Source organism: Ranitomeya imitator, chromosome 6 (assembly GCF_032444005.1).
Source record: "Ranitomeya imitator isolate aRanImi1 chromosome 6, aRanImi1.pri, whole genome shotgun sequence".
Taxonomy (NCBI): Eukaryota; Metazoa; Chordata; class Amphibia; order Anura; family Dendrobatidae; genus Ranitomeya; species Ranitomeya imitator.
The window spans coordinates 280,568,024-280,640,112 of NC_091287.1; positions in this window are offsets into that span (position 1 = coordinate 280,568,024).

Genomic DNA, 72,089 nt, shown 5'->3' on the forward strand with positions numbered 1-72,089 from the left:
TGCGGGCGTCTCTGCCGGCCGTGCGGGGGTCTGTGGGGGGTCTCTGCAGCGGGTGGGGTCTCTGCAGCGTGCGGGGTCTCTACCGGCCGTGCGAGGCATGCGGGGGTCTGTGCGGGCATGCGGGGGTCTGTGCGGGGCGTGCGGGGGTCTCTGTCGGCCGTGCGGGGGTATGTGCGGGGGTCTGTGCGGGGTGTGCGGGGGTCTCTGCCGGCTGTGCGGGGGTCTGTGCAGGGTCTCTGCGGCGTGTCTCAGTGTGGGCATCGTCCGATGGGACTACAAGTCCCATCGGACGATGCCTGCTACACTGACAGTGATTGACACATTAGCCAATGATGGGACAGTAGTAGTCCCATCATCCGGCTAATGTGTTGAATGAAAAAAAAAATTACTCCATACATACTCCATGCATACTCCATACAGTACATACATGACATGCAGTACATTAAACATAGAGTTCATACTCACAATTACCCCTGCACGCCCCGCACAGACCCCCGCACGGCTGGCAGAGACCCCCGCATGCCCCGCACAGACCCCCGCACACTCCGCACAGATCCCCGCACAGACCCCCGCACGGCCGGCAGAGACCCCCGCATGCCGTACAGATACCGCCCGCACACACACACACAGTCTCCACCCACGCACCGCCCACACTTCTTTATACTGCATAATTGCACTATAGGAACTTCCGATTTCCGATATCACAAAAATATCGGAACTCGGTATCGGAATTCCGATACAGCGAATATCGGCCGATACCCGATATTTGCAGTATCGGAATGCTCAACACTAATTATAACTTATGGAAACCAACAGCTTATTTAACCCATTTGAGATGAAGCCTGTTTTCACCTTAATGACCAGGCCAATTTTTACAATTCTGACCACTGTAATTTTACAAGGTAACTCTGGAAAGCTTAAACGGATCCCAGTGATTGTAAGACTATTTTCTCATGACATATTGTACTTTATGATAGTGGTAAAATTTCTTCAATATGACTTGCATTTATTTGTAAAAAAAATGGAAATTTGGCAAAAATTTTGAAACTTTTGTACTTTTCAACCTTTAATTTGTATGCCCTTAAATCATTTGTTAGGAAGTTATAAGGGTTAAAAGTTGACCAATGATTTTTCACTTTTTCAACAAATTTTACAAACCATTTTTTTAGAGACCACATCTCAATTGAAGTCACTTTGAGGGGTCTATATGAAAGAAAATAGCAAAAAGTGACACCATTCTAAAAACTGCATTACACAAGGTACCCAAAACCACATTCAAGAAGTTTATTAACCCTTCAGGTGCTTCACAGGAATTTTTGGAATGTGGAAGAAAAAATAAATATTTATTTTTTTTTTCACAAAAAATTTAATTTAGACCTTTTTTTAATTTTGCAAGGGTAACAGGAGAAAATGGACCATTCATTTTGTTGTGACATTTCTCCTGTGAATGTTAATTCTCCACATGTGGGGAAAATCTACTGTTTGAGCACACAGAAATGCTCGGAAGTGAATGAGTGCCATTTGACTTTTTGAATGTAAAATATGCTGGAATAATTAGCGGCTGCCTTGTTGCGTTAGGAGAGCCCATGATGTGCCTAAACAGTAGAAACCCAAACAAGTGACATCATTTTGGAAACTAGACGCATTTGGGAACTTATCTAGATGTGTATTGAGTACCTTGAACCCACAGATTCTTCACAGAAGTTTATAACGTAGAGCCATGGAAATAAAAAAATCTAATTTTTCCCAAATAAATCTTTTTAGCTCCAAATTTTGCATTTACATAAGGGTAAAAGGAGAAATTGCACCATACAACTTGTTGGGCAAATTCTCCTGAGTAAGCCAATACCCAATATGTGGAGGAAAACAACTGTTTAGGTGCATGGCAGGTCTTGGAAGGTATGGAGTGTCATTTTACTTTTGAATTCAAAATTTGATGGAATAATTGGCGGATGCCATGTCGTGATTGAAGAGCCCCTGATGTTCCTAAACAGTGAAAATCCCCTACAAGTGACACCATTTGGAAACTATTCCCTTTGGGACCTTATGTAGATATGTATTGTGCACCTTGAACCCCAAGGTGCTTCACAGAAGTTTAAAACGTTAAGCTGTGGAAATAAAAAAAATCACATTTTTCGCACAAAAGTCTTTTTTAGCTGTAAATTTTGTATTTTCACAAGGACAAAAGGAGAAAATGGACCCCAAAGTTTGTTTCGCAATTTCTACTGAGTTCACCGATATCCCAGAAGTGGTCAAACTACTTTTGAGGCACAGTACAAAGCTCAGAAGAAAAAGTAGCGCCATATTACAGTTCAGATTTTGCTGCACTTGTTTGAGGATGCATGTTAAATTGATAGAGCCCCTGAGGTACCAGAAAAGTAGAACCCTCCAAAAGTGACCCCACTTTGGAAATTATAACCCTTTGGGAATTTATCTACAGATGTAGTGATGATTTTGACTCCATGGGTGTTTTCTAGAAACAGGCAGCAGTGGATGTTGCTGAGTAAAAATTGCAAACTGCTGTGGCAGTCACCAGTACATTATATAGAAAAGATGAGTGTTCCAGCTCCTTAAAATATTCTTTTAATTTTAAATGATTAAAACATGTAGATGAACATAATTCCCAGTGGATATACTATATATGCACAGATCGAACACTGACAGTTTAGTGACGCATTTCGATCCTATAGCGGATCTTTGTCTCAGCTGTAAATTAGGTGGGCTCTCATAACTACAGAAATGACATGACAGATCAGGGTTATCACTTGCTGCCCCACTGTGGTTCTGGGGCAGCTATTTAATGCTGATGGTGTTAGGTGTCGAGTTCCCGCCTCTGCACAGGGGGAATCTCGAACCTTGTCCACTGCGGTCTCTCATTCTTTTCCAGCGGCAGTGGAGCCTGCTCAGCGGAGATGTCGGTCCCAGCATCTGGCTCAGGCTGATAATGTGTGATTGGTTACTGCTGCCCTTCCAGGTTCTGCCTTTGTAGCCAGCACTGATCAGCGGTGAGCAGGTCTTTCTGGGACTAAGTCCTGATTTTCCCATACTAAGCATGCCAACGGGATGACCTCCCATTGGAGGTTGGGGGTCACATGCTCAGGTCCTGTTGCAGCTCCTATTGGACCATCTGGTAGGTCTTGTAGCACTGCTGCTATAAAAGGTTTGCATGGCCGCTCGGCCATGCGCTAGTGTATACTTGAAAACGTGTGTGTGTTGATGTGTGAAAGTCACTCATTAATCATCCCTCCCTTGTGTTTGACTGCTCACGTAAGGTGGATGTTTGCTATCTAGCGCCCGACAGAGCCATCAGTACTTTACACACAATGCAGCGTCTATTGCTGTGACCGCCAGTGCGGCGCCGTGCGCTATTAGAGCGCTTTCCTGACCCAAGTCTGGGTGGTTAGTGGCGTCCACCAGAGCAGCACTGCACGCACTCTTGTGCACAAAATTATTATTTAAGTTATACTCTGACACCCTGTAGCGGTGTTGAGCACAAGTGGTCTAGACGAACTCTAATCCTGAGTCTTGGGATTGATTTCTGTGACTCCGTACTTGCGCTCTTTGTGCGGTTCCGCTGCCCTGTGACGCAACATGGTTTGCTTCTCTCATACAGGGTGAAGCTAACCTGTGTGTGTATCCTCATGGTACCGCCATATAGTCCATCATTATTCAGCAGCAGGTTCCATCTTTGCCCGGTGGACCCCGGACTGCGAACGCACCTTATACCATCTCTCTAATTATTTGGTGTGTTCCACTAGCCCTAACATTACACTAGCGCCAGGGTCTGGCTAGTAATGGAGGATGAACAGCAACCATTGCGGTACATACAGCAGCTGGAGGGCAGGTTGGCGGCTCTCGAGCGCACCACCTCAGCTGTGGATGTTACTGCAGTAGCTGTTCAGGCTGCTAGCGTGGCTGCAGCAACTTTGTCCACTGCGACCCCTGTTCCGACCCTATCTTGCCTCCCACTGCCAGATAAATATTCTGGTGATAGCAAATCTTGGTGGGGTTTCGTGAGCCAGTGCTCTATACACCTCGAGCTCCTGGCTGCATGTTTCCCCACAGAGCGAGCAAAGGTGGGATTCATTATGTCTCTCCTGTCGGACAGGGCGTTGGAGTGAGCTACGGCGCTGTGGGAGTGTGGTGATCATGCGACGCAGAGTACTCTGCTGTTCCTGAGCACTCCGAAACAGGTCTTTTTAGGACCTCGAGTCACCAATGATACGGCGTTCCGACTGTTGGCATTGAATCAGGGCTCGTCCTTGGTCAACCATTTTGTCGTCCACTTCCGCACCTTAGCATCTGAGCTGGAGTGGTCAGATAAAGCCCTCATCCCTGTATTTTGTAGGGGGCAGACTGACCATATGAAGGACGCTTTGGCCACTAGGGAGATTCCCGCCACACTGGAGGAGCTAATAGCTGTATCCACTCATATTGACCTCCGTTTTAACGAGCGGAGATAAAAGCGAGCTCAGTGTAGGCAGAGGTTTTGGCTGGCTCCCACCTTCGCCAAACCTTTGGAATCTCCAGTCCAGGCGCCTGAGTCACATGAGGCCATGGAGGTGTCACGAGCAGGATCTAAGTCCCAGACCGCTCGTGCACTCAAGGTCTGTCATGTCTGCCAGCAGTCAGGATTTCTTGCCACCAGATGTCCCCAGCAGTCCTTAAAAACGTCAGCATCTAGTGGTAGTAGGTGGATGTACACTAGACACGGCGGTGTTTGCCTCCAAATTGTCCTTTAAGAGGACAATTACCATAGGCTCATCCACTCATTTGGTAGAGCTTTGCGTGGATTCCGGGGTGGAGGGCAATTTTATGTCTTCTGCCTTCGCCCAACGACAAGCAATACCCCTGGTGATGCTCGCTCAACCAGTGACCATGCGAATGGTGAATGGGTTGACACTGCCCTCACAGATAACACACCAGTCAATCCAATTTACTCTATCCATTTTGCCATCTCATCAGGAGGTTATATCTCTGCTCATCATTCCAGAGGGAATTGATGAGGTCCTGTTAGGGATACCTTGGCTACGGTATCACTCCCCTCATATAGGGTGGTCCACAGGCAGAATTTTGGGATGGAGTGAATCCTGTGAAGGTAGATGTCAGAGGTAGTGCATTCAGGTTCCTACGACTGAGGTACCCGCAAATCTTTCCTCTCTCCCCAATCACTATTGGCCCTATGCGAATGTGTTCTCCAAAAGGGCGGCGGAGACCCTTCCGCCTCACCGCCCCTATGATTGTCCAATTGACCTCTTGCCTGGTGCAGAGGCTCCCCGGGGTCAAGTCTATCCATTATCTCTTCCGGAGACAGAGGCTATTACCCAGTATATCCAAGAGAATCTGGCAAGAGGATTCATTAGGAAGTCAGTGTTACCTGCAGGAGCTGGGTTCTTCTTCGTGCAGAAGAAGAATGGAGAACTACGTCCATGCATAGACTACAGGGGGCTTAATGCCATCAACGTTAAGAATAAGTACCCACTATCCCTGACATCTGAGCTCTTTGATAATCTATGAGGAGCAAGGGTATTTACTAAGCTAGATCTGCGGGGTGCTTACAACCTGATTCGCATCCGTGAGGAGGACGAATGGAAGACAACTCTTAACACCAGGGATGGGCACTATGAATACCTGGTGATTCCCTTCGGGCTCTGTAATGCCCCAGACGTTTTCCAAGACTTTGTGAACATCTTCTGAGATATGCTCACCACCTCGGTCGTAGTCTATCTGGATGATATTCTCATTTACTCTCCAGATATTGACTCCCGCTGGAGAGATGTTTGCAAAGTCTTCGACCCCTTATGGGCAAACTCCCTCTATGCCAAGTTGGAAAAGTGTGTGTTTGAGCAGGAGTCCTTGACTTTCCTTGCCTATATCATCTCTGCCCAGGGATTGGCTATGGATCCTGCCAAGCTACAAGCTGTGATGGACTGGCAGGAACCCATTCTCTTAAAGTGGTACAGCGCTTTATGGAGTTCATTAATTACTATCGCCAATTCATTCCCCACAAGGTCCTGGAACCCTGTGGTTAACCCTGTGGTCTACCGTCTGGCCCTTCTTCTATTCCTAGGTATCACCGACACCTTTCATGTGTCCTTCTTAAAGCCCGTACACATGTCCTGGTTTTCCGAGTCATCTTCCGGGACATCGGCTTCATCTACGGACGATTACGAGGTGAACGCTATCTTGGGGTGTAAGGTGGTACGTGGCAAAAAAATTTATTGGGTGGATTGGAAGAATTGTGGCCCAGATGACAGGTCCTGGGTGCCTGCTGAGCCCATTCGAGCTCCTCAGCTCATTGCTGTCTTTGAACGTAGCGAGGTCCAAGGAGGGGGGTAATGTTCCCATACTGAGCATGCCCACAGGACAACCTCCCATTGGAGGTTGGGGGTCACATGCTCAGGTCCTGTTGCAGCTGCTATTGGACCATCTGGAAGGTCTTGTAGCACTGCTGCTATAAAAGGTTTGCATGGCCGCTCGGCCATGCGCTAGTGTATACTTGAAAACGTGTGTGTGTTGATGTGTGAAAGTCACTCATTGATCATCCCCTCCCTTGTCTTTTACTGCTTGCATAAGGTGGATTTTTACTATCTAGCCCCCGACAGAGCCATCAGTACGTTACCCACGATACAGCGTCTATTGCTGTGACCGCCAGTGTGGCGCCATGCGCTATTAGAGCGCTTTCCTGACCCAAGTCTGGGTGGTTAGTGGCATCCGCCAGAGCGGCACTGCACGCACTCTTGTGCATAAAATTATTATTTAAGTGATACTCTGACACCCAGTAGCGGTGTCGAGCCCAAGTGGTCTGGATGAACTCTAATCCTGAAGAATTGCAAAAATCCGGCACTCAAAAAGGAATTTCTTATTCAATATTTTATTAAATCATCCCAGTATATTTCACTGTAATGTTTCGGTCTTTATGACCTTCATAAAAAAAAAAAAAAAATTAAAAAGTAATGGACCTAGAACCAAAAACCTGAGAGATCGTCCCATACTATATATAAAAAAAGAAACATATCTAGAAATGCGCCTATAAGTAAATTGTGGAGGAAGATAGAAAAGAACTCGCTTACGAGATAAATATGAGAACTGTGAATAACGCTGTGGCTGGGGTAGACCCACCTATCAGGTGAATAACTCCATAGGAGTACTGTAACAAAGGACCAAAATAAAGATATAACGCTGACAAACAAATAGCATTACCAAGAAAAATCCCCGCTACACATGAAGTGAGCTTACCGCTAAAAATTTGGTAATAAGTAACTCAGCTGTGGCTGGAGTAGACCCACCTATCAGGTAAATGACTCCTATGGGAGTACTGAAACAAGGACAGAAATAAGAGCAAAAATAAGATATAAGCGCTGACAAGCGGGTGGCGCTACTAAGAAAAATATCCGCTGTTCATAAAGTGAGCTTACCGCTATGAAGTCCGGTGGTATGTGACACAGCTAGCCGCATGCAGAGCACTGGGAAATCACCTGCATGTTTACTGAAAAAACCATGCTCCTATTTATGGTTGCCCACCCGGAAGTGACCTCACTCACAAAAAAAAATAAAAAAATAGGGTGCCTGAAACGCTTCAGTGAGACGCAAGAGGAACCGGCGCAACCGGAAGTACATCACCTCAATGTGACCGAGGTAAATGCACCTCGCTGGAACGCAGCGGTGGAACGCGGAAGTGCGATGTCCGTCTGAATCTATGCAGTGAAGATATTCAGTGCTGGAGCGTGCGGATCAGGTGAAGTATGGTGTAAAAGGAGAAGTGGAGCAATCAGTTCGCTGCCTGAAAGAATGGAAAAGAGAAACAATAAACAGAAAAAATGAAATAAAAATGGAGTCACATCTCATTACTATATTCTATAGAGAACCAACCGCATTAACTAATCTATCTCCCATAAAAGAAATATAAGGGATACCCTCAGGTAAAAGGCTACCCACAAAATCATAATTGACATGTAATGATTATACATATGATAATAATCCTAATAATGATAGTTATACATGATGTTTATATACCAATTTAATTATGCATCATATAATAATGATACTAAACTACAGGACTCAGTATAGAGAGAACAATCCGTCTATAACATTTTCTCACCAAAGTATATCTACGTACTTAATGAAAGAGACCTGTAAGGTTATAATCCCTATTTAACCCTTTGGGTTCTAGAGTCTGCAAAAAATGTATCCAATAAGCCTCCCTAAGTAAAAGCTGTTTATTTATATCACCTCCTCTCCTACTCAGAAAAACTTGCTCAAGAACCAAAAACCTCAATTGTGTAACCGAATGTCCTGCTTCATGAAAGTGGTACGGAATGGGTAGATGGTCTTTTCCACAACGTATATCCGACTTATGAGAAATGCGGTCTTTTATGGCCTGGGTAGTTTCGCCAACATAAATTTTACCGCAAGGGCATTTTATCGCATATATTACTTGTTTGGAATTACATGTGAAAAAAACCCGTATCGGAATATCAACCCCTGTTTTGGGATGCGAAATTTTGGGGCCTTTTAGTACATTCGCACACTGTGCACATTGTAAGCAGGGAAAGGTACCTTTCTTTTGTGTTTGCAAAAAGGTCTGTTAGGGCACAATTAACCGTGAGCCAATGTCCGCTCTCACAACCTTATTCCTCAAGTTACTTGGCCGTCTGAAACATGGCAAAAAAGGTACTTGGAACTCAGATATCTCAGGAAAACTATCCCATAAAATATGCCAGTGTTTACGGACCATATTATGAAATTTATACATAAACGGATGAAAAGTATGTACCAGAGGGATTCTTGAAGGAGATCTAGAATCTCTATTAGAATTAGTAATACTCCGGCATTGCCGCAACATGCGTGGTGGATAGCCCCTCAGTGAAAATTTCTCTTCCATCTCATTCAGACGTTGAGAACGTACTATAGGGTCACTAACAATTCTGCGTACTCTCTCAAACTGTGAGCAGGGGATTGATTTCTTTACTGCTCTCGGGTGACAACTCTGATAGAGTTGGAGGTTATTCCGGTCAGTCTCTTTCACATAGAGATCCACCGTTAATGTACCGTCCGACTGTTGAATGACCATAGTATCCAAAAAATTAATGTGTAATTACGCTAACTGTTATATGTCTACCTTGCAATCCGATTATATATATAATAATGAACTATATCAATCACATTGCTTATTGTGGCGTTGATATATCGACGATGTATTCTGTTTGTGGAGGGGTTCACAGGATACTTTGATTAGATTCTTGGAACATATTAACTCAGTTTGGCCTGAACTTTCCTTTACATTAAATTACAGTATTTCAAAAAATAATTTTTTGGATACTATGGTCATTCAACAGTCGGACGGTACATTAACGGTGGATCTCTATGTGAAAGAGACTGACCGGAATAACCTCCTACTCTATCAGAGTTGTCACCCGAGAGCAGTAAAGAAATCAATCCCCTGCTCACAGTGTGATCAGCTAACCTCTCTGATCTTCTGATCCCAGGAGCACCACAGGTCCCAGCAGGGTGTGGCACATCCGTGATAATATAAATTGAAAGTTATGTCCTTAGTCTTAAAATGTTAAGTAAATCAGATTTATTTTTTATTTTTTAGCCACAATAGTTTAAATATCACGCTTGCTTAAATATTTTGTTGGAAACAGCATGAGACAGACACTCTGTAATCACCATTCTCCCTTACATCACAATTGTTGAGTGCGGATGTGTTGTTTTGTCAGCCATGTGGTTTGCAATTGTCAAAACATCTGCCATATACAGTAAGTGCTAACGTAAGGTTTTTATATGAAGCCTGTTAGTGATGCAGTAAAATGCATAACACATAATGATTTAAAAAGGCATATGTACAATATAGTACCAATCATGATAACAGAAGTCAACCCATTGAGATCTCAGAGCCTTTCTTTTGGAAAGACTTTCCTGATTCATTTATTGATTTAACTTGTAAACACAGATTACGCACAAAAAATATGTATTGTTTTATTTTATAAAGCAAAATTGTCATACCTCACAATGAAATGTACAGTAATATGCAACCTATGAACATGCATAGTGTTATTGATACAGACTAAAACTAAAGTCAGAAAATCAGAAATGGGACTTTTTTTAATCAAGCTACATAAATAAAAAAGGCAAAAGCTGATTTTGCTGACACATGTAGTTCCAAATGTTTAATGATAACCTACTGTATGTCAAAAAACATGAAAACACGTGGTTAATCTGCAGGTTTATAGCGTTCTAAAGATATAAAGCCACCTCAATAAAAGCCCGTCTACCGGGAGGAAATTAACATTATTCCTCCTGATAGATTCCAACTTTCAGGAACAGAGACACGGCCAAGGCGGCTTCAATCACCAGTCAGTAGATAGTGAGTGTCAGGTGTAACCATGGCCTCGAGCTGACTGACAGTCGGCTCAACAATGATGATCTGCAGAGGCTTTCAGTCAGTGCCAGGGTGTGGATATAGCTGCCGTTCATAATTTACTGGGCTGTGCCTAAAGCCTTTCCGGCCGCCTCTCAATAACTGAAAGCCGGAGTTCATTTCAATTAGAGTAGCTAAGCTTTCAATATGGTGGCCATATAGCTTTTTAATCCTATTAACCTGCAAATTAACCCTATGTCTGTACGTTAATAGAATTTGAGGATGCGACAGTTTCCCTTTAACTAGTTTTAAAATATTGCACTGCAAGTAACACATCATTTGTGATTTTTTTATATTTCTCAGAAAACAAATAATTTACTGTTGTGCATATTTTACTGCCTGCATTTGTAAGGAAAAGGCTGTTTATATTCTCTGCTTGGCAAATTATAATTTTAAATAGACTGAATGAGGTAAGCCATTAACATTTTGTGTCTAAACTCATAGAAATGATGTAGACATCAATAATTTCTATTGCCCTTTCTTGTTAATCCCTGAGTTGTAATCTTACTCTTGGCATAATAAACTTGAAGCTGCAATAATATATATATTTTTTATTTTTAGTATTCTTTGTGTGAACTGATACGCTCCTTCTGTAAAGTGAATTCATCTTTAGTTTTTTTAAGCAATTCTTTATTTCATCAGAACTCTGGCGAACTATAAAACGTCTTTGCTGCCGCTCTGCTGTCATTAATTATTAAACGTTTGAAAAAGTTGGGTGGATGCCCAGTTTTCCTTCTGTACTGTCTTAAATGTAAAATAATGTCTTTCTATAAAGTCTCTGTAAAGGCTTTTCTGGGTAAGCTTCTAAAGTTGCAGACATTAGCCCAACAAATGAATCAATAGGCTATAATGATACAAAATGTGCAACAATAATCATTGCCTAAACACTTAAATAAAAAACAGAATCCCAATAACCTTACAAATTTTTTATTCAACTTCATTACCCTCTATTGTTTGGCAAACACCCCCATTTGCAACATTTTGCAGGATCACTGACACATACATCTTAATCAACCTATTTTGACAAATTTGTAGGTCCGGTGTCTCTGCATGCTGCACCTCTTCCCAGGCAGAGATTCCGGCTTACTCAATGCTGCGGACCTCTTACCATACTTCCTCCTTACTGCCTCTCTCCTGACACCTGGGATGCGCGCAGATCTCCAGGCATTGCGCATAAGGCGCGCACGCTCCCTACTTCATAAAGGGGCTGCACGCTATCTAAAGGTACCGTCACATTTAGCGACGCTCCAGCGATATAGACAACGATCCGACCTAAACTAGATCACTGGAGCGTCACTGTTAGGTCGGTGTAGAGATGTCAAACACAGCAACTCCAGAACGATGCAGGAGCGATCCAGTGACATACTTATCGTTCTCGCTGGTTCTTAGGTCCGTGAAAAAACATTGCAGGCATCATTGCTTTTGCTGTCAAACATGACGAATCACGCAGACCTGACGACCAAATAAAGTTCTGAACTTTCAGCTATGACCAGCGATGTCACAGCAGGATCCTGATCGCTGCTGCGTGTCAAACACAACGAGATCGCTATCCAGGATGCTGCAACGTCACGGATCATTGTCGTTCTCGTTCTAAAGTTGCTCAGTATGAAGGTACCTTTAAAGAGTCCAAAGCCAATAACTATTTAAGGCATCTCCTCCAGCATGGAGGTGCCTGAGCAACGTTGTTAGCCCTATGCACGCTTGCTAGTTGTCCAGTCCCCAGTACTCATCAGTCAGTCTTGCTGCTCCATACCTGTCTGCCCATACCTACTTGTCTATCTCAATTTCAGCTGGTCCAGTCTGCACCTGCTAGTGCTCATCTGTACATAAGCCAGTCTAATCTTCACCCACTTGGACTCATTTGTACATCGCCCAGTCCGCATCTGCCAGTGCCCATCTGTACATAAGCCCATCCTGCCTGTGCTCTCCTGTACAGGAGCAGGTCCTGTCTGCAAATGCCAGAGCTCATATGTATGTCTACAGGTTCCCGTCTGCATCTGTGGTTCTTATGTTAGTATAGTGCTTACCAGCATCTACTGTTCTTTCCTTTTATGTCCACACATGTGGTTTGTCCTGATGTTGAAGTATATATCTTCAAAAAGTGATAAATAAACCACATTTCTGCACTATTTTATTGCATATTACTATATCACCAGTAGTGCAGCCTTAACCCACTCCTCTCCAGCTTGAGATAAAGCTTCATATGACAGAGAATTTATACAGTGTACTATTTGCTAGTTTACCTCATGAATTTAACTCTCTAGGCAACAGCAAATATTTTTTTCTTAGCAATATGCCAAAAAAACAAAGAAAATATCGTTCCTTGTGTGAAGCACATAATCTGTTTCCGAACATGTATAATAGTTGAGTCATTATTGTATTGCTCTGTTGGTGTTCTGCATCACTTTCCTGTAACAAGTGCTTTCATATTCCTTTTTGGCTGACAAATATATTATTCTTTTTACCAATTGCTATAAGTTGCACATTGCAGTAATACTTTTGTGCATTTTTTTATATGTTTTCTAAGTAATCAAACTACATTCTTTGCTATCAGTTCAACATATCACAAGATGAGTTGTAAAAGATTACCGGCATTAATAAAAAAAGAAGACATCATTTTACTATGTATGCTCTATCAAGAAATTAAAAATGTGATCAACCAGCGGTTGTGATGTAAAGTGCGTCCTTTCAAAGAAATATTGCAATACAGTATTGAGTTATCTTTTTTTATAACACATTAAAGTTTTTGATTGAATTCAAGCAAAATTAATAACCCATGGAACAGAAGTGGAGAATGGCACATCGATAATTCTTGAAAGCATTATTTCTTTATTGAGGATCCAGAGAAATTGGACAATTAGTTAAAATCCACATGACGTGAGAGCTGTGGTCACTACTGTGGTCATGCCATGTGGATTTTAACTTATTGTCTATTTTCTATGGATTTTCTAGGGACCATCAATAATGAAGTAATGCTTTCAAGAATTATGGATGTGGCATTTTACGTGACTGATCTGTGATGTACTACATTGAAGGGTCACAATAGGACTGGCACCCTACATTCTAAGTATGGACTATCGGAAAAAACATAGACGTCGTAAGCTCACTATTTGCCTATTTCTCATATCTTTACAGAAACCATTGCATTTTTCAAGACTTCCCATAAAATTTAGATGTGCTTTATGTTGACATTTAAATGAAGAAATATGAAGCATTCCCACGGCAGTCTCTGTGGAAACGATCTCAGTCTAATATAAGGATAGGCAAAATGCTATGAAAGAAGGGAATCACCATGGCTCAGTGGTTAGCTTTATGGCAATGGGGTCTTGATTTCAAATCCCATCAAGAGCAACAAGGAGTTTCTATGTGTTTGAGTGGGTTTCCTCTTACACTTCAAAAACATATAGTACTGATAAGAAGTTTAGATCGTGGGACAGTGTATCAGTGACACAGTGAGGAGTTGATAATACATTTAGTGACATTTTATTATTTTATTATTTTAAGAATACTTATTCTTGTTGGTGACTATACTTTTTGAAAGGAATCAGCAGAAATTTGCTATGTAGTCTGAAGACAGCATGCTGTAAGGGTTAAAACAGATATCAGCAACAGGAGCTTATCATTGCTGGGACACAGAAGAACCTGGAAGTCCAACAAGTCTGTGATAAGCAGTTCACTATCTATAGACAATGTACACAGAAAGCTGTGGTGGGGGCAGGGTTAGGTTTCTCAGCTCTGATGCATTCCTAAATCTAAAAGCTCTGATTGTGTCAGAGCCACTGCACCCATTAAACAAGTGGTGCGTCCTTGGATTCAGGGTCTCTTGCTGACATTAGGCTGCTCTCAGATGATAGAGCTGGGTATCTCATTCACACATAAATTGTATGTTTCTAATTTTTTCTTCTTTTTTATATTAATGATAACTACACTTTTGCAGCAAGCATATATTGCACTTTGTAAACTAATCATAGCACTTTTGTACTTTATGTACAGTTTTTGGCATACTCATCTAGTTACTGCACTCTAGTTCACGTATGTATGATTGTGTATTTCACCATATACTACCTACCTCATAGGAGTGTTTTTAGCATGCCTACTCTGGTCTTTAATATATAGCTATATTCTCACTTACACCTATTATATACTGTATATATGTCTATGCTCACTCTTTATACATTTTTATCTAGCAATATTTACACTTACTGTGTTAGTAAATCTATTAATTTCTATGACATTTGTATTTAATAAATGCTTTATTAATTTTCACTTTTATCACTAATGTCTTGGTGTCCGGCAATTGTTAGTATAAATAATTTTTTTTGTAGGACATTAGGTTATTATTCTCTTATTATTGTTTGATAGTTCACACTTTCATAAGCAATTTTGTCACTTAATGAAACTGGGTTACAATACCTATACATACACCATGTTCCAAATTATTATGCAAATGATATTTTTCTCGGATTTTTCTATAGGGTTGGTGCAAATGACAGTCAGTCTAATAAAAGTCATCACCCGTTAGAGTATACATCAAATTTTATTGAAGAAACCTCCCAATGATAACAGTATAATCTTCAAAATGAATAAAAACTCAAAATTCACTGTTCCAAATTATTAGGCACAGTAGAATTTCTAAACATTTGATATGTTTTAAAGAAATGAAAATGCTCATTTGTGGAATTTGCAGCATTGGGGGGTCACATTCACTGAACAAAAAAGCTATGTAACTCCAAAACATCCTAACCGGCCAAGTTACATGTTAACATAGGAACCCTTCTTTGATATCACCTTCACAATTCTTGCAACTTCCAAGGCCTAATGGGGTGCATATGACTATGCAGCAGGACTGGCCTTGCTGCCAATGTGTAAAACACAGGAGTACGGATTACAAAATGCATATTGTGAAGTGGATTTTCATGGGCCCATCCAGTTTGTGGGTTCCAAGCCCTAATGGGGTGCATATGAAAGACTATGCAGCAGGGCTGGCCTTGCTGCCAATGTGTAAAACAAAGGAGTACCGGAGTAAAAAATGCATATTGTGAAGTGGATTTTCGTGGGCCCATCCAGTATGTGGGTTTCAAGGCCTCATGGGGTGCATATGACTATGGTGCTGGGCTGGACTTACAGACAATGTGTAAAACAAAGGAGTAAGTGAGTACAAACAGCATATTGTGAAGCGGATTTTCATGGGCCCATCCAGTATGTGGGTTACAAGGCCTAATTGGGTGCATATGACTGATTATGCAGCAGGGCTGGCTGCGCTGCCCATGTGTAAAACAAAAGAGTACGGGAATAGAAAATGCATATTGTGAAGTGGATTTTCATGGGCCCATATAATATGTGGGTTCCAAGACCTAATGGGGTGCATATGACTGACTATGCAGCAGGGCTGGCCTTGCTGCCAATGTGTAAAACAAAGGAGTACGGATTACAAAATGTATATTGTGAAGTGGATTTTCATGGGCCCATCCAGTATGTGGGTTCCAAGGCCTAATGGGTTGCATATGACTGACTATGGAGCAGGGCTGGCCTTGCCGCCAATGTATAAAAAAAGGAGTACGGAGTGCAAAATGCATATGTGAAGTTGATTTTCATGGGCCCATCCAGTATGTGAGTTCCAAGGCCTAATGGGGTGCATATGACTGACTATGCAGCAGGGCATATTTGCGCCAAATAACAATGTCTGAAAGTCAGCAGAGGAGCCCACCCCTGTACCTAAGTATGCCACCCTTTTTTGGGGGGTTTGGTTTTTTTGCAAGACATTAACATCTATGTATTCTTTTGGAGTACTGTCAGACACTCCTTACAATCGGCCTCCGCTGACCACACCAATGCTGCCTGTGTACTCCTGCAAGATAATTGAAACTGCATTGAGACACCTTTTTTTATTTTAGGCCTACTAAGTCTGTCTGCGGTCCCTCCTTCCAATAGTCCTCCACTGATCACACCAATGCTGCCTGTGTACCCCTGGATGCTATTTAAAAGTGCATAGAGCCACCTTTTTTTTATTTTAGGCCTACTCTGCGATCCCTCCTTCCAATAGTCCTCCACTGACCACACCAATGCTGCCTGTGTACCCCTGCAAGATAATTGAAACTGCATTGGGCCTCCTTTTGTTATTTTAGGTCTAAGTCTGTTTGCAGTCCCTCCTTCCAATTGTGCTCCACTGACCACATCAATGCTGACCGTGTACCCATGTAAACTTTTTTTAAACCTGCATCGAGCCAACTTTGTGGTGTAAGGCCTACTACCAGTGTCTGGCTGCGCCACTCAATACAGCTGTCCTCTTTAAAAAAAGGACCTGCAATTATCAGGTTTTCATCCTATCGGAATTTTAAAACTGCAATGGGGCTACTAGCTTGGTTGGGGCCTTCTAACAGTGTCTGCCGCTCCAAGGTGTTCTCCTGGTTGCCTTTCCTGAGCTTCTATCTTCAGGCTCTTGTTAAATAGTTGTTAAATGGAACAACTGCAGTGGGGCTACTAGTTTGGTTGGGGCCTACTAACGGTGTCTGCCGCTCCTTGCTGTTCTCCTCCACTGAACAAAGCAGTGCCGCCTGTTTACTACTGTTACCAATTTTGAACTGCATTTAGACTACTTACTGATTTGGGCCTACTCACTGTGTCAGCCTCTCATTCCAGTTGTCCTCCACTGAACAAAGCAATGCCGCCTGGTTAGTCCTGTTACCAATATTGAAATGCATTTAGCCCACTTTATTATTTGGGCCTATATCTGTGTTTCCTCCTCATCCTGCCCATTGCCCAGCCAGTGCTAGATGAGTCTGCTGGTACATTAACCCAGACCGCTACATTCGCCTTGCACGCTACACAGCCAGAATCTGACCCTGCTGAAAGTGAAGTTCCACTTCCCACATACTTACACGGGGACAAAGAGGAAGGTGCCCTCATAGTATGCAAAAGTGTCGCTGCCGGTGGGAGGCGCCCCCACTGTGCAAACACACCGCTGTACTTTGAGGGGCCCTGTGCCAGTGCCAATGCGAATGAGTGGGCCCCCCATGCTTGCTCAGGATCACAGCACTTGCAAAGTTGAAATACTTACCTCTGCCTGCTCCACTGTCGTGAATGGTCCACGTTTCCTGGGCCCACTAAATACTTGAACCACCATACCCCCCACAACTTTAGCCAAATGACCCCCAATTTCCAATGCCTAACTATTATTATAAGGTAAATTAAGATTGACAAGCTTCACTACCAAGAATGAATGTTTTTGCAATTAAAATGGGCACTGTAGCTGTTTTCCTGGCCTCCACTCACTGCCGACTATGCTCCCCCATTGACTTGCATTGGGTTTCGTGTTTTGGTCGATCCCGACCCCGACTTTACGCGATAATCGGCCGATTTCATTCGACTCGACTTTTGAGATAGTCGGGTTTCGCAAAACCCGACTCGACCCTAAAAAAGTAAAAGTCGCTCAACCCTACTCTCTTTCTCATCCACCCCCGAACACTGGTAGATTGCGGCCACACATACTCAAAGGCACGCCTCCTGCATTAAGCATCTTAAACAACTAAAGAAGATACATATGAACTGGTATCTGACCCCTTATAAAATTTCCAAATTTAACAAATCATATTCCTAAGTATGCTGGAAGGGATGTGGGAAAAAAGGGATGTCATGTGTGGTGGTGGTGCCTCAAGATAAGAGGATTCTGGAATCGAGTGGCAGACTTAGGCTAGTTTCACATTTGCGGTTGTGTCCGCAGCGTTTCAGCCGCATACACCAGCATGCATCGTGCTTTCCTATCTTTAATGTTGTGGACGCAGGTACATGCGTTGGTATGCTTTTGGCCGCATTTTACTACGCATGTGTGGTTTCGGCTTGTGTGGCTGGGTGTGGCTAACACAACATGCTGCAATTTTGGTGGCGGCAATTTGCCACCAGCAAGCACATAGAGATGCTTACTTAAGGAATGCGTCGAAACAATGCATTACAGTCTATGGGAACGCAGGTGTACGCAAGTACACGCGTTCGCTCGCGTTTCCGTACGCATGTGTTTTTCCAGATAAAACATGTCTAGACACTGATTAGCCTCCCCCACACAAAAATAGATAAAAAGAATGTGTGGGCACTGGCAGTACACTGCTCTACAGACCCCTGGAGCAGACAAACCTGAATCAAGGACTTGGAAAGGAGGATCACAACTTTGGATAATGTGAGTATAAAAGCGAATGTCTGTCTGTCCTTTTTTCTATCTTTAGAATGTTCTAAATTCTGTCTATTTTTTCTTGCAGTATTCATAATGTCTTCTTCATCCTCGTCTTCTGAGGAGCGCCCTGTCCAGGAATGTGCAGGGCGGGGTAAAGTGAGTACATTCCCTACTGATTGGTAAGTATTCTCTGTCACATATAAACATGTGGTCATTTTTTTTTTTTGCTTCTTATCAGACCAGTTCTTCCACTACAGTGGAGATAGAAAAGGAGCAGCAGGCACACATTCGTGTGGCAAGACGGCGTGTAAGTATACTTGACTGTTTGTTTTTTTTTTGTTTGTTTTTTTAGGACTATGCTATAATTGCCTGTTTATATTTCACTTTGCTTCTATCTTCCCTTTTTTGTCTTGACTGCTATTTATTTCTTTATCTTTATCTTATTCTTTCCTGTTTTCTGTATCTCTTCTTCTTATCTTTACAACATTAAAGTCTTTCCTTCTTTTCTAGGTTCCAGAATGGGATGAAGACTTCATCGACAATGACCCACTAATTTCTCTTGTCGAGGAGCGAGTCTCGTTGTGGGACACTTGGGTTCACCAGCACTCGGACAACGTGGTTATCCGGCGGCTGTGGAATGAGGTGGCCTGAGCGATGATGGATGGGACAACGCCACTCCATGGGTTCAGAAGGAATTTTGTAAGTATTTAAATGTTATGTGATGCACCATTCATCTTGGCCGTGATCACACAACTGTGTGTGATGCGATAAACTCCACCGAGTTTCTCGCATCACACACAGTTGTGTGATCACGACCAAAAGTGCATTGACTAAAAATGTGTTATTATTTTTCCAGTGAACAAAGTCAGAACCTGTTGGCGTTCGATGAAGGATCACTTCAACAAGGACCTTTCTCAGGAGAGCCAGGTTTGCAGTGATGCTGCAGCAAGGAGCCAAAAGTATAAATGCCATCGCATGCTGGCATTTTTGAGACTGGTCCTTGCCCAGAGAACGTAAGTATTTTTGTATTGTATTGTAAATTTCCTAATCTGTATTTTTCTAGTTCACAGGAGATGGTGTTTTTACTATTGTTAATTTTTGGTACTAATGTTTTTCTTTTCTTTCCACAGAACCTGGAGCAGCATCCTCGAACCTGGATCTGGAGCGGACCTTCATTGAACAGCCACAGACCCATCCTAGCCATCCAGCAGCGCAGCAGCAAGTGGGCTTGCAACACAGACTGGAGACCAGGAAGCGGGTCCATCAGGTGTTCCAGTCCTCTGCCTCTTTTTTTGGGCTCTACCCATCAGTGGCAGAAGGCCTCGGACAGGTCACTCATGCCCGAGTTTCTTCACTTGAGCTCGGTCTTCCAGAATGGCTTAAAGGCACTGGGAGATATCCTGGAAAAGTCTGTTAATATGAGTCATACCATTTTTCAGTCTGTCAACCAGCGCCTTAACGATCTGGAAGCCAACATCCAGAGAACAACACATAATTTCTTCAATCAAATTGAACAGGGCATGTTGGAACACCTTACTCCTGATCTCCAGCTGAATGTCATGCAGGCCTGCAATTCTGCTTACATGCAGGCTATGCAGCAGACTCGGTACATGCAGCAGTCAGTGGGGGTATTTCCACTTCTGCCAATGCTGACACGCTTGACCTCAATACCGAGTTCTGCTGCGTACCACTGCATGGCCACCACCATTCCAAGCCCTGCTGGACACCACTACAGTGCCCACACTATGCCGAGTGCTCCTGAACAGTCCACCACCATGCCAAGTGCTATTCCTGTTCAGTCTTCCTCCACCACCACCAACATGCCACAGCAAGCTGACCCTGGCAGGCTGTCCACCAGCATCAATGTGCTGCAGCAGCAGTAGCAACAGCAGCAGCAAAGTTCTTCTGGCAGGCCGTCCACCCACACCATGCCGCAGCAGCAACAAAATTATCCTGCCTGGCCGTCAACCCACACCATGCTGCAGCAGGAGCAACCGGATATCGCCAGTCTGCCCACCTGCACAATCCCGCCTGTAGACACCATGCCAACATTCCCCAGAAGATAGCAGCACAAAACACTGGGAGGAAGAAAAAAAAGCAACAGACTCTCGCACTTCCTCCCCCCTCACCTTCAAATGTGTCTGTTATGTCCGATTTGTCTCTCCCTAACAGTGTGTCTGTCCCGTCCCATGCCTCCACTACCATCCCTGACCTCCCTGACCCCTTCCCCTGCAACCGCTTCATCATCTTTACCCACTCAAACATCTCAGCTCAACACACTCCTGTTCCATCACGTTTCCCCAAGTCGCCGTAGTTAATGTAATTTTTTTTAAATAAATGTGTAGTTTTTTTGCCCCTACTACGGTTTGGTTCTTTGGGTTTTGCTGCCGGCAACACACCGTGCACCATCTAACACACTGCGCCCTACTCTTTGTGTTTTTGCCACCTTATATCTCCAGGACTGACATAACTTGAACACTGCACTGCAGCTTTGTTTCTTGTGTCTGTCATGGAGCTATGGGTTGTCAAAAACAAATATCACTTTATCCAGCATCTTTTCAGTCTGCGTAATGTATTGGACGCAGAATGAAGAAAAAAAACTTTCTACGTTGAAACCAAGACTTGAGTGCGGCTTTTTTTGTATATGTGACGTTGGATGTCCAGCCAGCACCTCTCTCACTGAACTATACAGTGTGCCCATCTTACTCTCTGTATACCCAAACACAACAGAACATTTTATTAAACCATTCCATCTTACCATGTAAGACACCCAATATCAGAAACCAAGTAGGCAGCAAATTGGTCCCTCATTTGGGCAACTTCTACTGTTGACCTGATAGGGTGATGAATGTAGTCTGGCAAGGGGTTTCAAACTGGTTCATCAAGTTCAATGTTGGGCCCCTCTTTAGCCATTATGTAGTTATGTAGAACCACACAGGCTTTGACAACCTCATCGACTGTCTCTATTTTTAGATTAATGGCTGTTCCAAGAATGCGCCATTTTGAGACAAGAATCCCAAAGGTAAACTCAACAGTTCTTTGTACCCTGCTCAGTCTGTAGTTAAAATTTTTTTTGGTGTGTTTCAAGTCCCGACTGGAGTATGATTTCAGTAGGTTATCACACATCTGAAAGGCATCATCCCCAACCATGACAAATGACATTGGCGAGCCTTCAGTGTTGGGAAGAGGTCATGGTAGGGGGAAATTAAAATGTTTTCCATATAAGCGTTGTCCCATGTCCGAGTTTTTAAATGTCTGGGAGTCATTGCCATGCCCAAACGCTCTAATGTCCGCTCCGACAAAGCGACAGTCAGCATCGGCAATCGCCATGAGCACAACAGAAAAATATTTTTTGTATAGTTGAAGTACTCAGATCCATTTCTGGTGGGTTTTGATAATCCGAATGTGTTTTCCATCCACTGCTTCCAAACAGTTGGGGAAATTACAGACTTGCCAGAATTTTTCAGAAATTTCCTGCCACATTTCCGCGCTGGATAGGGGGATAAATTCTTCCCGGAGAACAGTCCACAAAGCATGGCAGGTGTCCGCAACTATTCCAGACAAGGTGGAAATTCCTAGTCGGTAGTGAAAATGGAGCGATGATAAGCTCTCTCCGTTAGCCAGGAATCTGCCAAGAAAATAATAAACAAATTATGAATAATGATATTTATGATGGGGTTTTGCTAAACACATAAAGGAAAAACAAATAATACATGGCAGAACAATAATAATTATGACAGACGTTTGTTTTGAAATATTAGGTACCTTAATGTGACCAGCAGACGTTCCTCAGCAGGAATCGCTCTACAGAGCTGGGTGTCCTGTCTCCTGATGACTCCTTGGACACGACCAAGCAAATCCCAGAAGGCCTCTTGACTAGTGTTGAGCGATACCTTCCGATATCGGAAAGTATCGGTATCGGATAGGATCGGCCGATATTCAAAAAATATCGGATATCGCCGATACCGATACCCGATCCCAATGCAAGTCAATGGGACCAAAATATCGGAATTAAAATAAACCCTTTCTTTCCTTGTAGGTTCATTCTACATGAAGGAAAACAACTAAGAATAATGCACGATGTATTTGGGGAGGTGGCGGAGACATTAAAGTCATAGAGGTTTAGCCCAATCAAATAGAATAGCATGTTTTTTTTTTTTTTTAAAGACGTTCGGAGTGACAAAGATATTGACTTTGTAAAATTTTTTTTTATTTTGTCAGATATTGATGTTTCACTATTCCACGCCCTTCCCCTTCTTTTTTTTTTACTTTTCCCACATTTTCATCTTCATCATCATCAGCATCTTTGACATCAACTTCTTCTTCACCTTATTCATCTTCTTCTTCATCCTTTACCTTTTTTTTTTTTTAATACATTCTTCATATTCATTTTATTCAACTGTTATTATTCTTCCTATTCTACTTCTTCATCATATTCTCATTTGTGACAGGCATTCCCGTAGTTGTTATCTATAAAAGTTGGAAGATTACACCTTCCGTTCTGCCAGTCACAAAAGTTCAAAAGTTACATTTGTCCGCGTTCAGTTTGGCCTGCAGCATCAGGCTTTATCCAGGGGCACCACGAGGAGGAACGGACTCACCCCCATACACTGCTTAGTCTTCTTCTGCATATAATTTAGATAATATCTTTTGCTCTGATATTAAGTGTTATGCTTAATGTTCTTCTGCTCTTTGTTCTGCAGCCTCTTGTTCTTCTGCTTCTCGGTCTTCCATGTCGTCGTCTCCAGGGTCGTCGTCTCCAGGGTCGTCGTCTCCAGTGTCGTCGTCTCCGCCGTCGTCGTCTCCGCCGTTGTCGTCTCCGCCGCCGTCGTCTCCGCCGTCATCGTCGTCGTCATCGGGGTGGTCTTCCGGGTCGTCGACGTTAGGGTCTTCAACTTGGAAATGTAGCAGAAGGTACAAGAAGGCTGAGAAAATGCCAAGAACCAGCTGATGGAACTGGAACTCGGATGGCTACCCAAAGGTTGAAGAGCCTATGGAACTACCGAGGACCAGCTGACGTTACTGGAACCCGGTTACTAAGCAGGAGGTACCCGTGCTAAAAAGCACTACCAAGGACCGCCTGACGTTGGCGGAACTCGGATACCCAGAAGGAGGCACCTAAGCCAAAGACTCTGCCCGGAACCAGCTGACGGTACTGGAACCAGGATGGGGAGCAGAAGGTACAAGAGCAAAAGACACTGCCGAGAACCAGCTGACGGTACTGGAACCCGGATGGGTAGCCGAAGGTCCAAGAGCCAATGGAACTACCGAGGACCAGCTGACGTTACTGGAACCCGGTTACTAAGCAGGAGGTACCCGTGCCTGAAAGCACTACCAAGGACCACCTGACGTTGGTGGAACTTGGATACCCAGAAGGAGGCACCTAAGCCAAAGGTTCTGCCCGGAACCAGCTGACGGTACTGGAACCAGGATGGGGAGCAGAAGGTACAAGAGCAAAAGACACTGCCGAGAACCAGCTGACAGTGCTGGAACCAGGTGGTGGACCCGAAGGCCCACAGGAGAGGAGAGAACAGCTAGGCCGCGAGGCAGCCGCAGTTACCGAACCCCAACAGTCCTACAGGGGGAGCTGGGCCTACTGGCACTACAGAACCAGCCTTGACTACCAGTTCACGCAGCCCACATAGGAAGCTCCTAAACTGGAGGCACCCTGGAGTTGGCTAACCCGACCGCACCACGACGGGGCAAGCATAGGCGTCTCAGTGAGCTTGACACTACCCGGAAACAGCTGACGGTGCTGAAACCAGGTTTGGCACGAGGGAGTACCTGTGACAAAAACACTGCCGAGAACCAGGTGGCGGTGCTGGAACCCAGATGCGTTGCCCCAGTGTGCAAGAGCCAATGGCACGACCGAGGACCAGCTGACGGTGCTGGAACCCGGTTAATAAGCTGTAGGTGCCCGCGCTTAAAAGCACTACCAAGGACCGCCTGACGTTGGCGGAACTCGGATGCCCAGGAGGAGGCACCAAAGCCAAAGGCTCGGCCCGGAACCAGCTGACGGTGCTGGAACCAGGTGGTGGACCCCAAGGCCCACAAGAGAGGAGAGAACTGCTAGGCCCCGAGGCAGCCGCAGTTACCGAACCCCAACAGTCTTACAGGGGGAGCAGGGCCTACTGGCACTACAGAACCAGCCTTGACTAACAGTTCACGCAGCCCACATAGGAAGCTCCTAAACTGGAGGCACCCTGGAGTTGGCTAACCCGACCGCACCACGACGGGGCAAGCATAGGCGTCTCAGTGAGCTTGACACTACCCGGAAACAGCTGACGGTGCTGAAACCAGGTTTGGCACGAGGGAGTACCTGTGACAAAAACACTGCCGAGAACCAGCTGGCGGTGCTGGAACCCAGATGCGTTGCCCCAGTGTGCAAGAGCCAATGGCACGACCGAGGACCAGCTGACGGTGCTGGAACCCGGTTAGTAAGCTGTAGGTGCCCGCGCTTAAAAGCACTACCAAGGACCGCCTGACGTTGGCGGAACTCGGATAGCCAGGAGGAGGCACCTAAGCCAAAGGCTCGGCCCGGAACCAGCTGACGGTGCTGGAACCAGGTGGTGGACCCGAATTCCCACAGGAGAGGAGAGAACAGCTAGGCCGCGAGGCAGCCGCAGTTACCGAACCCCAACAGTCCTACAGGGGAGCAGGGCCTACTGGCACTACAGAACCAGCCTTGACTACCAGTTCACGCAGCCAACATAGGAAGCTCCTAAACTGGAGGCACCCTGGAGTTGGCTAACCCGACCGCACCACGACGGGGCAAGCATAGGCGTCTCAGTGAGCTTGACACTACCCGGAAACAGCTGACGGTGTTGAAACCAGGTTTGGCACGAGGGAGTACCTGTGACAAAAACACTGCCGAGAACCAGCTGGCGGTGCTGGAACCCAGATGCGTTGCCCCAGTGTGCAAGAGCCAATGGCACGACCGAGGACCAGCTGACGGTGCTGGAACCCGGTTAGTAAGCTGTAGGTGCCCGCGCTTAAAAGCACTACCAAGGACCGCCTGACGTTGGCGGAACTCGGATACCCAGGAGGAGGCACCTAAGCCAAAGGCTCGGCCCGGAACCAGATGACGGTGCTGGAACCAGGTGGTGGACCCCAAGGCCCACAGGAGAGGAGAGAACAGCTAGGCCGCGAGGCAGCCGCAGTTACCGAACCCCAACAGTCCTACAGGGGGAGCAGGGCCTACTGGCACTACAGAACCAGCCTTGACTACCAGTTCACGCAGCCCACATAGGAAGCTCCTAAACTGGAGGCACCCTGGAGTTGGTTAACCCGACCGCACCACGACGGGGCAAGCATAGGCGTCTCAGTGAGCTTGACACTACCCGGAAACAGCTGACGGTGCTGGAACCAGGTTTGGCACGAGGGAGTACCTGTGACAAAAACACTGCCGAGAACCAGCTGGCGGTGCTGGAACCCGGATGCGTTGCCTAACACTTTGCCGGCTACACAGTGGGGGAACAGCAGGCGGTGCTGAACCCCACTAACACATTGGCTGGTGTTTTTCTCTGTGCAGCTAGCACTTCCGGGCAAAAACTAGCGGTGTTATAGCCCAGGGGCAGCAGGAGGAGGAGAGGAGCAGAGTGTAGGCCGAAGCCTAGTTGAACCAATTTCAACGGTAAACTTTCACCCCCCCTCAGGTGTTACAAAGTACAAGCATTAATGCTGCACAAGTAAAAGGTTGCTCTATTAATTTTTCTACTTGCACACGCTGAATGCAACACGTACACAATTTAGCCCATTCTACAGTCAAACTGTAGTTGAGGCGTGACTTGTATTTTTAAGGAGACGCAGCATAGGTGTCCCAAATAACGCCTTTGTGCTTGGCGCAGCTTCCTGAGCGTTGTTTTTTGCTGTACAGGAGTCTGCGCTCTTGTGTTATCCCTTGGCAATGCCCTGTTAGCGCTGCCCGTCTTATGACCTCATTTCATGTTGGCCGCTGCGGTTAACGATGGCCATAAATCCCAGACCCACAGTGCCTTTTCATAAAGTCACACTGCGGTGCTGGGATTCGTGGCCTTGAGCAGTAAATATTTTCGACGCTCACACACGTCCTTACACCTGCTTCAGACTGGGCGGCCTCTGCTGATCCCTTTTCGCATGCCGCCATGAGAAGGCGGAAGGAGATGAGTGATGACAGGCGAACATATGCACTGCTCGTGCCCATAAACCACACCCTCGCTGACAAAATAAATAAGACAACGAGGGGCGTTGTTTCACGCAGGGCGGATGCACAGGCGCAGCCAGCTAACCATGATGTCAAAAGACGGGAAGCGCTACCAAGGGGGGTGCTGCGTATCATTAGAAAGGAAAGTCACACCTCAGGGACAGTGGAATGGTCTCAATGAGACACATTTTGTACGTGTTGAGTTCCACGTGGGCAAGGAGAAAAACTCAGCCACCTTGTACAAATGCAGCAGTACTGCTGAACAAGGTGGCTGTTATACATAGAAACACCTGGGGGTGGGGGGCAGGCTCCCTTCAATTTCAGTTCATGTGCCTGCATGGCGTTTGCAGGTCACGTTGCCGGCTACACAGCTGGGGAACAGCTGGCGGTGCTGAACCCCACTGACACATTGGCTGGTGTTTTTCTCTGTGCAGCTAGCACTTCCAGGCTAAAACTGGCGGTGTTATGAGCCCAGGGTCAACAGGAGGAGGAGAGGAGCAGAGTGTAGGCCGAAGCCTGCACTGGTGGCAGCTTTTGTTCTGCTGTGCCTGCGTGGCGTTTGCAGGTCACGTTGCCGGCTACACAGCTGGGGAACAGCTGGCTGTGCTGAACCCCACTAACACATTGGCTGGTGTTTTTCTCTGTGCAGCTAGCAATTCCGGGCAAAAACTAGCGGTGTTAGAGCCCAGGGTCAGCAGGAGGAGGAGATGAGCAGAGTGTAGGCCGCAGCCTCCACTGGTGGCAGCTTTTGGTTGGTTGTGCCAGCGTGGCTTGTGCTGGACACGATGCCGGCTACACAGCAGGGGAACAGCTGGCGGTGCTGAACCCCACTAACACATTGGCTGGTGTTTTTCTCTGTGCAGCTAGCACGTCCGGGCAAAAACTGGCGGTGTTAGAGCCCAGGGTCAGCAGGAGGAGGAGAGGAGCAGAGTGTTGGCCGAAGCTTAGTTGAACCAATTTCAAAGGTAACCTTTAACCCCCCTCAGGTGTTGCAAGGTACAAGAGCCACACCTCGTGCAGCATTAATGCTGCACAAGTAAAAGGTTGCTCTCTTAATTATTCTCCTTGCACACCCTGAATAAAACACGTACACTATTTAGCCCATTCTACTCTAAAACAGTAGTGGAGGCGTGACTTGTCTTTTTAAAGAAAAGCAGCCCAGGTGTCGAAAATAACACCTTGGTGCATGGGCGCAGCTTCCTGAGCGTTGTTATTTGCTGTACAGGAGTCTGCGCTCTTGTTATCCCTTGGCCATGCGCTGTGAGCGCTTCCTGTCTTCTGACCTCATTTCATGTTGGCCGATGCGGTTAGCGGTGGACATGAATCCCAGACCCACAGTGTGTTTGGAAAAAATCACACTGCGTGGCTGGGATTCGTGCCCTTGTGCAGTTAATATGTTTGCCGCTCACACATGTCCTTACACCTGCTTCAGACTGGGCGGCCTCATCTGATCCCTTATCGCATGCCGCGGCCATAAGGCCGCACAGTCTGAAGAAGGCGGAAGGAGATGAGTTAAGACAGGCGAACATATGCACTGCACATGCCCATCAATAACACCCTCGCAGCCAAAATATATGAGACAACGAGGGGCATTGTGTTGGGCAGGGCGGACGCACAGGCACAGGCAGCCAACCAATGATGTCAGAAGATGGGCAGCGCTACCAAGGGTGGTGCTGCGTATCATTAGAAAGGAAAGTCACACCTCAGGGACAGTTGAATGGTCTCAATGAGACACATTTTGTACGTGTTGAGTTCCACGTGGGCAAGGAGAAAAAGTCAGCCACCTTGTACAAATGCAGCAGTACTGCTGTACAAGGTGGATATTATACATAGAAACAACTGGGGGTGGGGGGCAAGCTCCCTTCAATTTCAGTTCATGTGCCTGCGTGGCGTTTGCAGGTCACGTTGCAAGCTACACAGCAGGGGAACAGCTGGCGGTGCTGAACCCCACTAACACATTGGCTGGTGTTTTTCTCTGTGCAGCTAGCAATTCCGGGCAAAAACTAGCGGTGTTAGAGCCCAGGGTCAGCAGGAGGAGGAGATGAGCAGAGTGTAGGCTGAAGCCTCCACTGGTGGCAGCTTTTGGTTGGTTGTGCCAGCATGGCTTGTGCTGGACACGATGCCGGCAACACAGCAGGGGAACAGCTGGCGGTGCTGAACCCCATTAACACATTGGCTGGTGTTTTTCTCTGTGCAGCTAGCAATTCCGGGCAAAAACTAGCGGTGTTAGAGCCCAGGGTCAGCAGGAGGAGGAGAGGAGCAGAGTGTAGGCTGAAGCCAGCACTGGTGGCAGCTTTTGGTTGGTTGTGCCAGCGTGGCTTGTGCTGGACACTAGAGTTGAGCGACCTTGACCTTTTTAGAGTCGAGCCGGGTTTCGTGAAACCCGACTATCTCAAAAGTCGGGTCGAGTGAAATCGGCCGATTATGACGTAAAGTCGGGATCGACCGAAACACGAAACCCAATGCAAGTCAATGGGGCAGCATAGTCGGCAGTGAGTGGGGGCCAGGAAAACACCTAGAGTGCCCATTTTAATGTCAAAACCATCCATTCTTCTTAATGAAGCTTGTCAAGCGTAATTTACCTTATAATAATTGAAAGGCATTTGAAATTGGGGTTCATTTGGCTAAAGTTGTGGTGGGTAGGGCTGGTTCAAGTAATTAGTGGGCCCAGGAAATCTGGACCACGTCACGGCAGTGGAGCAGGGAGAGGTAAGTATTTCAACTTTGCAAGTGCTGTGAACCTGAGCAAGCAGGGGGGGCCCACTCGTTGGCATTGGCACTGGCACAGGGCCCCTCAAAGTACAGCGGTGTGTTTGCACGGCGGGGGCGCCTCCCACCGGCAGCAACACTTTTGCGTACTATGAGAGGCCCTGTGCCAGTGACGTCGCCAACTAGTATTCCTCCCCCCACCTGATGAAGGAACCTGCACTTTCATCTGCACCTTCCTCTTTGTCCCCGTGTAAGGTGGTATGGTATGCGGAAAGAGCAACCTGACTTTCAGCAGGGTCACAATGTTGTTGTGTAGCGTGCATGGGGAATGTTGCGTTATGGGTCAATGTACCAGCAGACTCATCTATCACTGGCTGGGCAATGGGCAGGATGAGGAGGAAACACAGATATAGGCCCAAAGAATAAAGTTGGCTAAATGCAGTTCAAAATTGGTAACACAGGAATAACCAGGGGGCATTGCAGTGGAGGACAACTGGAATGAGAGGCTGACACAGAGAGTAGGCCCAAATCAGTAAGTAGTCGAAATGCAGTTCAAAATTGGCAACCGTAGTAAACAGGCGGCACAGCTTTGTTCAGTGGAGGAGAACAGCAAGGAGTGGCAGACACCGATACTAGGCCCCAACCCAACTTATAGGCCAAATGCAGTCTAACATTAACAACTACTTAACGAGCGCCTGAATACGGAATTTCAGGACAGGAAACCAGGAGAACAGCAAGGAGTGGCAGACACCGATAGTAGGCCCCAAACAAACTAGTACGCCAAATGCAGTTGTTCCGTTTAACCACAATTTAATGAGAGCCTGAAGATAGAAGTTCAGGAAAGGCAACCTGGAGAACACCTTGGAGTGGAACACACCATCTCTCTACACCCCATACCCAATTTGTAGGCCTAATGCAGTGTAGTTTCCAACAACTACTAAACGAGAGCCGGAAGATCGAAGCTCAGGAAAGGCAACCTGGAGAACACCTTGGAGTGGAACACACCATCTCTCTACACCCCATACCCAATTTGTAGGCCTAATGCAGCGTAGTTTCCAACAACTACTAAACGAGAGCATGAAGATCGAAGCATTGGCGAGGAAACCTGGGGAACACCTTGGAGTGGAACACACCATCTCTCTACACCCCATACCCAATTTGTAGGCCTAATGCAGCGTAGTTTCCAACAACTAGTAAACGAGAGCATGAAGATCGAAGCATTGGCGAGGAAACCTGGGGAACACCTTGGAGTGGAACACACCATCTCTCTTCACCCCATACCCAATTTGTAGGCCTAATGCAGCGTAGTTTCCAACAATTACTAAACGAGAGCCGGAAGATCGAAGCTCAGGAAAGGCAACCTGGAGAACACCTTGGAGTGGAACACACCATCTCTCTACACCCCATACCCAATTTGTAGGCCCAATGCAGCGTAGTTTCCAACAACTACTAAACGAGAGCATGATGATCGAAGCATTGGCGAGGAAACCTGGGGAACACCTTGGAGTGGAACACACCATCTCTCTACACCCCATACCCAATTTGTAGGCCTAATGCAGCGTAGTTTCCAACAACTACTAAACGAGAGCCGGAAGATCGAAGCTCAGGAAAGGCAACCTGGGGAACACCTTGGAGTGGAACACACCATCTCTCTACACCCCATACCCAATTTGTAGGCCTAATGCAGTGTAGTTTCCAAGAACTACTAAACGAGAGCCGGAAGATGGAAGCTCAGGAATGGCAACCTGGAGAACACCTTGGAGTGGAACACACCATCTCTCTACACCCCATACCCAATTTGTAGGCCTAATGCAGTGTAGTTTCCAAGAACTACTAAACGAGAGCCGGAAGATCGAAGCTCAGGAAAGGCAACCTGGAGAACACCTTGGAGTGGAACACACCATCTCTCTACACCCCATACCCAATTTGTAGGCCTAATGCAGTGTAGTTTCCAACAACTACTAAACGAGAGCCGGAAGATCGAAGCTCAGGAAAGGCAACCTGGAGAACACCTTGGAGTGGAACACACCATCTCTCTACACCCCATACCCAATTTGTAGGCCTAATGCAGCGTAGTTTCCAACAACTACAAAACGAGAGCATGAAGATCGAAGCATTGGCGAGGAAACCTGGGGAACACCTTGGAGTGGAACACACCATCTCTCTACACCCCATACCCAATTTGTAGGCCTAATGCAGCGTAGTTTCCAACAACTACTAAACGAGAGCCGGAAGATCGAAGCTCAGGAAAGGCAACCTGGAGAACACCTTGGAGTGGAACACACCATCTCTCTACACCCCATACCTAATTTGTAGGCCTAATGCAGCGTAGTTTCCAACAACTACTAAACGAGAGCATGATGATCGAAGCATTGGCGAGGAAACCTGGGGAACACCTTGGAGTGGAACACTCCATCTCTCTACACCCCATACCCAATTTGTAGGCCTAATGCAGCGTAGTTTCCAACAACTACTAAACGAGAGCCGGAAAATCGAAGCTCAGGAAAGGCAACCTGGGGAACACCTTGGAGTGTAACACACCATCTCTCTCCACCCAATACCCATTTTGTAGGCCTAATGCAGTGTAGTTTTCTACAACTACTAAACGAGAGTCGGAAGACCGAAGCAATGGCAAGGAAACCTGGGGAACACCTTGGAGTGTAACACACCATCTCTCTCCACCCCATACCCAATTTGTAGGCCTAATGCAGCCTACTTTCCGACAACTACTAAACGAGAGCATGAAGATCGAAGCTCAGGAAAGGCAACCTGGGGAACACCTTGGAGTGTAACAAACCCTCTCTCTACACCACGGAAGGGCTGATTCTTAGGAAGGAAGGCTGTCGGAAAGAAGCAGGGCGCGTCCGAGGGTGATTATATTCTTATTAGGTATATACTCACCCTCGGACGCGCCCTGCTTCTTTATTTGTAATGAATGTTTATTTGCAATGTGGTTTTGACTTACTCTATTTTTTTGGTAAATAATGATTTTATTATGTTCATTGTTTTGCATCTTCTTGGCAATAATATAAAGAAGACGCGACAGGACAACACTCGGTGGATACCATATCTGTGTTTTAAATTGAAAAAAACTTTCAGTTAACTACTTGCAGGAGAAAGTTATTGTAGCTGGTGGCCATTTTTAGTAGTGTACCAGATTTTTGTTGTATGTGTTTGTTTTTAATGTTAAAATGTCTGCATTTGATATCTCTCCAGTATTTTCTTTTTTATAAGCAAAATACTTATTTTTATATTTTCTGATGTTGGTTCCAGGGGTACACGGGCAGCAGTGGTGTGGTCAGTGGAGGCCTAGTGGAAGGAGCGACCGCAGACAGGCATCGAAGGCCTAAAATAATAACACATGGCTGTAGGCAATTTTAAATTGGTTCCAGGGGTACACGGGCAGCAGTGGTGTGGTCAGTGGAGGCCTAGTGGAAGGAGTGACCGCAGACAGGCATCGAAGGCCTAAAGTAAAAAAATTGGGCTGGCTGTAGGCAATTTTAAATTGGTTCCAGGGGTACACGGGCAGCAGTGGTGTGGTCAGTGGAGGCCTAGTGGAAGGAGTGACCGCAGACAGGCATCGAAGGCCTAAAATAATAACACATGGCTGTAGGCAATTTTAAATTGGTTCCAGGGGTACACGGGCAGCAGTGGCCTGGTCAGTGTAGTAGTAGTAGAAAGAACAGACCGCAGACAGGCATCGAAGGCCTAAAATAAAAAAATTGGGCTGGCTGTAGGCAATTTTAAATTGGTTCCAGGGGTACACGGGCAGCAGTGGTGTGGTCAGTGGAGGCATATTGTAAGGAGTGACCGCAGACAGGCATCGAAGGCCTAAAATAATAACACATGGCTGTAGGCAATTTTTAATTGGTTCCAGGGGTACACGGGCAGCAGTGGTGTGGTCAGTGGAGGCCTAGTGGAAGGAGTGACCACAGACAGGCATCGAAGGCCTAAAATAATAACACATGGCTGTAGGCAATTTTAAATTGGTTCCAGGGGTACACGGGCAGCAGTGGTGTGGTCAGTGGAGGCCTAGTGGAAGGAGTGACCGCAGACAGGCATCGAAGGCCTAAAATAATAACACATGGCTGTAGGCAATTTTAAATTGGTTCCAGGGGTACACGGGCAGCAGTGGTGTGGTCAGTGGAGGCATATTGTAAGGAGTGACCGCAGACAGGCATCGAAGGCCTAAAATAATAACACATGGATGTAGGCAATTTTAAATTGGTTCCAGGGGTACACGGGCAGCAGTGGTGTGGTCAGTGGAGGCCTAGTGGAAGGAGTGACCACAGACAGGCATCGAAGGCCTAAAATAATAACACATGGCTGTATGCAATTTTAAATTGGTTCCAGGGGTACACGGGCAGCAGTGGTGTGGTCAGTGGAGGCATATTGTAAGGAGTGACCGCAGACAGGCATCGAAGGCCTAAAGTAATAACACATGGCTGTATGCAATTTTAAATTGGTTCCAGGGGTACACGGGCAGCAGTGGTGTGGTCAGTGGAGGCATATTGTAAGGAGTGACCGCAGACAGGCATCGAAGGCCTAAAATAATAACACATGGCTGTAGGCAATTTTAAATTGGTTCCAGGGGTACACGGGCAGCAGTGGTGTGGTCAGTGGAGGCCAAGTGAAAGGAGTGACCGCAGACAGGCATCGAAGGCCTAAAGTAAAAAAATTGGGCTGGCTGTAGGCAATTTTAAATTGGTTCCAGGGGTACACGGGCAGCAGTGGTGTGGTCAGTGGAGGCCTAGTGGAAGGAGTGACCGCAGACAGGCATCGAAGGCCTAAAATAATAACACATGGCTGTAGGCAATTTTAAATTGGTTTCAGGGGTACACGGGCAGCAGTGGCCTGGTCAGTGTAGTAGTAGTAGAAAGAATGGACCGCAGACAGGCATCGAAGGCCTAAAATAAAAAAATTGGGCTGGCTGTAGGCAATTTTAAATTGGTTCCAGGGGTACACGGGCAGCAGTGGTGTGGTCAGTGGAGGCATATTGTAAGGAGTGACCGCAGACAGGCATCGAAGGCCTAAAATAATAACACATGGCTGTAGGCAATTTTAAATTGGTTCCAGGGGTACACGGGCAGCAGTGGTGTGGTCAGTGGAGGCCTAGTGGAAGGAGTGACCGCAGACAGGCATCGAAGGCCTAAAGTAAAAAAATTGGGCTGGCTGTAGGCAATTTTAAATTGGTTCCAGGGGTACACGGGCAGCAGTGGTGTGGTCAGTGGAGGCCTAGTGGAAGGAGTGACCGCAGACAGGCATCGAAGGCCTAAAATAATAACACATGGCTGTAGGCAATTTTAAATTGGTTTCAGGGGTACACGGGCAGCAGTGGCCTGGTCAGTGTAGTAGTAGTAGAAAGAATGGACCGCAGACAGGCATCGAAGGCCTAAAATAAAAAAATTGGGCTGGCTGTAGGCAATTTTAAATTGGTTCCAGGGGTACACGGGCAGCAGTGGTGTGGTCAGTGGAGGCATATTGTAAGGAGTGACCGCAGACAGGCATCGAAGGCCTAAAATAATAACACATGGCTGTAGGCAATTTTAAATTGGTTCCAGGGGTACACGGGCAGCAGTGGTGTGGTCAGTGGAGGCCTAGTGGAAGGAGTGACCGCAGACAGGCATCGAAGGCCTAAAGTAAAAAAATTGGGCTGGCTGTAGGCAATTTTAAATTGGTTCCAGGGGTACACGGGCAGCAGTGGTGTGGTCAGTGGAGGCCTAGTGGAAGGAGTGACCGCAGACAGGCATCGAAGGCCTAAAATAATAACACATGGCTGTAGGCAATTTTAAATTGGTTTCAGGGGTACACGGGCAGCAGTGGCCTGGTCAGTGTAGTAGTAGTAGAAAGAATGGACCGCAGACAGGCATCGAAGGCCTAAAATAAAAAAATTGGGCTGGCTGTAGGCAATTTTAAATTGGTTCCAGGGGTACACGGGCAGCAGTGGTGTGGTCAGTGGAGGCATAGTGGAAGTAGTGACCGCAGACAGGCTTCGAAGGCCTAACATAACAAAAATGTCAATACAATGGTATTGTCAGTGGCAGGCATTGAAGGATGTCAGCGCATAGACTAAACATTGGTGGAGCTGTGAGATAATTTTGCAAGTGGTAGAGCACTGTTTGAGCTGGGGGGGAACTGTCTTGTGGCCGGCGGTACAGGCCCAGGGCCCCTCATATTACAACGGTGTGTCTGACGTTGGATGCGCACCACCACCGCCAGAGACACTTTATTGTACTAGGAGGGACCCAGTGGCAGTGCCGTCGACCAAAAGCGGGCACACCCACCTCTTCAGACAAACAGCACTCTCATGGGTGCTGTCGCCAAGTGTCGATACCACGGCCCCGTGTGGGGAGTTTGGCCATTTAGTGAGGTGTAAACATGTCGTATGCTGGACAATCAGGTGCAGAAAATTACGAGATTGGAAAAGGCATTCAGAATAGTCCACAGGCAAGACCTTTTCATAGGAAAGCTAGGTGTCAGCCGGGCAAGGTGGGGCAAAAGATTTCGAAATCCAGTTGTGGTTCATTTTAATGAAGGTTAAATCATCTACATTTTGGGTAGCCAGACGAGTCCTTTTTTCTGTTAGTATTGAACCTGCAGCACTGAATACTCTTTCTGATAGGACACTAGCTGCCGGGCAAGCAAGCTCCTGCAATGCATATTCTGCCAATTCTGGCCAGGTGTCTAATTTTGATGCCCAGTAATCAAATGGGAATGACGGTTGAGGGAGAACATCGATAAGGGATGAAAAATAGTTTGTAACCATACTGGACAAATGTTGTCTCCTGTCACTTTGAATTGATGCTGCAGTACCTGTCCTGTCTGCGGTCATAGCAAAATCACTCCACAACCTGGTCAGAAAACCCCTCTGGCCAACGCCACTTCTGATTTCTGCCCCTCTAACTCCTCTGGTCTGCAGCTCGTGTGAGAACGATCACGGGCGCTGTGTGCAGGGAATGCCAGAAGCAAACGGTCAACAAGAGTTGATTGTTTGGTTGCTAATATTAGTTCCAAGTTCTCATGTGGCATTATATTTTGCAATTTGCCTTTATAGCGAGGATCAAGGAGGCAGGCCAACCAGTAATCGTCATCGTTCATCATTTTAGTTATGCGTGTGTCCCTTTTGAGGATACGTAAGGCATAATCCACCATGTGGGCCAAAGTTCCAGTTCTCAAATCTGCGGTTGTGCTTGGTTGAGGGGCAGTTTCAGGCAAATCCACGTCACTTGTGTCCCTCCAAAAACCAGAACCCCGCCTTGCCGCGCCACCAATTTCCAGTGGCCCCGGAAAAGCTTCCTCATTAAAAATATAATCATCCCCATCATCCTCCTCATCCTCCTCATCCTCCTCCTCCTCTTCGCCCGCTAACTCGTCCTGTACACTGCCCTGGCCAGACAATGGCTGACTGTCATCAAGGCTTTCCTCTTCCTCAGCTGCAGACGCCTGATCCTTTATGTGCGTCAAACTTTGCATCAGCAGACGCATTAGGGGGATGGTCATGCTTATTATGGCGTTGTCTGCACTAACCAGCCGTGTGCATTCCTCAAAACACTGAAGGACTTGACACATGTCTTGAATCTTCGACCACTGCACACCTGACAACTCCATGTCTGCCATCCTACTGCCTGCCCGTGTATGTGTATCCTTCCACAAAAACATAAAAGCCCACCTCTGTTCACACAGTCTCTGAAGCATGTGCAGTGTTGAGTTCCACCTTGTTGCAACGTCTATGATTAGGCGATGCTGGGGAAGGTTCAAAGAACGCTGATAGGTCTGCATACGGCTGGAGTGTACGGGCGAACGGCGGATATGTGAGCAAAGTCCACGCACTTTGAGGAGCAGGTCGGATAACCCCGGATAACTTTTCAGGAAGCACTGCACCACCAGGTTTAAGGTGTGAGCCAGGCAAGGAATGTGTTTCAGTTGGGAAAGGGAGATGGCAGCCATGAAATTCCTTCCGTTATCACTCACTACCTTGCCTGCCTCAAGATCTACAGTGCCCAGCCACGACTGCGTTTCTTTCTGCAAGAACTCGGACAGAACTTCCGCGGTGTGTCTGTTGTCGCCCAAACACTTCATAGCCAATACAGCCTGCTGACGTTTGCCAGTAGCTGCCCCATAATGGGAGACCTGGTGTGCAACAGTGGCAGCTGCGGATGGAGTGGTTGTGCGACTGCGGTCTGTGGATGAGCTCTCGCTTCTGCAGGAGGACGAAGAGGAGGAGGAGGGGGTGCGAACGGCTACAGCCAACTGTTTCCTAGACCGTGGGCTAGGCAGAACTGTCCCAAACTTGCTGTCCCTGTGGACCCTGCATCCACCACATTTACCCAGTGTGCCGTGATGGACACGTAACGTCCCTTGCCATGCCTACTGGTCCATGCATCTGTTGTCAGGTGCACCTTTGTGCTCACAGATTGCCTGAGTGCATGGACGATGCGCTCTTTAACATGCTGGTGGAGGGCTGGGATGGCTTTTCTGGAAAAAAAGTGTCGACTGGGTAGCTCGTAGCGTGGTACAGCGTAGTCCATCAGGGCTTTGAAAGCTTCGCTTTCAACTAACCGGTAGGGCATCATCTCTAACGAGATTAGTCTAGCTATGTGTGCGTTCAAACCCTGTGTACGCGGATGCGAGGCTAAGTACTTCCTTTTTCTAACCATAGTCTCATGTAGGGTGAGCTGGACTGGAGAGCTGGAGATCGTGGAACTAGCGGGGGTGCCGGTGGACATGGCAGACTGAGAGATGGTGGGAGATGGTATTGTTGCCGCCGGTGCCCTAGATGCAGTGTTTCCTACTACGAAACTGGTGATTCCCTGACCCTGACTGCTTTGGCCTGGCAAAGAAACCTGCACAGATACTGCAGGTGGTGCGGAAAATGGTGGCCCTACACTGCCGGAAGGGATGTTGCGTTGCTGACTAGCTTCATAGGCCGAGGGTGCTACAACCTTAAGGGACGTTTGGTAGTTAGTCCAGGCTTGCAAATGCATGGTGGTTAAATGTCTATGCATGCAACTTGTATTGAGACTTTTCAGATTCTGTCCTCTGCTTAAGGTAGTTGAACATTTTTGACAGATGACTTTGCGCTGATCAATTGGATGTTGTTTAAAAAAATGCCAGACTGCACTCTTTCTAGCATCGGATACCTTTTCAGGCATTGCAGACTGAGCTTTAACCGGATGGCCACGCTGTCCTCCAACAGGTTTTGGCTTTGCCACGCGTTTTGGGCAAGATACGGGCCCGGCAGATGGAACCTGTTGCGATGTTGATGCCTGCTGCGGCCCCTCCTCCTCCGCTTCAGAACTGCTGCCGCCTGCACCCTGTTCCCCCAATGGCTGCCAATCGAGGTCAAGAACTGGGTCATCTATTACCTCTTCTTGTAGCTCGTGTGCAACTTCGTCTGTGTCACCGTGTCGGTCGGTGGTATAGCGTTCGTGATGGGGCAACATAGTCTCATCAGGGTCTGATTCTTGATCATTACCCTGCGAGGGCAATGTTGTGGTCTGAGTCAAAGGACCAGCATAGTAGTCTGGCTGTGGCTGTGCATCAGTGCACTCCATGTCAGATTCAACTTGTAATGGGCATGGACTGTTAACTGCTTCACTTTCTAAGCCAGGGACGGTATGTGTAAAGAGCTCCATGGAGTAACCCGTTGTGTCGCCTGCTGCATTCTTCTCTGTTGTTGTTTTTGCTGAAGAGGACAAGGAAGCGACTTGTCCCTGACCGTGAACATCCACTAACGACGCGCTGCTTTGACATTTACCAGTTTCACGAGAGGAGGCAAAAGAGCTAGAGGCTGAGTCAGCAAGATAAGCCAAAACTTGCTCTTGCTGCTCCGGCTTTAAAAGCGGTTTTCCTACTCCCAGAAAAGGGAGCGTTCGAGGCCTTGTGTAGACAGACGACGAACCTGGCTCCACAGCTCCAGACTTAGGTGCAATATTTTTTTTCCACGACCAGCTGATGCTCCACCACTACCACTACCCTCATTACCAGCTGACAATGAACGCCCCCGGCCACGACCTCTTCCACCAGACTTCCTCATTGTTTTAAAAACGTAAACAAACTAACGGTATTTGTTGCTGTCACACAAATTACACGGTGAGCTATAACTTCAGTATGATTTAGCTACCCTTTACAGGTGAGTGAGACCACAGCGAAAATCAGGCACAATGTTACACACTCTGTTGTTGGTGGCAACAAATGAGAGAGATGCCACACACGCAGGACTGTCACTGAAGCACAAATGTAAATATTAATCTCCCACTGATTTGATTTTTTTTTTTTTTCAGGGAGACTTTAGGAAAAAAAATAATAGAATAAAATGATTTTTTCAGGAAGAATTTAGAAACCAAATAAAATAAAATGATTTTTTCAGGGAGAATTTAGAAAACAAATAAAACAAAAAAAGGCTTTCTATGGCCCACTGAGTGAGAGATGACGCACACAGGAGTCAGGAGTGGCACACAAGCCCAGAGGCCAATATTTATCTCCCACTGATTGATGTAGTGATTTTTTCAGGTAGATTTTGGAACCCAAATCAAGCTAAAAAATAATAGGCTTTCTATGGCCCACAATTGGAGAGAGAGAGAGAGATGGCACACCCAGGAGTCAAGACTGGCACACAAGCAGAAAGGGCAATATTAATCTCCCACTGATTTGTTTTTTTTTTTTTTTCAGGGAGACTTTAGGAAAAAAAATAATAGAATAAAATGATTTTTTCAGGAAGAATTTAGAAACCAAATAAAATAAAATGATTTTTTCAGGGAGAATTTAGAAAACAAATAAAACAAAAAAGGCTTTCTATGGCCCACTGAGTGAGAGATGACGCACACAGGAGTCAGGAGTGGCACACAAGCCCAGAGGCCAATATTTATCTCCCACTGATTGATGTAGTGATTTTTTCAGGTAGATTTTGGAACCCAAATCAAGCTAAAAAAATAATAGGCTTTCTATGGCCCACAATTGGAGAGAGAGAGAGAGAGATGGCACACCCAGGAGTCAAGACTGGCACACAAGCAGAAAGGGCAATATTAATCTCCCACTGATTTGTTTTTTTTTTTTTTTTCAGGGAGACTTTAGGAAAAAAAATAATAGAATAAAATGATTTTTTCAGGAAGAATTTAGAAACCAAATAAAATAAAATGATTTTTTCAGGGAGAATTTAGAAAACAAATAAAACAAAAAAAGGCTTTCTATGGCCCACTGAGTGAGAGATGACGCACACAGGAGTCAGGAGTGGCACACAAGCCCAGAGGCCAATATTTATCTCCCACTGATTGATGTAGTGATTTTTTCAGGTAGATTTTGGAACCCAAATCAAGCTAAAAAAATAATAGGCTTTCTATGGCCCACAATTGGAGAGAGAGAGAGAGATGGCACACCCAGGAGTCAAGACTGGCACACAAGCAGAAAGGGCAATATTAATCTCCCACTGGTTTGTTTTTTTTTGTTTTTTTCAGGGAGACTTTAGGAAAAAAAAATAATAGAATAAAATGATTTTTTCTTGAAGAATTTAGAAACCAAATAAAATAAAATGATTTTTTCAGGGAGAATTTAGAAAACAAATAAAACAAGAAAAGGCTTTCTATGGCCCACTGAGTGAGAGATGACGCACACAGGAGTCAGGAGTGGCACACAAGCCCAGAGGCCAATATTTATCTCCCACTTTTTTTTTTTTGTTCCAGGGAAAATTTATAAACCCAATAAAAAAAATAATAAATAGGCTTTCTATGGCCCACTATCTGAGAGAGAGAGAGAGATGGCACGCTTAGGACTGGCACACAAGCCCAAAGGCCAATATTAATCTCCCTTTTTTTTTTCAGGGAGAATTTATAAAACCAAAAAAAAAAAAAATAAATAGGCTTTCTATGGCCCACTATTTGTGAGAGAGATGGCACGCTCAGGACTGGCACACAAGCCCAGAGGCCAATATTAATCTCCCACTTTCTTTTTTTTTTTCCAGGGAAAATTTTTATAAACCCAATAAAAAAAATAATAAATAGGCTTTCTATGGCCCACTATCTGAGAGAGAGAGATGGCACGCTTAGGACTGGCACACAAGCCCAAAGGCCAATATTAATCTCCCACTGATTGATTTATTGATTTTTTCAGGTAGAATTTAGAACCCAAATAAAGCAAAAAAAAAAAAATGGGCTTTCTATGGCCCACTGAGTGAGTGATGATGCACACAGGAGTCAGGAGTGGCACACAAGCCCTGAGGCCAATATTTTTCTCCCACTGATTGATGTAGTGATTTTTTCAGGTACATTTTAGAACCCAAATCAAGCAAAAAAATAAATAGGCTTTCTATGGCCCTCTATTTGTGAGAGAGATGGCACGCTCAGGACTGGCACACAAGCCCAGAGGCCAATATTAATCTCCCACTTTTTTTTTTTTTGGTTCCAGGGAAAATTTATAAACCCAATAAAAAAAATAATAAATAGGCTTTCTATGGCCCACTATCTGAGAGAGAGAGATGGCACGCTTAGGACTGGCACACAAGCCCAAAGGCAAATATTAATCTCCCACTGATTGATTTATTGATTTTTTCAGGTAGAATTTAGAACCCAAATAAAGCAAAAAAAAAAAAATGGGCTTTCTATGGCCCACTGAGTGAGTGATGATGCACACAGGAGTCAGGAGTGGCACACAAGCCCTGAGGCCAATATTTTTCTCCCACTGATTGATGTAGTGATTTTTTCAGGTAGATTTTAGAACCAAAATCAAGCAAAAAAATAAATAGGCTTTCTATGGCCCACTGAGTGAGAGATGGCACACACAGGGATGGCACTCTAGCAGAAATGTCAATCTTAATCTCCCACAAAAAAAAAAAAAAAAAAAACCAGGGAGTGTCCTTCAATTACTATCTCCCTGCAGTAATCTCAGCCAGGTATGGCAGGCAGCAATAAGGAGTGGACTGATGCACAAATTAAATAAAAAGTGTGTACAAACAAAAAAGATAGCTGTGCAGAAAGGAAGGAACAAGAGGATTTGTGCTTTGAAAAAAGCAGTTGGTTTGCACAGCGGCGTACACACAGCAATGCAGCTATCAGGGAGCCTTCTAGGGCAGCCCAATGAGCTACAGCGCTGAGGGGAAAAAAAAAAATGTAGCTTCCACTGTCCCTGCACCCCGAAGGTGGTGTTGGGTAGTGGAAATCGCTACAGCACAAGCGGTTTGGTGGTTAATGGACCCTGCCTAACGCTATCCCTGCTTCTGACGAAGCGGCAGCAACCTCTCCCTAAGCTCAGATCAGCAGCAGTAACATGGCGGTCGGCGGGAACGCCCCTTTATAGCCCCTGTGACGCCGCAGACAGCAAGCCAATCACTGCAATGCCCTTCTCTAAGATGGTGGGGACCAGGACCTATGTCATCACGCTGCCCACACTCTGCGTTTACCTTCATTGGCTGAGAAATGGCGCTTTTCGCGTCATTGAAATGCGACTTTGGCGCGAAAGTCGCGTACCGCATGGCCGACCCCGCACAGGGGTCGGATCGGGTTTCATGAAACCCGACTTTGCCAAAAGTCGGCAACTTTTGAAAATGAACGACCCGTTTCGCTCAACCCTACTGGACACGATGCCGGCTACACAGCAGGGGAACAGCTGGCGGTGCTGAACCCCACTAACACATTGGCGGGTGTTTTTCTCTGTGCACCTAGCACTTCCAGGCTACAACTGGCGGTGTTATAGCCCAGGGTCAGCAGGAGGAGGAGAGGAGCAGAGTGTAGGCCGAAGGCTAGTTGAACCAATTTCAAAGGTAACCTTTAACCCCCCCTCAGGTGTTGCAAGGTACAAGAGCCACACCTTGTGCAGCATTAATGCTGCACAAGTAAAAGGTTGCTCTCTTCATTTTTCTCCTTGCACACGCTGAATAAAACACGTACACTATTTAGCCCATTATACTGTCAAACAGTAGTGGAGGCGTGACTTTTCTTTTGAAGAAGACGCAGCACAGGTGTCAAAATTTACACCTAGGTGCTGGGCGCAGAATCCTGAGCGTTGTTATTAGCTGTACAGGAGTCTGCGCTATTGTGATCCCTTGGCCATGCGCTGTGAGCGCTGCCTGTCCTCTCACCTCATTTCATGTTGGCCGTTGCGGTTAGCAATAGATATGAATCCCAGGCCCGCAGTGTGTTTTTCAAAAAATAACACTGCGTGGCTGGGATTCGTGGCCTTGTGCAGTAAATATGTTTGCCGCTCACACATGTCCTTACACCTGCTTCAGACTGGGCGGCCTCAGCTGATCCCTTATCGCCTACCACGGCCAGGAGGCCGCACAGTCTGAAGAAGGCAGAAGGAGATGAGTTAAGACAGGCGAACATATGCACTGCACATGCCCATCAATCACACCCTCGCAGCCAAAATATATGAAACGAGGGGGGTTGTGTCGGGCAGGGCGGACGCACAGGCACAGGCAGCCAACCAATGATGTCAGAAGACGGGCAGCGCTACCAAGGGGGGTGGTGCGTGTCATTAAAAAGGAAAGTCACACCTCAGGGACATTGTAATGGTCTGTAATGAGACACATATTTTACGTGTTTAATTCTACGTGGGCAAGGATAAAAAATCAGCCACCTTGTACAAATGCAGCAGTACTGCTGTATTAGGTGGCTGTTATACATAGAAACACCTGGGGGGGTGGGGCCAGGTTCCCTTTAATTTCAGTTCATGTGCCTGCGTGGCGTTTGCAGGTCACGTTGCCGGCTACACAGCAGGGGAACAGCTGGCGTTGCTGAACCCCACTAACACATTGGCTGGTGTTTTTCTCTGTGCAGCTAGCACTTCCGGGCAAAAACTAGCGGTGTTTAAGCCCAGGGTCAGCAGGAGGAGGAGAGGAGCAGAGTGTAGGCCGAAGCCTGCATTGGTCGCAGCTTTTGTTCTGTTGTGCCAGCGTGGCTTGTGCTGGACACGTTGCCGACTACACAGCAGGGGAACAGCTGGCGGTGCTGAACCCCATTGACACATCAGCTAGTGTTTTTTCTGTGTAGACAACACTTCCAGGTGGCAACTGACAGTGTTGAAACCCAGGGAATCAAAGAGGAGCAGAGTGTAGGCCGAAGCCTGCAGTGGAGCAAGTTGAAAGGGAACCTTTAACCCCCCCCAGGCATTTGTTGCTGAAAGAGCCATCTTGTACAGCAGTAATACTGCACATGGCAAATGGTGGCTCTGAAAATTATGCTCCTTGCAAACGCTGAAGTACACACTCATATAATGTGTCCCCTCACACTGTCAAACCGTCCCGGAAGTGGGACTTTCCTTTGTATTGTGACACAGCAAAGCCGTCATTCCAACCCCCTTGGTGCCGTGCGCCACCTCCTCAACGTTGTTTGGTTCTGTCATGGAGCCCGCGCTGTAATGTTATCCCTTGGCCATGCACAGTTAGCGGTGCCCGTCTTCTGACATCATGTAGGTGTCAGGCTGGCAGTGCCTGTGCGTCCAAGCTGCCCGAGATCCAACATTGCAGTGTCATCTAATGTAGTCCCACTGCGGGCCAGGGATCCATGGGCATGCGCAGTGCATATCATCGCCTCTCACTCACCTCCTTCCTGCTTCTTCAGACTGTGCGGCGTCAAGGCCGTGGCATGCTATTAGGGATCAGCTGACGCCGCCTAGTCTGAAGAAGCGTGAAGAAGGGGAGTGAGAGGCTAGTATATGCACTGCGCATGGCCATGGATACCAGGCCCACTGTGGGATCACATTAGACGACACTGCGAGGTGGGATTTCGGGCAGCGTGGACGCACAGGCGCAGCCAGGACGACAACAAATGATGTCAGAGGATGGGCAGCGCAAACTGTGCATGGCCAAGGGATAACATAACAGCGCAGGGTCCATGACGGAATCAAACAACGCTAAGGAGCCAGCGCACGGTGGCAAGGGGGTAGCAATGACGGCTGTGCTGCGTCACATTACAAAGGAAAGTCCCACCTCCGGGACGGTTGGACGGTGTGAGGGGACACATTACATGAGTGTGTAGTTCAGCGTTTGCAAGGAGCATAATTTCAAGAGCGACCTTTCCCTTGTGCAGTATTAGTGCTGCACATGGTGGCTCTTTCAGTAACAAACGCCTGGGGGGGGGGACAGGTCCCCTTACATTTTAGTTGTGCCAGCGTGGCGGTCGCTGTTGTGAATTCTGTGGCTGAATTCACTTCTGTGGTCACAAGTGGTATTGCAGTCTCTGGGCTTCCTCCCTCAGGTGTTTTGGTGAGCTCGTTGGCTGCCTTGCTATTTAGCTCCACCTGAGTCTGTCTTCCTTGCTCCTTGTCAATGTTCCAGTGTTGGATCTGAGCTACTGCATCTTTCCTTGGGCCTGCTGCTCTGCTAGATAAGTGCTTCTAGTTTGTTTTCTGTTTTTTCTGTCCAGCTTGCTATTAACTTTTGCTGGAAGCTCTGAGAAGCAAAGGGGTGCACCGCCGTGCTGTTAGTTCGGCACGGTGGGTCTTTTTGCCCCTTTGCGTGGTTTTCGTTTTAGGGTTTTTTGTAGACTGCATAGTTCTCTTTGCTATCCTCGCTCTGTCTAGAATATCGGGCCTCACTTTGCTGAATCTATTTCATTCCTACGTTTGTCTTTTCATCTTGCTAACAGTCATTATATGTGGGGGGCTGCCTATTCCTTTGGGGTATTTCTCTGAGGTAAGTCAGGCTTGTATTTCTATCTTCAGGCTAGTCAGCTCCTCAGGCAGTGCCGAGTTGCATAGGTAGTGATAGGCGCAATCCACTGCTGCTTATAGTTGTGTGAGGATAGATCAGGTACTGCAGTCTACAGAGATTCCACGTCTCAGAGCTCGTCCTATTGTTTTTGGTTTTTGCCAGATCTCTGTATGTGCGCTGATTACTGCACGCTGTGTTGCCTGATTGCCAGCCAGAACAGTACAAGGAGCCACACCAATGATTCCCAATAGAGGGAAAAAAGAAATCCTGACAGCATTTTTTTTTCTTAGCTCTGTCTTCAGTCTTTTTTTCCCCCTAGACATTAGAGTGCTTCAGGACACAGCTGTGGACATGGATATTCAGGCTCTGTGCTCCTCAATGGATAATCTCGTTGTAAATGTACAAAAGATTCAAGATACTATTGATCAGAAATCGATGCTAGAACCAAGAATTCCGATTCCTGATTTGTTTTTTGGTGACAGAACTAAGTTCCTGAGCTTCAGAAATAATTGTAAGCTATTTTTGGCCTTGAAACCTCATTCTTCTGGTAATCCTATTCAACAGGTTTTGATTATTATTTCTTTTTTGCGCGGCGACCCACAGGACTGGGCGTTTTCTCTTGCACCAGGAGATTCTGCATTGAGTAATGTTGATGCATTTTTCCAGGCGCTGGGATTGCTTTACGATGAGCCTAATTCAGTGGATCAGGCTGAGAAAAATCTGCTGGCTTTATGCCAGGGTCAGGATGATGTAGAAGTATATTGTCAGAAATTTAGGAAGTGGTCAGTACTCACTCTGTGGAATGAATCTGCACTAGCGGCTTTGTTCAGAAAGGGTCTCTCTGAAGCTCTTAAGGATGTAATGGTGGGATTTCCTATGCCTGCTGGTTTGAATGAGTCTATGTCCTTGGCCATTCAGATCGGTCGTCGCTTGCGCGAGCGTAAATCTGTGCACCATCTGGCGGTATTGTCTGAGAGTAAACCTGAGCCTATGCAGTGCGACAGGACTATGACTAAAGTAGAACGGCAAGAACACAGACGTCTGAACAGACTGTGTTTCTATTGTGGTGATTCTACTCATGCTATTTCTAATTGTCCTAAACGCACTAGGCGGTTCGATAGCTCTGCCGTTATTGGTACTGTACAGTCCAAATTCCTTTTGTCCATTACCTTAATGTGCTCTTTGTCATCGTATTCTGTCATGGCGTTTGTGGATTCAGGCGCTGCCCTGAATCTGATGGATTTGGATTATGCTAAACGTTGTGGATTTTTCTTGGAGCCTTTGCGGTGTCCTATTCCGTTGAGAGGAATTGATGCTACACCTTTGGCCAAGAATAAGCCTCAGTACTGGGCCCAGCTGACCATGTGCATGGCTCCTGCACATCAGGAAGTTATTCGCTTTCTGGTACTGCATAATTTGCATGATGTGGTCGTGTTGGGGTTGCCATGGCTACAAACCCATAATCCAGTATTGGATTGGAACTCTATGTCGGTAACCAGCTGGGGTTGTCAGGGAGTACATGGTGATGTTCCATTTATGTCTATTTCGTCATCCATTCCTTCTGACATCCCAGAGTTCTTGTCGGACTTTCAGGATGTATTTGAAGAGTCCAAGTCTGATGCCCTACCTCCGCATAGGAATTGTGATTGTGCTATCGATTTGATTCCTGGTAGTAAATTCCCTAAGGGTCGTTTATTTAATTTGTCCGTACCTGAACACACCGCTATGCGCAGTTATGTGAAGGAGTCTCTGGAGAAGGGACATATTCGCCCATCGTCGTCACCATTGGGAGCAGGGTTCTTTTTTGTAGCCAAGAAGGATGGTTCGCTAAGACCGTGTATTGATTACCGCCTTCTTAATAAGATCACTGTTAAGTTTCAGTATCCCTTGCCATTGATTTCTGACTTGTTTGCTCGGATTAAGGGGGCTAGTTGGTTTACTAAGATTGATCTTCGTGGTGCGTATAATCTGGTGAGAATCAGGCAGGGAGATGAATGGAAAACGGCATTTAATACGCCCGAGGGTCATTTTGAGTATCTGGTGATGCCGTTCGGACTTGCCAATGCTCCATCTGTTTTTCAGTCTTTTATGCATGACATTTTCCGTGAGTATCTGGATAAATTCTTGATTGTTTACTTGGATGACATTTTGATCTTCTCGGATGATTGGGAGTCTCATGTGAAGCAAGTCAGAATGGTTTTCCAGGTACTGCGTGCTAATTCCTTGTTCGTGAAGGGATCAAAGTGTCTCTTCGGTGTGCAGAAAGTTTCATTTTTGGGGTTCATCTTTTCCCCTTCTACTATCGAGATGGATCCGGTTAAGGTTCAGGCCATCCAGGATTGGACTCAGCCGACATCTCTAAAAAGTCTGCAGAAATTCCTGGGCTTTGCTAATTTTTATCGTCGCTTCATCTGTAATTTTTCTAGCATTGCCAGACCATTGACCGATTTGACCAAGAAGGGTGCTGATTTGGTTAATTGGTCTTCTGCTGCCGTGGAAGCTTTTCAGGAGTTGAAGCGTCGTTTTTGCTGTGCCCCTGTGTTGTGTCAACCTGATGTTTCTCTTCCGTTCCAGGTCGAGGTTGATGCTTCTGAGATTGGTGCAGGGGCGGTTTTGTCACAGAGAGGTTCTGGTTGCTCAGTGTTCAAACCATGTGCTTTCTTTTCCAGGAAATTTTCTGCTGCTGAGCGTAATTATGATGTGGGCAACCGAGAGTTGCTGGCCATGAAGTGGGCATTCGAGGAGTGGCGTCATTGGCTTGAGGGTGCTAAGCATCGCGTGGTGGTTTTGACTGATCATAAGAACCTTACTTATCTTGAGTCTGCCAAGCGCTTGAATCCTAGACAGGCCCGTTGGTCGTTATTTTTTGCTCGTTTTGATTTTGTGATTTCATACCTTCCGGGCTCTAAAAATGTGAAGGCGGATGCTCTGTCTAGGAGTTTTGTGCCCGACTCTCCGGGGTTATCTGAGCCGGCGAGTATCCTCAAGGAAGGAGTCATTGTGTCTGCCATCTCCCCTGATTTGCGGAGAGTGTTGCAGAAATTTCAGGCTAATAAACCTGATCGTTGTCCGGCCGAGAAACTGTTCGTCCCTGATAGGTGGACTAGTAAAGTTATCTCTGAACTTCATTGTTCGGTGCTGGCCGGTCATCCAGGAATCTTTGGTACCAGGGAGTTGGTTGCTAGATCCTTCTGGTGGCCATCTCTGTCGCGGGATGTGCGTGCTTTTGTGCAGTCCTGTGGAATTTGTGCTAGGGCTAAGCCCTGCTGTTCACGTGCCAGTGGGTTGCTTTTGCCCTTGCCGGTCCCGAAGAGGCCTTGGACACATATTTCGATGGATTTCATTTCTGACCTTCCCGTTTCTCAAAAAATGTCGGTCATTTGGGTGGTCTGTGATCGCTTTTCTAAAATGGTCCATCTGGTGCCCTTGGTTAAATTGCCTTCCTCCTCTGATTTGGTGCCTTTGTTCTTCCAGCATGTGGTTCGTTTACATGGCATTCCTGAGAATATTGTTTCTGACAGAGGTTCCCAGTTTGTCTCGAGGTTCTGGCGAGCCTTTTGTGGTAGGATGGGCATTGACCTATCTTTCTCCTCGGCCTTCCATCCTCAGACTAATGGCCAGACCAAACGAACCAATCAGACCTTGGAAACATATCTGAGATGTTTTGTTTCCGCTGACCAGGATGATTGGGTGTCATTTTTGCCGTTGGCTGAGTTCGCCCTTAATAATCGGGCCAGCTCGGCTACCTTGGTCTCTCCATTTTTCTGCAATTCTGGGTTCCATCCTCGTTTCTCTTCAGGACAGGTTGAGTCTTCGGACTGTCCTGGTGTGGATTCTGTGGTGGACAGGTTGCAGCAGATCTGGACTCAGGTAGTGGACAATTTGACCTTGTCCCAGGAGAAGGCTCAGCTTTTCGCTAATCGCAGACGCCGTGTGGGACCCCGACTTCGTGTTGGGGATCTGGTTTGGTTATCTTCTCGTCATATTCCTATGAAGGTTTCCTCTCCTAAATTTAAACCTCGTTTTATTGGTCCATATAGGATTTCTGAGATTCTCAATCCGGTGTCTTTTCGTCTGATCCTCCCAGACTCCTTTTCCATACATAATGTATTCCATAGGTCGTTGTTGAGGAGATACGTGGCACCTATGGTTCCATCTGTGGAGCCTCCTGCCCCTGTTTTGGTGGAGGGGGAATTGGAGTATATTGTGGAGAAGATTTTCGATTCTCGTGTCTCTAGACGGAAACTCCAGTATCTGGTCAAATGGAAGGGTTATGCTCAGGAAGATAATTCCTGGGTTTTTGCCTCTGATGTCCATGCCCCAGATCTTGTTCGTGCCTTTCATGTGGCTCATCCTGGTCGGCCTGGGGGTTCTGGTGAGGGTTCGGTGACCCCTCCTCAAGGGGGGGGTACTGTTGTGAATTCTGTGGCTGAATTCACTTCTGTGGTCACAAGTGGTATTGCAGTCTCTGGGCTTCCTCCCTCAGGTGTTTTGGTGAGCTCGTTGGCTGCCTTGCTATTTAGCTCCACCTGAGTCTGTCTTCCTTGCTCCTTGTCAATGTTCCAGTGTTGGATCTGAGCTACTGCATCTTTCCTTGGGCCTGCTGCTCTGCTAGATAAGTGCTTCTAGTTTGTTTTCTGTTTTTTCTGTCCAGCTTGCTATTAACTTTTGCTGGAAGCTCTGAGAAGCAAAGGGGTGCACCGCCGTGCTGTTAGTTCGGCACGGTGGGTCTTTTTGCCCCTTTGCGTGGTTTTCGTTTTAGGGTTTTTTGTAGACTGCATAGTTCTCTTTGCTATCCTCGCTCTGTCTAGAATATCGGGCCTCACTTTGCTGAATCTATTTCATTCCTACGTTTGTCTTTTCATCTTGCTAACAGTCATTATATGTGGGGGGCTGCCTATTCCTTTGGGGTATTTCTCTGAGGTAAGTCAGGCTTGTATTTCTATCTTCAGGCTAGTCAGCTCCTCAGGCAGTGCCGAGTGCATAGGTAGTTGTTAGGCGCAATCCACTGCTGCTTATAGTTGTGTGAGGATAGATCAGGTACTGCAGTCTACAGAGATTCCACGTCTCAGAGCTCGTCCTATTGTTTTTGGTTATTGCCAGATCTCTGTATGTGCGCTGATTACTGCACGCTGTGTTGCCTGATTGCCAGCCAGAACAGGTTGCATGACACATTGCCGGATACACAGCTGGGGATCAGCTGACGTTACTGAACCCCAATAACAGAGGAGCGACTGGTAACTGTGCACACAGCACTTCCAGGCACCAACTGGCGGTGTTAGAGCCCAGGGACAGCAGGAGGAGCAGATTGGAGGTATTGCCGCACACACAGCTGGGGATCAGCTGACGTTACTGAACCCCAATAACAGAGGAGCGACTGTTAACTGTGCACACAGCACTTCCAGGCACCAATTGGCGGTGTTAGAGCCCAGAAACAGCAGGAGGAGCAGATTGGAGGTATTGCCGCACACACAGCTGGGGATCAGCTGACGTTACTGAACCCCAATAACAGAGGAGCGACTGTTAACTGTGCACACAGCACTTCCAGGCACCAACTGGCGGTGTTAGAGCCCAGGGACAGCAGGAGGAGCAGATTGGAGGTATTGCCGCACACACAGCTGGGGATCAGCTGACGTTACTGAACCCCAATAACAGAGGAGCGACTGTTAACTGTGCACACAGCACTTCCAGGCACCAACTGGCGGTGTTAGAGCCCAGGGTCAGCAGGAGGAGCAGAGGAACAGAGTGTAGGCCGAAGCCTGCTTGGAGCAAGTTGAAAGGGAACTTTTAACCCCCCCCCCCAAGACGTTTGTAGCTGAAAGAGCCATCTTGTGCAGCACTAAGGATGCAAAAGGAAAAGGTTGCTCTTTTAATTATGCTCCTTGCAAACACTGAAGTAAACACTAAAAATGTGTCCCCTTATACCGTTCAACCGTCCCGGAGGTGCGAATTTCCTTCGTAATGGGACACAGCACAGCTGTCATTCCTATCCCCTTGGTGCCGTGCGCTGCCTCCTCAGCATTGTTTTAAGCTGTCACGGAGCCTGCGCTGTTCTGTTAGCCCTTGGCCATGCCCAATTAGCGCTGCCTGTCTTCTGACATAATTTGGTGTCAGGCTGTCAGTGCCTGTGCGTCCACGCTGCTCCAGATCCCACCTCGCAGTCTCGTCTAACGTAATCCCACTGCGGGCCTTGGATCCATGGGCATGCACAGTGCATATACTCGACTCTCACTCCCCTCCTTCCCTCTTCTTCAGACTGTGCGGTGTCACGGCCGTGGCATGCTATTAGGGATCAGCTGACGGCGCACAGTCTAAAGAAGGCGGAGGGAAATGAGCGAGAGCCCGAGGGGAAGATATGCACTGCGCATGCCCATGGATCCCAGGCCCGCAGTGTGACTCAATCAGAAGACACTGCGAGGCGGGATCTCGGGCAGCGCGGCCGCACAGGCGCAGCCAGCCTGACACCAAATTATGTCAGAAGACAGGCAGCGCAAATAGGGCATGCCCAAGGGATAACAGAACAGCGCAGGCTCCGTGACAGCTTAAAACAACGCTGAGGAGGCAGCGCATGGCACCAAGGGGGTAGGAATGACGGCTGTGCTGCGTCACATTACGAAGGAAAGTCCCAGCTCCGGGACGGTATAACGGTATCAGTGAACACATTTTATAAGTGTTAAGTTCTGCGTGTGCAAGGAGCTAAACCAAAAGAGCTACCTTTTCCTTGTGCAGCATTACTGCTGCACAAGATGGCTCTTTCAGTAACAAACGACGGGGTGGGGGACAGGTTCCCTTACATTTAGGTTGTTGTGCCAGCGTGGCGGTCGCAGGACACATTGCCAGCTACACAGCTGGGGATCAGCTGACGTTACTGAAACCCAATAACACTGGGTCGTATGTTTTTACTGTGCAGCCTGCACTTCTGAGCTGCAACTGGCGGTGTTGGAGCCCAGGAATAGCAGTTCAGGTGGTAGAAAGATGAACACAGCAGGAGACCTGGATGACACCCAATTACTTAATCAGGCAGAGGAGTGGCAAATTCCTGCGAGATCCAGGCCTGGTTCATTTTCAGGAAAGTAAGCCGGTCAACGTTATCGGAGGACAGTCGCATGCGACGGTCTGTTAGTACACCACCTGCGGCACTAAAGACACGTTCCGATAAGACACTAGCCGCAGGGCAAGCCAGCACCTCCAATGCATACTGGCTTAGCTCTAGCCATGTATCCAGCTTAGAGACCCAAAACTTGAACGGGGAAGAGCCGTCTGGGAGTACAGTAAGAGGGCAAGCCATGTAGTCTGTCACCATCTGACGGAACCGTTGCCTCCTGCTGACTGGAGCCGCCGGTGATGGTGTAGACATTTGGGGCGGGCACACAAAAGTGTGCCAGAGTTGTGCCATACTGGGCTTGCCTTGGGCAGAGGCACTGCTTCTGCTCCCTCTTTGGGCAGAGCCTCCCCCACTGCCTCGACGCACTGAGCTGCTTTGTAAAGCACTAGCTGCACTCCTCTCAGTTGGACAGGAGAAGATGATGGAATTCACCAGTGTGTCGTGGTACTCCCGCAATTTACGCTCCCGGGTCAACGCTGGGATGAGGTTTTGGACGTTGTCCCGGTTGCGAGCATCGAGGAGGGTGAACACCCAATAATCAGGCATGTTGAGAATGTGGTCGATGCGGCGGTCGTTTCTCAGGCACTGCAGCATGAAATCCACCATGTGCTGCAGACTGCCAACTGGCCCAGAAACGCTGTCCCCTGCTTGAGACATGATCTCTGCCCGCTCGTCATCACCCAACTCTCGCTGTACACACTGACCACTGGACAATTGTGTCGCTCTCTCCTCTGGACGGAGCTCTTCCTCCTCCATTGACTCCTCCTCATCCTCCTCACAAATTGGCCCCTGCGTACCCCTTTGTGAGGAACCATGTGGCGCTGACTCTCCAGAAGCTGATGGAAAAGGTGACTCCTCATCCTCCACCTCTTCCACAACATCATCCCTTAACCCTTGCAAAGTTTGCTGAAGCAGGCAGATAAGGGGGACAGTCATGCTGACTAGTGCATCATCTGCACTTGCCATCCGCGTGGAATAATCAAAAGGACGCAAAACCTGGCAGACGTCCTTCATAGTGGCCCACTCTGTGGTTGTGAAGTCTGATCGGCGCTGACTGCGACTTCTTTGCGCCTGATGCAGCTGGTACTCCATAACTGCTTGCTGCTGCTCACACAACCGCTCCAACATATGTAACGTGGAATTCCACCGGGTAGGTAGGTCACATATGATGCGGTGTTCCGGAAGGCGGAATCGGCGCTGCAGAGCAGCAATGCGGGATCTGGCCAAGCTGGAACGCCGCAAGTGAGCACACTCTAGGCGGACCTTGTGCAGCAGGGCATCAAGATCCGGATAGTCCCTCAGAGAACTCTGCACAACCAAATTGAGCACATGTGCCAGACATGGGATGTGAGTGAGGTTGCCAAGGGCCAAAGCTGCCACCAGATTTCGGCCATTGTCACACACTACCATGCCTGGCTGGAGATTCGCTGGCAGTAACCACACATCGCTCTCCTGCTTGATGGCATTCCAGAGCTCCTGCGCTGTGTGGCTTCGATTCCCCAATGAAACAAGTTTCAAGACGGCCTGCTGACGTTTGGCCACGGCTGTGCTCATGTCGGTCATAGGTAAACGTTCACGGGTCCATGTGGAGGTGGACTGTGACGGCTCCTGCAGAGTTGATTCTGAGGAACTTGTGTAAGAGGAGGAGTCAATGCGTACAGACTGGATTCCTGCAATCCTTGGAGTGGGCTGGACACGTCCTGCGTCACTCGCACGATCTGTACCTGGCTCAACAACATTAACCCAATGGGCAGTGAGGGAAACGTATCGCCCCTGTCCATGCTGACTGGTCCACGCATCGGTGGTGAGGTGGACCTTGCTACTGACGGCGTTCAGTAGCGCATTTTTTATGTTTCCCTCAACATGCCTGTGCAGGGCAGGGACAGCTTGCCTGCTGAAGTAAAAGCGGCTGGGCACCTTGTACTGTGAGACTGCCAATGCCATCAAGTCACGGAAGCTATCAGTCTCCACCAGCCTGAACGAGAGCATTTCCAGGGACAACAGTTTGGCAATGCCTGCATTCAGAGCCTGTGCTCGGGGGTGGTTGGCCGAGAATGCCCGCCTTTTCTCCCATGCCTGTACTACCGATGGCTGTAGAGTAGACTGGGAGTGTGAGGATGACTGGGAAGGTGGTGCTGTGGGTGGAATTACACAAGGTCTCTGGACAACAGTGCCAGAGGTTCTTCCATGGCGATCCTGGGAGGAAGCCAAACCAGCTGTGCGTGAGCTGGAGGAAGAGGCAACACGAGCTGAAGAGGTGGTAGCTGCCGCTGTTGGTTGGCCTACATCTTCAGTCTGTTTCTGTAACTCCACCGCGTGCCTGGTCCGCACATGTTTCCACATATTTGTGGTATTGAGGTTGCTGACATTTTTCCCTCTTTTTACTTTCTGATGACACAGCTTGCATTTGACAAAACAAATGTCATCTGCAACTGTGTCAAAAAAGGACCAGGCACTGCAAGTCTTGGGAGCGCCCTTTTTGGCTTTGGAAAGAGACAGGCTCCTAACGGGTGCCAAAGTGGAGGCTACAGGCTCCGCAGTCTTCCCCCTCCGTCTCCCTCTTTGGCCCGTTCGGGGAATCTCTTCCTCAGAGCTGCTCCCACCACCTTCCTGTTCCTCACGCCACGATGGGTCAACGACCTCATCATCTCCACTACCCTCTGCCATCAACTGCTCCTCCTGGGTAGTCTCGGCAGCACAGTACGCACCAGAAAGCGGCACCTGAGTTTCATCATCAGATGCGTACTTTGCTGTGGTCACCGGAGGCACTGGCCCACCCGCCTCTTCAGAGTCAGAGAGACAAAGCTGTTGGGCATCACTGCACACTGCCTCTTCTTCCATTTCTCCAATGCTGCTTGGCTGGCCCCCTGTTTCCAAGCCAAGAGATTCAGAGAACAGAAGTAGAGACGGCTCCTGTCCTGGGCTCTCTGACTGCCTGGCCAATTTGGCAGGTGGTGAAGAGACAGATGGCTGCTCTCCAGTGGTCTGTGCCTGAGAGGATGTGGCACTAACTGAAGTCGACGCCGAGGCGTTATCTGCCATCCACCCGACAACGGCTTCAATTTGGTCTTCACGCAGCAGAGGTGCACGGCGCTCTCCGACAAAGCTGCGCATGAAGGACTGTTCCCTGCTGAAACTGAGTGACGACGAGTCACCGGCGCCCGCAGCAGGCACAGAATCACCACGTCCTCTCCCTGCTCCTCTCCCTGCTCCGCGCCCATGCCCACGTGCCTTACTCCCTGCCCTCTTCATCTTGGTTGACAGATAAAGATAAGCAGAAAAGTACTAAGGCCTTAGTGTGCTTATTCCTGAAATGCTCCTCCTAACAGGTGTAAGAAACACTAATGTTGTAAAGTGTGGACTAAACTTTATTATTTTTCAAATGTGGCCTACACAAGTGTTAAGTTGTGTTTGGTGAACTTTACTTTTTTTTTTTTTTTGCAGATCGGGCTACAGAGCTAGTTTAAATCACACGGAGACCGTGCAGACAGCCGTAAACGGCGCTGCAAGGCCCAAAAAACCTCCTCTAGGTTATCCTATTTAGTGTTTTTCCACTATTTAGCTGGAGACGGGTGGAAAGACACTAATAGGGAATTTTTTAAAAAATTTTTAAACAGGCTGCACTATTTGAAAAAAAGGAATTTTTTTTTCAAGGTATGAGGCAGTAACGCACCCTGAGCTGAATCCAACCAGCTATGGCTGCACACAGACTACAGGGCGAGCTGCGCTCACACAGAGACCGTGCAGACAGCCGTAAACGGCGCTGCAAGGCCCAATAAACACCCTCTAGGTTATCCTATGTAGTGTTTTTCCACAATTTAGCTGGAGACGGGTGGAAAAACACTAATAGGAATTTTTTTTTTTAAATTTTAAACTAGCTGCACTATTTGAAAAAAATGAAATTTTTTTTCAAGGTATGAGGCAGTAACGCACCCTGAGCTGAATCCAACCGGCTATGGCTGCACACAGACTACAGGGCGAGCTGCGCTCACACAGAGACCGTGCAGACAGCCGTAAACGGCGCTGCAAGGCCCCCAAAAAAACCTCTAGGTTAGCCTATGTAGTGTTTTTCCACAATTTAGCTGGAGACGGGTGGAAAAACACTAATAGGAAATTTTTTTCTTTAAAGTTTAAACAGGCTGCACTGTTATGGCTGGCAATCAGGCAACACAGCGTGCAGTAATCAGCGCACATACAGAGATCTGGCAATAACCAAAAACAATAGGACGAGCTCTGAGACGTGGAATCTCTGTAGACTGCAGTACCTGATCTATCCTCACACAACTATAAGCAGCAGTGGATTGCGCCTAACAACTACCTATGCACTCGGCACTGCCTGAGGAGCTGACTAGCCTGAAGATAGAAATACAAGCCTGACTTACCTCAGAGAAATACCCCAAAGGAATAGGCAGCCCCCCACATATAATGACTGTTAGCAAGATGAAAAGACAAACGTAGGAATGAAATAGATTCAGCAAAGTGAGGCCCGATATTCTAGACAGAGCGAGGATAGCAAAGAGAACTATGCAGTCTACAAAAAACCCTAAAACGAAAACCACGCAAAGGGGCAAAAGACCCACCGTGCCGAACTAACAGCACGGCGGTGCACCCCTCTGCTTCTCAGAGCTTCCAGCAAAAGACAATAGCAAGCTGGACAGAAAAAAACAGAAAACAAACTAGAAGCACTTATCTAGCAGAGCAGCAGGCCCAAGGAAAGATGCAGTAGCTCAGATCCAACACTGGAACATTGACAAGGAGCAAGGAAGACAGACTCAGGTGGAGCCAAATAGCAAGGCAGCCAACGAGCTCACCAAAACACCTGAGGGAGGAAGCCCAGAGACTGCAATACCACTTGTGACCACAGAAGTGAACTCAGCCACAGAATTCACAACAGTACCCCCCCCTTGAGGAGGGGTCACCGAACCCTCACCAGAACCCCCAGGCCGACCAGGATGAGCCACATGAAAGGCACGAACAAGATCTGGGGCATGGACATCAGAGGCAAAAACCCAGGAATTATCTTCCTGAGCATAACCCTTCCATTTGACCAGATACTGGAGTTTCCGTCTAGAGACACGAGAATCCAAAATCTTCTCCACAATATACTCCAATTCCCCCTCCACCAAAACAGGGGCAGGAGGCTCCACAGATGGAACCATAGGTGCCACGTATCTCCTCAACAACGACCTATGGAATACATTATGTATGGAAAAGGAGTCTGGGAGGGTCAGACGAAAAGACACCGGATTGAGAATCTCAGAAATCCTATACGGACCAATAAAACGAGGTTTAAATTTAGGAGAGGAAACCTTCATAGAAATATGACGAGAAGATAACCAAACCAAATCCCCAACACGAAGTCGGGGTCCCACACGGCGTCTGCGATTAGCGAAAAGCTGAGCCTTCTCCTGGGACAAGGTCAAATTGTCCACTACCTGAGTCCAGATCTGCTGCAACCTGTCCACCACAGAATCCACACCAGGACAGTCCGAAGACTCAACCTGTCCTGAAGAGAAACGAGGATGGAACCCAGAATTGCAGAAAAATGGAGAGACCAAGGTAGCCGAGCTGGCCCGATTATTAAGGGCGAACTCAGCCAACGGCAAAAATGACACCCAATCATCCTGGTCAGCAGAAACAAAACATCTCAGATATGTTTCCAAGGTCTGATTGGTTCGTTCGGTCTGGCCATTAGTCTGAGGATGGAAGGCCGAGGAGAAAGATAGGTCAATGCCCATCCTACCACAAAAGGCTCGCCAGAACCTCGAGACAAACTAGGAACCTCTGTCAGAAACAATATTCTCAGGAATGCCATGTAAACGAACCACATGCTGGAAGAACAAAGGCACCAAATCAGAGGAGGAAGGCAATTTAACCAAGGGCACCAGATGGACCATTTTAGAAAAGCGATCACAGACCACCCAAATGACCGACATTTTTTGAGAAACGGGAAGATCAGAAATGAAATCCATCGAAATATGTGTCCAAGGCCTCTTCGGGACCGGCAAGGGCAAAAGCAACCCACTGGCACGTGAACAGCAGGGCTTAGCCCTAGCACAAATTCCACAGGACTGCACAAAAGCACGCACATCCCGTGACAGAGATGGCCACCAGAAGGATCTAGCAACCAACTCCCTGGTACCAAAGATTCCTGGATGACCGGCCAGCACCGAACAATGAAGTTCAGAGATAACTTTACTAGTCCACCTATCAGGGACGAACAGTTTCTCGGCCGGACAACGATCAGGTTTATTAGCCTGAAATTTCTGCAACACTCTCCGCAAATCAGGGGAGATGGCAGACACAATGACTCCTTCCTTGAGGATACTCGCCGGCTCAGATAACCCCGGAGAGTCGGGCACAAAACTCCTAGACAGAGCATCCGCCTTCACATTTTTAGAGCCCGGAAGGTATGAAATCACAAAATCAAAACGAGCAAAAAATAACGACCAACGGGCCTGTCTAGGATTCAAGCGCTTGGCAGACTCAAGATAAGTAAGGTTCTTATGATCAGTCAAAACCACCACGCGATGCTTAGCACCCTCAAGCCAATGACGCCACTCCTCGAATGCCCACTTCATGGCCAGCAACTCTCGGTTGCCCACATCATAATTACGCTCAGCAGCAGAAAATTTCCTGGAAAAGAAAGCACATGGTTTGAACACTGAGCAACCAGAACCTCTCTGTGACAAAACCGCCCCTGCACCAATCTCAGAAGCATCAACCTCGACCTGGAACGGAAGAGAAACATCAGGTTGACACAACACAGGGGCACAGCAAAAACGACGCTTCAACTCCTGAAAAGCTTCCACGGCAGCAGAAGACCAATTAACCAAATCAGCACCCTTCTTGGTCAAATCGGTCAATGGTCTGGCAATGCTAGAAAAATTACAGATGAAGCGACGATAAAAATTAGCAAAGCCCAGGAATTTCTGCAGACTTTTTAGAGATGTCGGCTGAGTCCAATCCTGGATGGCCTGAACCTTAACCGGATCCATCTCGATAGTAGAAGGGGAAAAGATGAACCCCAAAAATGAAACTTTCTGCACACCGAAGAGACACTTTGATCCCTTCACGAACAAGGAATTAGCACGCAGTACCTGGAAAACCATTCTGACTTGCTTCACATGAGACTCCCAATCATCTGAGAAGATCAAAATGTCATCCAAGTAAACAATCAAGAATTTATCCAGATACTCACGGAAAATGTCATGCATAAAAGACTGAAAAACAGATGGAGCATTGGCAAGTCCGAACGGCATCACCAGATACTCAAAATGACCCTCGGGCGTATTAAATGCCGTTTTCCATTCATCTCCCTGCCTGATTCTCACCAGATTATACGCACCACGAAGATCAATCTTAGTAAACCAACTAGCCCCCTTAATCCGAGCAAACAAGTCAGAAATCAATGGCAAGGGATACTGAAACTTAACAGTGATCTTATTAAGAAGGCGGTAATCAATACACGGTCTTAGCGAACCATCCTTCTTGGCTACAAAAAAGAACCCTGCTCCCAATGGTGACGACGATGGGCGAATATGTCCCTTCTCCAGGGACTCCTTCACATAACTGCGCATAGCGGTGTGTTCAGGTACGGACAAATTAAATAAACGACCCTTAGGGAATTTACTACCAGGAATCAAATCGATAGCACAATCACAATTCCTATGCGGAGGTAGGGCATCAGACTTGGACTCTTCAAATACATCCTGAAAGTCCGACAAGAACTCTGGGATGTCAGAAGGAATGGATGACGAAATAGACAAAAATGGAACATCACCATGTACTCCCTGACAACCCCAGCTGGTTACCGACATAGAGTTCCAATCCAATACTGGATTATGGGTTTGTAGCCATGGCAACCCCAACACGACCACATCATGCAAATTATGCAGTACCAGAAAGCGAATAACTTCCTGATGTGCAGGAGCCATGCACATGGTCAGCTGGGCCCAGTACTGAGGCTTATTCTTGGCCAAAGGTGTAGCATCAATTCCTCTCAACGGAATAGGACACCGCAAAGGCTCCAAGAAAAATCCACAACGTTTAGCATAATCCAAATCCATCAGATTCAGGGCAGCGCCTGAATCCACAAACGCCATGACAGAATACGATGACAAAGAGCACATTAAGGTAATGGACAAAAGGAATTTGGACTGTACAGTACCAATAACGGCAGAGCTATCGAACTGCCTAGTGCGTTTAGGACAATTAGAAATAGCATGAGTAGAATCACCACAATAGAAACACAGTCTGTTCAGACGTCTGTGTTCTTGCCGTTCTACTTTAGTCATAGTCCTGTCGCACTGCATAGGCTCAGGTTTACTCTCAGGCAGTACTGCCAGATGGTGCACAGATTTACGCTCGCGCAAGCGACGACCGATCTGAATGGCCAAGGACATAGACTCATTCAAACCAGCAGGCATAGGAAATCCCACCATTACATCCTTAAGAGCTTCAGAGAGACCCTTTCTGAACAAAGCCGCTAGTGCAGATTCATTCCACAGAGTGAGTACTGACCATTTCCTAAATTTCTGACAATATACTTCTACATCATCCTGACCCTGGCATAAAGCCAGCAGATTTTTCTCAGCCTGATCCACTGAATTAGGCTCATCGTAAAGCAATCCGAGCGCCAGGAAAAATGCATCAACATTACTCAATGCAGGATCTCCTGGTGCAAGAGAAAACGCCCAGTCCTGTGGGTCGCCGCGCAAAAAAGAAATAATAATCAAAACCTGTTGAATAGGATTACCAGAAGAATGAGGTTTCAAGGCCAAAAATAGCTTACAATTATTTCTGAAGCTCAGGAACTTAGTTCTGTCACCAAAAAACAAATCAGGAATCGGAATTCTTGGTTCTAGCATCGATTTCTGATCAATAGTATCTTGAATCTTTTGTACATTTACAACGAGATTATCCATTGAGGAGCACAGAGCCTGAATATCCATGTCCACAGCTGTGTCCTGAAGCACTCTAATGTCTAGGGGAAAAAAAAGACTGAAGACAGAGCTAAGAAAAAAAAAATGATGTCAGGATTTCTTTTTTCCCTCTATTGGGAATCATTGGTGTGGCTCCTTGTACTGTTATGGCTGGCAATCAGGCAACACAGCGTGCAGTAATCAGCGCACATACAGAGATCTGGCAATAACCAAAAACAATAGGACGAGCTCTGAGACGTGGAATCTCTGTAGACTGCAGTACCTGATCTATCCTCACACAACTATAAGCAGCAGTGGATTGCGCCTAACAACTACCTATGCAACTCGGCACTGCCTGAGGAGCTGACTAGCCTGAAGATAGAAATACAAGCCTGACTTACCTCAGAGAAATACCCCAAAGGAATAGGCAGCCCCCCACATATAATGACTGTTAGCAAGATGAAAAGACAAACGTAGGAATGAAATAGATTCAGCAAAGTGAGGCCCGATATTCTAGACAGAGCGAGGATAGCAAAGAGAACTATGCAGTCTACAAAAAACCCTAAAACGAAAACCACGCAAAGGGGCAAAAGACCCACCGTGCCGAACTAACAGCACGGCGGTGCACCCCTCTGCTTCTCAGAGCTTCCAGCAAAAGACAATAGCAAGCTGGACAGAAAAAAACAGAAAACAAACTAGAAGCACTTATCTAGCAGAGCAGCAGGCCCAAGGAAAGATGCAGTAGCTCAGATCCAACACTGGAACATTGACAAGGAGCAAGGAAGACAGACTCAGGTGGAGCCAAATAGCAAGGCAGCCAACGAGCTCACCAAAACACCTGAGGGAGGAAGCCCAGAGACTGCAATACCACTTGTGACCACAGAAGTGAACTCAGCCACAGAATTCACAACACTGCACTATTTGAAAAAAAGTAATTTTTTTTTCAAGGTATGAGGCAGTAACGCACCCTGAGCTGAATCCAACCGGCTATGGCTGCACACAGACTACAGGGCGAGCTGCGCTCACACAGAGACCGTGCAGACAGCCGTAAACGGCGCTGCAAGGCCCAAAAGAACCCCTCTAGATTATCCTATGTAGTGTTTTTCCACAATTTAGCTGGAGACGGGTGGAAAAACACTAATAGGAATTTTTTTTTAAAAATTTTAAACAGGCTGCACTATTTGAAAAAAAGGAAAATTTTTCTCAAGGTATGAGGCAGTAACGAACCCTGAGCTGAATCCAACCGGCTATGGCTGCACACAGACTACAGGGCGAGCTGGGCTCACACGGAGACCGTGCAGACAGCCGTAAACGGCGCTGCAAGGCCCAAAAACCCCCCTCTAGGTTATCCTATGTGGTGTTTTTCCACAATTTAGCTGGAGACGGGTGGAAAAACACTAATAGGAAATTTGAGAAAAAATGTGCAGCAGGCTGCACTATGAGCAAAAAAGGACAACTGTGTGAGGCAGTGTGAACCCCCCCTGAGCTGAATACAACCGGGTATATGGCTGCACACAGACTACAGAGTGAGCTGCACACACACACACACAGAGAGACCTTGCAGAACGCTGTTAAAACAGCGCTGCAAGGCAAGAGCAAGGTGAACAGTGAAGAACACACAGCGTTTTGCTAAATTAGCCTTTGGAAAGGAAAATAAAGCAATTAGCTATCTCAACTGGCCCTCAGTTAGAACACAGCGTCCTGTCCCTAACTGAAATCACAGCAGAGTGAGCGCAAAATGGCGGCAGCGTTTTTTATAGTGCAGAGTGACATCATTTCAGCAGCCAATCACAGCCTTGCCAGTACTTACATGCCCACCATGCTAAACAGGATGTGCCCACACTTCCAATCATTCCTCATTGGCTGCTGCGTTCAGTTTGAATTCTGGGAACTTCCGATTCCGGTATCCGATACGCGGGAAGTATCGGAATTCGGTATCGGAATTCCGATACCGCAAATATCGGCCGATACCCGATACTTGCGGTATCGGAATGCTCAAAACTACTCTTGACACATCCTGGTATATTCCAAAAATTTCTCCTGATTGGCTTTGAGCTCACTGTATAGGATGTTGTAGGCTCCACGGCTTTCCCGGACTTCAATAATGGGATGTCTCCAAAAACGCAGATGCTCTGTTCTTCTCTGTCTTTCTTTGTTTCTTTGCTACTCACAAGCAAAGGCAAGAAACAGCTTGAGATCCAAATCCAGGTTAAAATAAAAGCTCTCCATGTGAAGATACATCGTGAAGCAGGATACAGAAGTAAAATCTGAAGATTTCAGCTGTACAAAGGTGTCCCATTGGTGGTGTCTGTTTATCTAGATATTTCTCCTGGTATATTTTCACCTTTACAAATCATGTGCATGCAAATGCATGTAAATGCATGCAAAATGCATGTAAACGTTGCATTTTTTGAACACATGCATAAGCTGATGTGGCTAAAAAGTGCTGCATTATCATGTGTTTGTATGCGGTTTTATGTGCGTTTGTGGTTGCAGACGAAACGCTGCGGACACAACCACAAATGTGAAACTAGCCTTAGTAAGGACCTTAATAGGTTTCCCGCTAACCCTAGAGGGGCCCTTGGCAGTCTTAAATATTGGGTTGGACCTCCTTCCCCCAAACTTAATTCCAGTGATAACCCATGTTCTAACATCGGCCCATCAGAGCTTGGCAAGTCACTGGAGGGAAGCTACTACTCCCACACAGGAGGAACTAATTGGTGGGATGAACTCTCATTATCTACATGAACGTTTCTTGGTTCATTTGATAAAGCAAAAGGAACGAGTCAGTCGCCAGTGGGATATTTGGGATGCTTCTGGACTGGCGATAGCTCACACTTAGCATGGTTCTCATATTTTTCCTGGTTTTTCTGGTCTTCTCATAATAAGATTGGTCAGATTGTTATACAAAAATATTTAAAACAAAGCTCCTAAAGCTCATCCCCCACTGTACATTAATTTACTTTTTGTGCACAATCCTGGCTTCCTATTTCCTTCTGTGTGGTCCATTCTTTCCCTCCCCTCTCCTATAATATCCAGTTTGAAATTGGTTTGTACTAGTGGTGATTATTTGAGCATGACTATTATACTGATATAATTGTGTAAACAAGACAAGTTATTTCTGTTATAAGATTTAATTGAATAAAAATTAATTGTTTAAAAAAAAATTATATAAGAACAGTCTAAACAGAAGTGATTCATATATTCAGCGCAATCTTAGCAGATATTTGTATTTATTCATATAATTAAATTGTCTCTTAAATTGTACTTTAGTAAACATTTTTTTTTTTTAAATGAGAGCATAGGTTTAACATTCATTACTGTAAAAATGGTAAAAAAAATGCATTTTAATGATCTGAATTATGTACAGTAGAGTGTAATAAGATACAATTCCAGACAGTAAGACAAAAAGACCTGGCACACAGAACATCTCAATATTTTCTCCCCTTAATGAGATCCTGTCCATATGTTTATTTCTAGTTTTCCTAATTACCAGGCTGTCAAATCACTGAATAAAATATGAAAATATTTTATAATTAGTCATTTCTTATTTATTTTCAAAATTTACATGCTTTTATACAACTTTTTTTTTTTTAGATCATGTTACAAAAAAGATTTAAATACAAATCTTTCATTTTTACAACATGTACTGCATGTGGCGTCTGCAATAATATATGGAGAATGAGCTGTATAAACATTTCAGCATACCCTTATACAAAGTGGAATTTTAATTAATATTTTTATACAATGTAAGGCCGGCGTCACACTACCGAGTTTTACGGACGTATGAGAGGCGCAGAAAATACGGATTGCATATGGTACAATGATTCTCTATGTCCCAGCTCCTATGTATCTGCTGTATTTTATGGATCCGTACTATACGGTCTGGTACAGCTGTAGAAAATCACAGCATGCTGCGTTTGTCAGCATATTGCGCTAAAAAATCCACCAATGAAAGTCATTGGGGGCGAGAAAAATACGGATTACACACGGACCAGCAGTGTGACTTGCGAGAAATACGCCAGACATCTCCAGGTGCCAGGAAATGTGCCAAGCCCTCAATCAGGAAGCTCAGACTTGCTAATTAGCTGAAAAAGCCAGACAGACATTCCGGAAGTCTGGCGCTCGCCTCCACGGAGTTGCAAGCAGCATGGCATCCATCATATGCTCCTCATCCTGGTCCAAGAAAGGCCAGAAATCTGGGACCAGCGGGATCCAAACTACTCCAACAGGGCCAGGAAAGAGGCAGCTGGGAGGACCATCTGTGGGATCCTATTCCCAGATTTTGACCTACGCACACGTGCGGAGCAGAGACAACTTTGTAAGTACACTCATGTTGCAACATTAATTAACCTTGAAAAATGCTTCACCTACATGATTTCATGCCGATTTTTGGGGGGCTTAGTCTGGTATTATATTTATATTTTTTTGACAAAAAACAAAGATGCTGAACATGAGAAAGTGTTTACGTACATACATAATATAGATGTTGCCTTGGGTACTATTTTTCTTAACGCCAGACTGGTACAGAGGGGAGTGGACCCTGGCCTTGTGTTGTTTTATTTTACTGTGTATAATGGGTTTTTTTTAAGCAATTTAAATGTTAGGAAATTCATTTAAGAAGTCTTTTTTATTTGCATCGTTAAAATATGATCAATCAATGCCAACTGTTTTAAGCAATGTGCAGAATGAGCTTATAGAATATCTTTTACCATTTCATTGCAGTGGAAGATGTTATTACACGATGGCGCAGCATCAGAGACCAATATCGCCGGGAAAGGCAGCAGTGGGCAAGAAGTGGGTCAGCAGCTCCACCAAATAAGCAAAAGTACATATACTACGATAGACTTTCCTTTTTGGATCCCAGTATGGATTTAAGACCGTAAGTAAAAACATCACAACACAATTATTATTAATATTATTATTGTTATTATTATTATTTTTGATTGTTATAGCGCCATTTATTTCATGGCACTTTACATGTAAGGAGGGGTAAACATAATAAAAACAAGTACAATAATCTTAAACAATACAAGTCATAACTGGTACAGGAGGAGAGAGGACCCTGCCCGCGAAGACTCACAATCTACAAGGGATGGGTGAGAATACTGTAGGCGAGGGTAGAGCTGGTCATGCAGTGGTTTGGTTGATCGGTGGTTACTGCAGGTTATATGCTTGTCGGAAGAGGTAGGTCTTCAGGCTCTTTTTGAAGTTTTCAATGGTATGCGAGAGTCTGATGTGTTGCGGTACAGCGTTCCAGAGTAGGGGTCATACACAAGATAAATCTTGTATACGATTGTGGGAAGAGGAGATAATAGGGGAGTAGAGAAGGAGATCTTGTGAGGATCGGAGTTTGTGTGTTTGTAATTACCGGGAGACGAGGTCACAGATGTATAATAAACTTATGTTATCAAATAACTCAACTATTATTTTTTTTTTGCTTTATTATTTAATAACAGAACACAGTCCAACCTCACTGAGAGGGAGACCGGGTCGGAGTCGGAGGCTGTGATCGATTCCGTTGGTGTTGAAGAAGAGGTAGCAGGCCCCTCTTTGGCCTCTTCTACCTCAATCCTTCCAGGTCCATCGGCTTCTGCATCACAAGAGACAGCAGCAAGTGTCAAAGATGCAGCACCACCATCCTCAGCAGCACCTGATCCTGGAAGCCAGGAAGAACATGGGCACAGTAGCAGCCCTACTGTCCTACTGGTGTCCTCCCCACAGGCAGCTGGGGCTTTACGCAGAGACCGCAGAAGGAGAGAGCTGCAAGCCAGTAGGAGGGATGTGGTTGCTGGGGTCCTTAATTATTTGGCCAGGGCAGCCAGGGATGATGGATAGGAGGCCTTTGCTTGCAGCCTTGCCCGGTACCTTTGTCCCCTTCCCTGTGAGGTGAGGCTACGTGTGAGAAGGTGTATGCAAATCCTGATTGACTTATGCATCTCCCCAAATGACCCCTATGAGGTTTTTGAATTTATTGAAAGAAGGCAGCTTTCACCACATAACCTCTTGTGTCTTCCACGACCTCAAGAGGTACATGGTCAATCAGGATTTGAAGCACCTCCTCCATGTGTGCCTACACCTCAACCCCTCCCCACCCAAAATCAACCAAGGCCAGCACCGTACCATATGGCAGCCTACAACAACCAACCTTCCCAATATGGCCACTTTTCCAGACCCAATGCTGAAGGCTGGTCCCAACCTGGGTTTGGACGACATGGCCATATTGGGGGTGGCTTTGAATCCAGCCAATATGTTCAGCAGCATGAGGGGCAGAGACAATTCCCTTATGGCCAATACACAACTGGCCAATATGACCAAGGCCTGTATTTGGAAACGCAACACACAGCATCCACACAGGGTGAAGGACAATTGGCCCAACAAAGGCCACCTGAGCAGGACCCTGAGCTGTCGCCATCACCTCCACCAACTTACAGAAATCTGTAAGCCCAAGTTAATTTTGCTTATTTTTTGCAGCATACCGTATATACTCGAGATTTTCAGCCCAAATTTTTGGGCTGAAAGTGCCCCTCTCGGCTTATACTCGAGTCAAGGTGGGTGGCAGGGTCGGCGGGTGAGGGGGTGAGGGGGTGAGGGCGCTGAGGCATACTTACCTGCTTCCAGCGATCCTTGCACTCCCCAAATGTCCCATGGTCTTCAGTGCTGCAGTTCTTCCACTGTTCAGCGGTCACGTGGGACCGCTCATTAGAGAAATGAATAAGCGGCTCCACCTCCCATAGGGGTGGAACCGCCTATTCATTTCTCTAATCAGCGGTGCCGGTGACCGCTGATAGAGGAAGAAGCTGCGGCACTGAAGACAGCTGTACGGGGGAAGGAGCCGGACGCCAGGAGCAGGTAAGTATCGCATAGTTACCTGTCCACGTTCCAGCCGCCGGGCGCCGCTCCATCTTCCCGGCGTCTATCTGCACTGACTGTGCAGGTCAGAGGGCGCGATGATGCATATAGTGCGCGCGGCGCCCTCTGCCTGATCAGTCAGAGCGGAGAGACGCCGGGACCGGACGCTGGGAGCTGCAAGCAAGAGAGGTGAGTATGGCATTTTTTTTTTTATTGCAGCAGCAGCAATGGCACAGATATATGTGGAGCATCTATGGGGAAAGCATGCCATCATACATCCATTACTTAAAAAACCATCCCTCGATCAAAACTGTGCCGCTAATTATAGACCTGTCTCTAATCTTCCCTTCATCTCTAAACTCCTCGAGCGCCTGGTCCACTCCCGTCTTACCCGCTATCTCTCAGATAACTCTCTTCTCGACCCTCTTCAATCTGGCTTCCGCTCTTTACACTCTACTGAAACTGCCCTCACTAAAGTCTCTAATGACCTACTAACAGCTAAATCTAATGGTCACTACTCCATGCTAATTCTCTTGGATCTCTCTGCAGCATTCGATACTGTGGATCATCAGCTCCTCCTCACTATGCTCCGCTCCATCGGCCTCAAGGACACCGTTCTCTCCTGGTTCTCCTATCTCTCTGACCGATCTTTCACTGTATGTTTTGCTGGTTCCTCCTCCTCTCACCTTCCCCTTACTGTTGGGGTTCCTCAAGGATCAGTCCTAGGCCCCCTCCTCTTCTCGCTGTATACTGCCCCTATTGGACAAACAATCAGTAGATTTGGTTTCCAGTACCATCTCTTTGCTGACGACACCCAATTATACACCTCTTCTCCTGTTGTCACGCCGACCTTTTTAGAAAACACCAGTGATTGTCTTACCGCTGTCTCTAACATCATGTCCTCCCTCTATCTGAAACTAAACCTGTCAAAAACTGAACTCCTCGTGTTCTCTCCCTCTACTAACCTACCTTTGCCTGACATTGCCATCTCCGTGTGCGGTTCCACCATTACTCCAAAGCAACATGCCCGCTGCCTTGAAGTCATCCTTGATTCTGACCTTTCATTCACCCCCCACATTCGATCACTGGCTCGCTCTTCTTACCTGCATCTCAAAAACATTTCTAGAATTCGCCCTTTTCTTACTTTCGACTCTGCAAAAACTCTTACTGTTTCACTTATTCATTCTCGTCTGGACTATTGTAACTCTCTACTAATCGGCCTCCCTCTTACCAAACTTTCCCCACTCCAATCTGTCCTGAATGCTGCTGCCAGGATCATATTCCTCACCAACCGTTACACCGATGCCTCTACCTTGTGCCAGTCATTACACTGGCTACCCATCCACTCCAGAATCCAGTACAAAACTACTACCCTCATCCACAAAGCACTCCATGGCTCTGCACCACCCTACATCTCCTCTCTGGTCTCAGTCTACCACCCTTCCCGTGCCCTCCGCTCCGCTAATGACCTCAGGTTAGCATCCTCAATAATCAGAACCTCCCACTCCCGTCTCCAAGACTTTACACGTGCTGCGCTGATTCTTTGGAATGCACTACCTAGGTTAATACGATTAATCCCCAATCCCCACAGTTTTAAGCGTACCCTAAAAACTCACTTGTTCAGACTGGCCTACCACCTCAATGCATTAACCTAACGATCCCTGTGTGGCCTATTTATATTAAAAAAAAAAAAAAACAGGTTCCTCGCATCATGTTCTCATTCACTTTATGCAGTTAATAGCCCTGTGTCTGCACTGCTACATACTTAGGCAGTTAACTGGTCCATGCAGCTTTACATGAACACCCGAGCCTTACACTATGGCCGGTCCGAATAACTAAAGCAATTGTTACCATCCACCTCTCGTGTCTCCCCTTTTCCTCATAGTCTGTAAGCTTGCGAGCAGGGCCCTCATTCCTCCTGGTATCTGTTTTGAACTGTATTTCTGTTATGCTGTAATGTCTATTGTCTACAAGTCCCCTCTATGATTTGTAAAGCGCTGCGGAATATGTTGGCGCTATATAAATAAAAATTATTATAACGGTAAAGAGCACAATATGGGGCACAGCTATGGGGAAATATGAACGGTGCAGAGCACTATATGGGGCACAGCTATGGGGAAATATGAACGGTGCAGAGCACTATATGGGGCACAGCTATGGGGAAATATGAACGGTGCAGAGCACTATATGGCACAGCTATGGGGCAATATGAACGGTGCAGAGCACTATGTGGCACAGCTATGGGGCAATACTGAACGGTGCAGAGCACTATATGGCACAGCTATGGGGCAATATGAACGGTGCAGAGCACTATATGGCACAGCTATGGGGCAATATGAACGGTGCAGAGCACTATATGGCACAGCTATGGGGCAATATGAACGGTGCAGAGCACTATATGGCACAGCTATGGGGCAATATGAACGGTGCAGAGCACTATGTGGCACAGCTATGGGGAAATATGAACGGTGCAGAGCACTATATGGCAGAGATATGGGGCAATATGAACGGTGCAGAGCACTATATGGCACAGCTATGGGGAAATATGAACGGTGCAGAGCACTATATGGCAGAGCTGTGGGGCAATATGGATGGTGCAGAGCACTATATGGCACAGCTATGGGGAAATATGAACGGTGCAGAGCACTATATGGCAGAGCTATGGTGCAATATGAACGGTGCAGAGCACTATATGGCACAGCTATGGGGAAATATGAATGGTGCAGAGCACTATATGGCACAGCTATGGGGCAATATGATTGGTGCAGAGCACTATATGGCAGAGCTATGGGGAAATATGAACGGTGCAGAGCACTATATGGCACAGCAATGGGGCAATATGAACGGTGCAGAGCACTATATGGCACAGCTATTGGGAAATATGAACGGTGCAGAGCACTATATGGCACAGCAATGGGGCAATATGAACGGTGCAGAGCACTATATGGCACAGCTATTGGGAAATATGAACGGTGCAGAGCACTATATGGCAGAGCTATGGTGCAATATGAACGGTGCAGAGCACTATATGGCACAGCTATGGGGAAATATGAATGGTGCAGAGCACTATATGGCACAGCTATGGGGC